This window comes from Gobio gobio (genome assembly GCF_949357685.1).
Source record: "Gobio gobio genome assembly, chromosome: 1".
NCBI lineage: Eukaryota > Metazoa > Chordata > Actinopteri > Cypriniformes > Gobionidae > Gobio > Gobio gobio.
The window spans coordinates 20662808-20725242 of NC_137097.1; the positions used below are offsets into that span (position 1 = coordinate 20662808).

General features: G+C 41.0%; 1 protein-coding gene across 1 annotated transcript; it reads left to right on the plus strand.

The window, feature by feature from the left end:
• Positions 1-7062: 7062 nt before the first annotated feature.
• LOC307123801 (uncharacterized protein) lies at positions 7063-42424 on the plus strand. The gene is made up of 3 exons (XM_079812520.1): positions 7063-7134; positions 8073-8194; positions 39628-42424. The coding sequence occupies exons 2-3, from the start codon at positions 8134-8136 to the stop codon at positions 40785-40787; spliced, it is 1221 nt and encodes a 406-aa protein (XP_079668646.1). The 5' UTR covers positions 7063-7134; positions 8073-8133; the 3' UTR covers positions 40788-42424.
• Positions 42425-62435: the final 20011 nt, after the last annotated feature.

Genomic DNA, 62435 nt, shown 5'->3' on the forward strand with positions numbered 1-62435 from the left:
TGTGTGTGTGTGTGTGTGTGTGTGTGTGTGTGTGTGTTGTAGTTCGTTCTTTCGCTAGTCCAACTATAGTTCGCTGTTTTACAACTACAAATGAGACCAGCATGCATCTTATATTGCAGCGAATCAGCTTTCATGTTATTGGCGCGAGACTCTTTTGGATTGTGCCACAGACACATCAAACAGATTTTATTCTTCATCTTCAGTTCTCCAGTTCTTCCAGTTCACGCGATCGTGAAAGCGAAGGCGAATCTTTCTTACCTGCCATCTCGTATAATGACCAAATAAAATTATGATATTCCCGATAGCACTAAAAAAGCGATGTAAACCCCGAACTGATTCGCTACTGCCACACGGACAGATGTCAGACTGGCTGCGGATTCTGTGCATGCGTTTGCCGCCTGTCAGCGCTCGCGCGAGTGTACTACCGATTAAAGTGAAAGCAACCCAATATAGCCTAGCCTATACCCACTCCTGTCTATGTAGTTCATATTAATCAAACAACAACAACGGGGAAAAACAAACAGTAGCCTACCTAAACTAAAGCACTGTTTGTATCTGTATATTTAAGTTGTATTTATTTGTCCTATTGTCAAACAAGATTCATGCATTTTGTTTGTTTTATTGCCATGTGTGACTATTGTGCATCTAACATAATGATATGGTAAATGTGGCATCCTAATTATGAAAAAAAAAAAACATGCACATTTCTGAAAATGTTGATCTCACAAAAAATTATATATATATAAATACACATACATGCAGACACACACACACACACACACACACACACACACACACACACACACACACACACACACACACACACACACACACACACACACACACACACACCAAGCCTCACCAAGGCTGCATTTATTAACTTTTTTTATATTTGAATATGCAATTTATTTCTGTGATTCAAAGCTGAATTTTCAGCATCATTACTCCAGACTTTAGAGTCACATAATCCTTCAAAAACCTTTTTTTTAAACTTTCTATTTCAGATAAATGCTGTTCTTTAGAACTTTCTATTCATCAAAGAATCCTAAAAAAAAAAAGTTTTACACAACTGTTTTCAACACTGATAATAATCATAAATGTTTGTTGATCATCAGATCCTCATATGAGAATGATTTGTGAAGGATCATGTGACACTGAAGACTGGCATAATGATGATAAATGCAGCTTTGATCACATGAATAAATTACACTTTACTATATATTCACATAGAGAAAAGTCACAACAGAACTGTCACAATATTACAGATTTTTTGTATTTTTAATAACATAAATGCAGCATTGGTGAGCAGAAGAGACTTCTGTAAAAACATTAAAAAGTCTTACCGTTGTCAAACTTTTGACCAGTAGTGTGTTTGTATATTAATCCTGATGTGATTGAGCTAGGACGAAGCGCAAGTTTACTAATACTTTGTTCAATTTTAATAAATTAATTTGCTTTGCAAGTCATTTTGTGATTCCTCATTTCCTATTGTACGTTTTTTTTTTATTGCGTTACATAGGTCTTAAATTTAATTCATAATGGTCTTAAAAAGGTCTTAAAAAGTCTTAAATTTGACTTGGTGAAACCTGCAGATACCCTGTCCAGTGCTGCTGTACAAGCCTCTGCTCCAGCAGCCAGTGTCCTTCAGCTGTCTGTACCAAAATTGAAAAGATTTTGCTACAAGATTAAAGGTAATTCCCTGAATGTTGTTTTTGCTTACTTATTACAATATTTAACATATTAATATTAATTGCATTTTTGGCTTCCGATGTTGAAAGTGAATTTAAAAAAATTAAGTTTTTAAGTTTTTAATAACAATAAAAAACTTTTATTGTTATTAAAATTATTAATTAAATAATTAATTAATTAAACATAAATTATTATGTTGTTAATTTTTTTTTTTTTTTTTTTTTTTACATTTTAGAAGGATTTGTATACTTTTTCAAAGGATCTGTACACAAATCTGCCAATGTTGAATAATGTTCTGTGCAACATTTGTAGATGTAGTTATGTTTTGTAGATGTTTATTTATATGTTACTTATTGTCAGTCATCACTTGTGGAGTAAATCTACAAAATTGTATTAACTACAACACTGCATCAGTATAACTTTTACTCTCTATAGTTCAGGACCATATGTACACTGAACAGTGTTAATTTAAGACTGAGGTATTTGCATTGCACCATTAAACAGCATTTTAATAATGAATTAAAATTAATTGGAAGATTTTCTTGGTCTTTTAGCTATGAACACACAATAAGAAATGTGATATGCAACACATGTGAATTCCATTGTGGTCTTGCTGGCATCATACCAGCATTCAAAGGCCAACATATGCTGGTCTACCAGAACATACGCTTCCCATGACCAGCAAACCAGCAAGCAGCATCCCATTCTGGTCCAGGCATAAATATAATAAAATATACATTATGCTGATGAACAGGACTGTGGGGTTTTTCAGCAGGGAAGATCTATTTCTCTATTTCACTCATCACACATATATATATATGCCTTCTGTCTTCTATTCATATATGCATGCATATACAAGCATTGTGTATGTTTGAAGCCTCAGTCCTTTTCAAATAGTAATATAATAGTTTTTGCTCTTACCAATAGACTTTCCAGTGCATTTAAACCAAGAACACTTTCCAGTTTTAATGGGAATGAGAATAACAAAAACATAAAACATAAAAAATAACAAAGTAACACTGAATTTATTTTATTTGTCTTCTATTTGAGTTTCTGAGAAGGATCAGGCAGCTATGGGATAAATAAAATACTGCCTTCACGTGCTATAGAAAATGTTGTACTTCCCACTTCTGAAGTCATAATTATGAGCTCATTGCATTCAAGTTTTAACTTGAGAGGGCGTTCACGTCCAGTTTTTTAACTAGGAAACTAGTATTTACAATAATTCCGATAGCACATTAATTAAGATGCGCTGGCAGCCTTGCTCTGGCTGGTATGTACTTTTTACATTGATTTCACAGGGACCAGAATGTTTTTTTTGTTTTGTTTTTTTGTCTAAGCTTTGCATGGAGAGTTTTCAAGTTAAGAAGCTGTAAATCAATCATTATTTTCTTTATCTTCTAATATTCCGCTACTGAATTGCAGTTTTACTTGCATAATAAATGCATCAATAAATGTCACAAATATAATTTACTTCAAATTTTTTTGTTTTTCAGTGGAGCAAAGTGGAAGGACACATGGGAGCCTTATTAACTTTTTCATGCAGACTGATTTGAATAAATAGAAAGTTTTTTTTCCTTCAAAATCTCACTGCAGTTTTCAAACACTTCTCGTCATTTCAAAACATTGTTGTATATCTGCCTGCTATGTGCGCTCATATTTGTCTTGACCCCCTCCTCTTGTTAACCCTTGTGCATTCAAAAAAAAAGTTACGCATAGACGCAAAATGGACAAAAATGTCCATGCCCAAAAACTGTCATAGAAATATGATTTATTAAATTTTTTTCCAATTTCACTGATGTCATTTTTTAACCAGCATCTGTTTTATCCATAGATCCCAAACATTCATTCATTTTAAGAACTTTAACCCTTTAAATGCTGGTTTGTTTACATAATGCATAATGTGTTTTTTTATTAAAAATTAAAAATAGTTTATTTTCATAAACTAAAAGCTAAGCAGATTTTTTTTCTTTGCTTATTAGATTCTTGGGTGGGTCAATGAAGAACAACAACATTCATTTTGAGGCATTTATATTTTTTATGTAGTGTCAGATTAAAAAAAAAAAACTAACACTTAGGTCCATAATGGACAAAAATGTCCAGTTCCAAAAACTGTCATAGAAATATGATTTATTAACATTTTTTTCCACTTTCACTGATGTCATTTTTTTAACCAGCATCTGTTTTATCCATAGATCCCAAACATTCATTCATTTTAAGAACTTTAACCCTTTAAAAGCTGGTTTGTTTACATAATGCCATAGGTGTTTTTTATGAAAAAAATAAAAATAGTAGTTTATTTTCATAAACTAAATGCAAAGTAGAATTTTTTTTCTTTGCTCATTAGATTCTTGGGTGGGTCAATGAAGAACAACAACGTTCATTTTGAGCCATTTTTATTTTTTATGTAGTGTCAGATTTTTTTTATTTTTTAAAACTAACACTTAGGTCCATAATGGACAAAAATGTCCATGCCAAAAAACTGTCATAGAAATATTATATATTAATATTTTTTTCCACTTTTACTGACTCTTTTTTTTTATCAGCACCTCTTCTATTCATAATTACCAAACATTCATTAATTTTCAGAATTGTAAAGCTTTACAAATTGGTTTCTTTACATAACGCCACTGTTGTGTTCTATAAAAATAATTATTACAATAATTTTCCATATACTAAATGCTAAACAATTTTTTTTTTGTCTTTGATTATTAGATTCTTGGGTATGTCAGTGAAGAACAACAACATTAATTTTGAGGCATTTTAATATATATTAAAAAATATATTAATATTTCTTTCCACTTTCACTGACTGTTTTTTTATCAGCATCTCTTCTATTCATAATTACCAAACATTCATTCATTTTCAAAATTGTAATGCTTTAAAATCATTAAAATTATTATTTCTTTACATAATGCCGCTGTTCTTTTCAATAAAAATATAATAAATAAGATAATAAATATAATAATAGAATAGTATCCATCTTTGCTCCAGAAATAAAACAAATACAAGATCACTTTGAACAAAATCAAGATTTATCAAGAAACCGCTGTGTGTGTCTTTGTGAAAGCAAAGAGGGAGGACAGTAGTGCTCTTTGCCTTGTATCCAGCAGCTGTGGGGGAAGCTCTGGCTTGTTCTTCCGAATTGTACCAACTAGGGCCATCTTCCTCTTTAGAAGTTCTTCAGCTAGTGCATAAGATGTGAAAAAGTTGTCGCAGGTTACAGTGTTTCCCTGGAGCCCCTCCGTCATGTCCAGGACAACTCTTTTTCCCTGGTTCACCTCCGCAGGACTTCCAGGAGACTTCCCTGTGTATATTTGCATTTTCCATGCATAGGATGTTTTGACGTCACAAGTGACCCAAACCTTTATGCCATACTTGGCTGGCTTGCTAGGGATGTACTGGCGAAATCCACATCGGCCTCTTAAAGGGACCAGCTGCTCATCCACACAGACATCTTGGCCTGGGTTGAACAGCATAGGAAGGTGATCTGTCCACTTCTCCCAGATAGTCCGAAATGCAGCCAGCTTGTCGACCCTGTGACGTGGAGGTCGTGTCAGCTTGTCATCAAACCTCAGGGTGGAGCTCAGGAGCATGAATTTACGGTGGGACATGGTGGCTCGGAAAATGTCCCTACCACTTTCCACATCCCACATGCTCAGTGTTGATTCATTTCTGGATCTGTATGCTCCAGCCAGAATTAGCAAGCCGATGTATGCCTGGATGTCAGTGGAATCAAAGTCAGTCCAGTTTTTCACAGAACGCCTCCCTTGTAAATTGGTATTGGTATACTGAGAATGTGCTGTATCCTCCATGTGCTCTCTTTCAGTGCTTTCATCAGAAGAACAAGAGCTATCAGAGGGGCCAGACTCCAGCTCAATCTCAAGGTCATCCTCTGAACTCAACTCTTCATCCTCTGAGCTCAACTCTTCATCCTCTGAACTCAACTCTTCATCCTCTGAGCTCAAAACTTCATCCTCTGAGCTCAAAACTTCATCCTCTGAGCTCAACTCTTCATCCTCTGAGCTCAAAACTTCATCCTCTGAGCTCAACTCTTCATCCTCAGCTTCAGTGGGCAACACTAGCTTCAGAGCTTCTCTTCATCTTGCAAACGATGAAATGATCAACCCCCCAAGCACCACATATTTATAGGTTTGTAAGTGAGAAAACCTGTGTGAACTCAAACTTTGTATAAAACCTACCAGACTAAACAATCAGCATTGTGTTGTGGTGAAAACTAAAACAATGTGTTTAGGGGCTTCTGAACTTCTACTTCAAATTCAAGCGCACCTTTTATCTCCGTACAAAAACAATAACAATTGAAAAAGTGCAATCAAGGGTTAAGATGCGTGTTTGGGTGAAAAAGAAAAACCTCACAGCTCATTAACCTTCTTTGACCTTTTTCATAGTTTTCACATGGCCCTATGACCCTGCCGTGGGTGTGACACATACATGGAGTGGGATTTTTGATTGCTAGTACAATATAATTTATTTCAAACTAATTACACACATAAAATTTTCAGTAAACACATGCAAACTACCCTCTGACATCCTTACCAATATACCCACACAATTATAGCTGCATTATTTTTCCAATTGACTCTATAATAGACTATAATATGCATAAGTAGAAAATACAAATAAAGCAAGTATTTCTTTTATATGCCAAATTTGAAAATATGGCACAATCTAGTAAAAAATTGTAAAAATGTAAAATTTGAAGCCTTGCCAATAGAATGAATGCCTATTTGCAAATATTGTATCATTTTATAGTCAAATGGCCCAGGGTTAAAAAATTCCAGTTTTAATGGGTTTCAATGTGGACATTTTTGTCCACAAGGTGCTGAGTGTGATTTTTTTTTGTATGGAGGGTAAAATTGATTTTTTGAAGGAAATGAGGACAAAATATTAAAATTCCAATAAAAATAAACACCTGAGCCAAAATTCATGTAGTTGGCATTAACAAAGGCACACTTTTAACAAAAAACAAAACTGAAATGGACAAAAATGTCCATAAGGTTGCACAAGGGTTAATAAATTTAATTTACATATACAAACATTTTATTGTAATATATATATATATATATAATTTTATTTTTATTTGTTTTACACATTTGTAGACTCAAATTAACTTTATTTGTTGGCGATTCACATTTTTAATATTGTCAAACCACACTGTATGTGTTTCAATTCGGACACATGTATCAACCTTGCTTTATTAACTCATACACTCTTTTTAACATGTTTGTTTCATCACATCTGTCACTGTTTTAAGTTTAATATAAGCATTATCTGTAAAAAAAAAAAAAAAAAATTAGACACATTTCTCTGCACATCAGTGATTGTAGACAGCTGAGTGTGAACGGGACTTTTATTTTGGTGCGGTGATGTGACGTCATAAGGCTGCGCTCGCTCCTGCATCTGATGTGATTCGGCTGAAGAAAGGTGTGTTTTAAGCATTTAATCTGTTTAAATCGATATAACCCGTTCAATGATTTACAGTTTTTTACAAGCAACGTGAAAATAGTTTATTCACCATTGAATATAACATTGTAAAGCTTTAACTAACTTTAATAAAGTATATTTTATCCACACCAGTAACAGAAGAGCTGTGTATTTATCTCTCTCTATCATGAATCAGTTCATCATAAACACGAGTTCTGGCAAGTAATGATGGAGAAACTGAACTTTTCGACAATCAGCTCCCTAGTTCAGTAGTCAGGCCACTTATAAGGACATAAGTCAATGGGCTGAGTCCCTGATCAGTGCCCTGACTACTGAACTAGAGCTGATTGAGTCGGACCCCCGAGTCAGTTGATTCAAATACTTTGCAAAACGATTCAGTGATTCAATTCACAACTCGTGCTGCTCAAACAGTGTAAATGAGCGAGAACAACACTAACGTTCCATGACAACTTTAACAAACTGCTGATGTTTCCTTGAAAGTGTAAATCATTTAAATACAATCTGTAATTCCTTAAATATCAAATGTAGGCCTGTTTGGCTTGTTCTGTATAGACTCAAAGCTGAGAGGTGACGTCCGACATCCTTCAGGGAACGAGAGTTAGACGTTATGTATATTATATTCTGTCAATAGATCCTCACAAGCATTACACACTGCACCTTTAAGGTTGAACCACTGGAGTCACATGGACTATTTTAACCATGTGTTTACTAACTTTCTGGCCCTTGAATGTGTTAATTAAATAGCTCTCTATGGAGGGGTCAGAGAGCTCTCGGATGTCATCAAAAAATATCTTTATTTGTGTTCTGAAGATGAACGAAGGTTTCTCATGTTTGGAACAGCATGAGGGTGAGGGATTAATGACAGGATTTTCAATTTTGGGTAAACTAACCCCTTTAATTATTGTCATTTTAAACAGGACAAATACAGAAAAACTTGTGGTGAAGTGACTGAGATCCACGTGGCACACTATTATAAAGATGGAGTTTATTAAAGAGGAGAGTGAAGACGTGAAGATTGAAGAAACTGAGGAACAAACAGGTTTGTTTCATTCTCAAAGCTGAACTCATTTGATCTGTATTCAAATCTCCATCTCTACAGAAAAGAAGGATGTTTTGGAAGAATGTCATATGAGTGTCCCGATTAAAGTGCTATCATATGACATGAAGCAGGTCAGACATGTTAAGATCACATGACCAGATAAATACTAATGCTACCTTCATGTTAGGAAAAATAATATAGAAGTAGCTTTTTACAATGTGACATGTAAACCATTCATGTATACTTTAATTATATAACAGTATCTAACTAAATCTTTATTCTGCAGAAAGTAAAGCAAGAAATGTGATTGATTAGCTTTACACTTGTTGGCCATAAGGGATTTTTTTCATCCTCAAAATAAGAGGATTTTCGTCTCTTAAAATGAACTAATTTGTTTTCTTTTTAGAAAAAAGTTTTATTGCTGAAACGGCATACATTAATATCTGTGAAAACCAATTTAGTGCGTCCAATTGTCATATTATATTCAAAATACAAATATATTTAAAAAAAAAAAATCATAAACAAAAAATATATACAAATCTATTTCAAATTAATTTAAAAAGGTAAACAAAGAACAACCTAAAACTAAACCTACAACCTATAAATCCAACTTGTTCTTGTCTTCCGTGTGTGCCTCCACGACGCATGCACGAGAATATGACGAAGCGCCGGCGTTCGGGAATCCATGAAATGCACACTTAAGCCCCATTTTGAGAACTACGCTGAGACCTAAAGCACGATCAATGTAGAATTCAACAGCTTAGACACGCGCGTCTTCCTCTGATTGTAAATAAATCGCTTCTGGGTCATGTGTCCGAACGCCGGATCTGCGTCATATTCTCGCACATGCGTCGTGGAGGCACACACGGAAGACCATAACAAGTTGGATAAAGGTGTTATTTTGATTTTTTTTTGCGCACAAAAACTATTGCCGTCGCATAGTAAAATTATTGTAGAGTCACTGTGGTGAGATGGACTTTGTAACGACGTTTTAAGTGCCTTTTATGGATCTTGGGAGTGTAAATGTACTGAATGCCAATGGAGGCCTATCTGAAGCCTTTCTCAGCCATCAGCTTTCAACTAAAACATCTTAATTTGTGTTCCGAATATGAATGGAGGTCTGACGGGTGTCAAACGACATGAGGGTGACTAATTAATGACAGAATTTTCATTTTTGGCTGAACTAACGCTTTAAGTTTGTGGGTGGATATTATGGCGCGCCGCAGGCGAGCGGGTATGTCCTCTATAAGAGGGAAAAATATTAATATATTTTTAGACTTATGCTCCCTGTAGAGGGCTTCGGGGATCGCTATGGATCGTTTGGATTAGTGGTGGGCCGTTATCAGCGTTAATGTGCTGCGTTAACGTGAAACTCTTATCAGGCGATAAAAAAAATATTGCCGTTAATCTATTCTTAAAGTTGGGTTGGGAGCTGGGTCTATACTACGCAAGCTATGATGACTTTCACCTTGATACTTTAGCGCGGATGTATACCTAGCTGAATTGCACTGAAGGGGCGAGAGAACGAACCTGTGTGTATGCCTACTAGTGTTGTCAAAAATATCCATATTTCTCTATGTATCGATACTGAAATATCTGCAATGATACAATACTCATTTTCTACAGTATCGATATCAGCTGCGCTCTCCTCTCCGACCGACAGCGAGTTGACACGCACCCGCCTCCTCTCATTCAGTCCGTTTAATCCTCTGGACATTAAGAACGGGTGTTCTGCTGGATTTTTCTTTAGCGTGTTAGTATTGGTGTGACCGGTCTGAATTTCGCGCAGGGTTGCACATAACGTTAATTCTAGTAATTCCCGCAGATTTCGTGCTCGCATCTGAAGCACACACACACATAACTTAATAAAGCCGCCTCTGACATACAGGTGCAAAAATGAGCTCCTTTTTCCAGTTTATTAATGGTCAAATACACTCAAAAAATTTCTCAATGCCCATCTTGGTGAGTTTTAACATAAACACAGTTGTAACCAGCTCACAGGAACAGTGGGATCCATGCGTGCATCAGGTCTTAAAGGGACAGAAGTTATTTATTATTCAAACTACAAAAAGACAAACGATCACTTAAGAGCACACATATTCTGAATGCCTTCTGCAGAATTCAAATGAGCCATTTTAATCTAGATTAATTCCAAGATAACAGTGAGATTAATCTAGATAAAAAAAATTATCTATGCCCACCACTAGTTTGGATATTTCTGTAGGGCCTGTAGTTCCTCTGTTAGGTGACTAGAACGATCATTACAGACCAGTTGCTCGGGCTCCATGGTGAGCTAGTGTTGCTAGTAGAGAGCCAGCAAGAAAAAAAAAAAAAAATATTCAGACTAACCCTAGACCTACAGTTAGATCTAGAGCCAGCTCTAGTATATGACTGGCACATCTGCCTGAGTGCCTTTGTCAGGGATGCACACAGTGTGCTTTTCGGCGCCTCCCGCTTTTTTCACGTCAGTTTGGGTGACTTGTGTGAATCGTGCAGATCCGAAGAGGTTTTGAGAGGATCTGATTATAATTTCACCAACAGTAATTCTGGATTGTCTCCAACAAACAAGTACTGTAAATAGGAAATAAGCAAATCATCTCTTACATTTACATTTATGCATTTAGCAGACGCTTTTATCCAAAGCGACTTACAACTTGGGGGTACAATAAGCGATTGGTCGTGAAGAGTCGAGTGAGCGCAACAAGTGCCTGAAATACTTGGTCCGTGTACATTTCTCAGTGTAGCACAGGCCAGAGTAGGGTGGGAAAGAGGAGGAAAAGAGGAAAGGAAAGTTTTTTTTTGTTTTTTTTTAGGAGGTTAAGTGCTCACGGAAGAGATGAGTTTTTAGTTGACTTTTGAATGTTGTCAATGAATCTGCATTTCGGATGGCGGTGGGCAGATCATTCCACCAGCTGGGAACGTTGAATGAAAATGTTCTGGAGAGGGATTTTTTGCCTCTCTGTGATGGTACCACAAGCCTTCGCTCCTTAGCTGAACGAAGGCTTCTGGTGGGGGTGTGACGACGTAGAATCGAGTCAAAGTATGCAGGAGCTGAGTGCGTGGTGGCTCTGTAGAAAAGCGTCAGCGACTTAAACTTGATGCGAGCAGCGAGTGGTAGCCAGTGCAGAGAGATGAAGAGTGGTGTGACGTGGGTCCTTTTGGGCTCGTTGAAGACCAGACGTGCCGCTGCATTCTGGATCATTCGAAGTGTTTGGATCGCACAAGAGGGGAGTCCAGCCAGAAGCGCATTGCAGTAGTCAAGTCTAGAAATAACCAGGGCCTGGACAAGAAGCTGTGTTGCGTGTTCTGTTAGGAACGGTCTGATCTTCCTGATGTTGTAGAGCGCAAACCTGCAAGAGCGAGCTGTCTTAGCAATGTGATCTCTGAAGGACAACTGGTCATCAAATGTAACTCCAAGATTTCTGACTGATTTTGAAGGGGAGATCAGGGATGCACCTAGCTGGATGGTGAAGTCATGTTGCATAGTGGGACTGGCGGGAAAGATGAGGAACTCAGTCTTTGCCAGGTTGAGCTGTAGGTGGTTTTTACTCATCCATGCAGAGATGTCAGCCAGACAGCTGGAGATTCGTGCAGCTACTGTGGGGTCGTCTGGTTGGAATGAAAGGTAGAGCTGAGTGTCATCAGCATAGCAGTGATATGAGAAGCCATGTGCCTGTATGATGGGACCTAATGAAGTAGTGTAAATGGAGAAAAGGAGAGGTCCAAGCACTGAGCCCTGAGGAACCCCCATGGCCAGTTGATGCGCTTGGGATTCCTCTCCTCTCCAGGCAACCTTGAAGGACCTACCTGTGAGATAAGATTCAAACCAATGGAGCGGAGTCGCTGTGATGCCCAGTGATGAGAGGGTGGACAGAAGAATTTGATGATTTACCGTGTCAAAGGCAGCAGATAGATCAAGGAGGACGAGGACTGATGATTTGGACTCAGCTTTAGCTATCCGCAGGGCGTCGGTGACCGACAGTAATGCAGTCTCTGTGGAGTGGCCCCTTTTGAAACCGGATTGGTTCGAGTCCAGCTGGTTATACTGTGAGAGGAAGGATGAAACCTGGTTGAAAACAACTCGTTCAAGAGTTTTTGCTATGAATGGCAGGAGAGAGACAGGTCTGTAGTTATCTATGAGTGATGCGTTTAAAGTGGGTTTCTTAAGCAGTGGAGTTACCCGAGCCTGCTTGAAAGTGGTAGGGAAAGTGCCAGTGCAGAGCGATGTGTTATTCTCTCTTCCTAAAGAATAAACATGAATGAAGGTATGTTGAGGATACATTACAACTAACTGAAACATATCATATGTCATGTAATCGCTCAACCAGTGTTTCAACCGCAGAAAGACATCACAATAAAACAGCTTGAGAACAATGTCATGCAGGTAGCATTACATTTACCTCAGAAGTCATTCAGTGTCCAGAGCTGTTAGTTCACTACAGAAATCAACTCCATCGCTAAATATATGCACTGTATTAGCCTATATATTCATTATATTCTACATAACCTGTTAGTGATGTCTTGATTATTTAATGTATATTTAAATAAATCTGTCATGAAAATGTTTTTCCCTGTGTGTTTCCCACACAGACTAATTCGTGGCGGTGCGCCACAGAATCAACACCGGCCGCCACATATTGCATGTCCTTATTTTTTTTACCCTGTTTAAAACGTGCAGCGTATTCGTTCAGCTGCACTTTCTTTCCCTGCTCTCCCTCTGTCTCTGTCACTCACGCGCGTCTCTCGCTCTCAAATTGCCAAACCTGCTCTTGTTATTAAACAAAGTCTAAGCTTTTACATTTTTTAAAGTTTTAATATGAAATTCAAACAATAAATAGTGTTTTGGTGCTAATCTAATCTAGATTAATTCCAAGAGCCTATATGCTCACTGTGGGTGAAGAACAGTTTATAGACTGCCCAAGACCTTAAAAATGTGAGAATAGCTCTGGGTAAGCACTGCTCATTCCTGCCGGTATGTAGTGTATTGCTAGGCGTATATTTTCTCCTAGTTTAAGCTGGTGACTGGTAGCCACCTCGGGGTAAGGCGGTTTGTATCCTCCCTCAGTATAAGCTTTTCGAGAATGCAGGTTCAGACTAACCCTAGAACTAAAATTAGATCTAGAGCCAGCTCTAGTATATGACTGGCACATCTGCCCGAGTGCCTTTGTGCTGGTTAAAAGTTGCCCTCGGGTATAGATCTATATTGGCCTAGGCTTTCTAGGGATTACGGAGGCATCCGTTAAAAGCGCTGGCACCCCGGGCAACTTCACTGAGTGAATGTAGTTTTTTAGTAGCCTTAATGTCAGCCTCCTCTCATGTAGAGTCGTCAGGCCAAGGCCCGCCCCCTTCTGCATTCTGGGGTCTTCACTAGTAATGCAGGTTGGTGCTTGGCAGAATTGATAGCGACTTAGCCAGTTGTCGTGGGGCAGGATTTAGGCCATCTTTCGTTCAAATATGAAAAGATTGTATGCGTAGCTCAACCCCGCCCCCCAGAGCTAGTTTCTTTGAAAAGCCGCAAGCTTTTGGCAGGCTCTGGCCCTGTATATATTACCCCTTTTCCACCAAAGCAGAGCCAGAGCTAGATCGGAGCCAGAGCCTAGTTTCAAATCGGTTCTTTGTGTTTCCACACCCAAAGCCCCAGCTCCGAGCCAGGAAAAGTGGTTCTTAAGTAGCACCAAAACATTGCTGGGCTAGAACAGGGCTAGAAGTAAGAACCGATTACGTCAGGCGCTGGGGGCGGGGTCAACAAGACGAACACAAACTTTAGATCCTCCATTTTTTAAATAGCAGCTAATGGAGCAAACAGCTGCTGCTCGTTTGTAATCTCCGTCTATACAAATTACGGCGAACTACATGAATGCGTTGGATTCGCTGTGTTTGCGTTTTGTTTTGATGCCGATGTAGGATCGTAAAGCCATGTGAATGAATAGTAACGCAACGTTTGCATTGTTGATGGATGGCTTGTTCGCAGCGGTGCTGTGCAGAGACCGATCGCCGTATGATAACGAGTCCAGCGAGAGCACATGACTCCTTATGCTTTTGATTCACTCATGCGTTTTTTTTAATATCATACGTGGATCGGTCTGCGCAGTGACGATGCATCTCGAACAAGCCTGGTGTGTTTGTGTTTCCCGCTGCCCAGGGTTGCCAGGTTTTCACAACAAACCCGCCCAATTGCTACTAAAAACAAGCCCAATAGCGTTCCAGGGGGGATTCCCCAGTAAAAATCACATTTGGGGGTAAAATATGTGTTTTTTGGCACTAAAATTCGCATTCCCGGGGCTAAATATCACATAATTGGGGTCGCTTCATCCCGCTGACATGAAAAAACAGCCCGCGGCAAAACCACATACTTGGCAACATTGCCGCTGCCTCGCTAGCGTTGCTGAGAAAGATGAGACGTATACAGTGACGTAAGACATGGCTCTGTTGTGGCTCTCAGCCCGTGGAAAAGCAAACCGGTTCTTAGAAGGCTCCTCAGTCGAACCAACTATGAACTGGGACTAGCTCTGGGTTTGAATTAGCTCTAGCACTGCCTTGGTGGAAAAGGGGTATATGTCCTGGCCAGGTGGCAGTACTCCTCTGATAAGGCAGGGTAGATTTGAGTATCCCACTCCTCATAGCTGCAACCTAGATCAGCCTTGGTAGGTCTGTTGCAAAATCGGCCCCATGTGTATTGCGATATGTGTTTACTCCCCAACGATGTCGGCTTCAAGTAGCAGAATTCCCAACTAATAGCCCTACTTAGTAATTGGATGTTTTTTCTGTCAGCCAGCAGAGAAGCTACTGTCAGTCCAGGGTTATAGCAGCTAGTTTTTCAGGCCTGCCACCAGGAAGCCGTCCCTGCAGGCCTGCTACAGTGGCATGAAAAAGTATGTGAACTGCTTGCAGAATCTGTGAAAATGGGAATAATTTTAACTAAATAAGAGGGATCATACAAAATGCATATTATTTTTTATTTAGTACTGCCCTGAATAAGATATTTTACATAAAAAAAATGTTTACATATAGTCCACAAGACAAAAAAATAGCTGAATTTATTAAAATAACCCTGATAAAAAGTTTATGAACCATTGATTCTCAGTGCTGTGGGCCGTTCCCTGGATGATTCACAGCTGTTTTTTTGTTTTGTGATGGTTGTTCACGAGTCCCTTGTTTGTCCTGAGCAGTTAAACAGCCCAATGTTCTTCAGAAAAAATCCTCCAGGTCCTGCACATTCTTCAGTTTTCCAGCCTCTTTTTCATATAATAAGAGCCAGGGGGTGAAAACTTTTGAACAGGATGAAGATGTCAAAATTTTTCTTATTTTGTTTAAATATATATTTTTTCATTTAGTACTGCCCTTTAGAAGCAACAGACGATAATTTCATGTTTCCCGGAAGACAAATTAAGTACAATTTACCTTGATTTCCAAATTCAATAGGTTTTCACCCCCTGGCTTTTAATGCATTGTGTTTCCTTCTTGAGCATCAGTGAATATTTGAACCTTTTTTAGTAGTTGTGTTTGAGTCCCTCAATTGTCCTCAGTGTGAAAAGATGGATCTTAAAATCATACAGTCATTGCTGGAGAGGGTTCAAATATGAAAAAGAGGCTGGAAAACTGAAGAATGTGCAGGACCTGGAGGATTTTTCTGAAGAACATTGGGCAGTTTAGCTAGCCTGACGTCGTCATACTCAATTCTAGTCAGAATTTGAGTCTGATACTTCTCCGTTGGGCTGTGATTATTGGGCGTGTTTCAACCGAACCAGGAAAGACCTCAATTGGATAGACCTACAACCAATCAGAGCAACGGAGCAACGCATAACGTTAGTTGTCAGATGTCAACAGAACTCAACTGCACTCAGTGTTGCCAAGTCCGTGGGTTGAAGCGACCCCAATTATGTGATATACAGACCCAGGAATGCGAATTTTAGCAGGCAGCCATGCCAAAATAACGTATTTTATTAATAAAGTATTTTTATTAATAAACATATTTTTAACAAGTTCTCGTTTAGGATTAGAACAGATTCAACCCAAGCGCCTTTGATGACGTGGATGTTTACGTTACTGTTTATCATCTGTCCATCATCGTATAAAGCCCGCCCTGACAATTTCATTGGTCCGAACAGTTTCTGTTCGTGCATAATTACTTCTCTATGGATCAAGTCCAAACCGAACTGCCCGAGTTAAAATGTTGTTGGGTGGGGCTAAGTTCGGCTGGCATCCAGGCTACAGTTTAACTGCTCAGGACAAACAAGTGACTCGTGAACAACCATCACAAAACAAAAAAACAGCCGTGGATCATCCAGGGAACACATACTTTTTCATGCCACTGTATAAGGTAGTAGGCCCCACCAGGCCTCCCTGAAGGTGGGCTCCCGGTCGCCGTGGCAGTCAGCATGGATTGCTAGCAGGTAGTAGGCCCCTTCAGGCCTCCCAATAGGCTCACTATCGGGTAGTAGGCCTCACCAGGCCTCCCCTGGATGCGAGTACCCGGACCCCAGCCACCTTAACAGCAGGCATAAATTGCTTGCAGGAAGCAGGCCTCAATAAAACCAGGCCTCCCTAGGGGTGAGCCCCAGGACTAGGATGCCTCTGGCAGCGGGCATGTGGGACTATCAGGTAGTAGGTCTCACCAGGCCTCCCTCAAGGTTTGCCATTGGGTAGCAGGCCTCGCCAGGCCTCCCCTGAGAGCACATTCCTGGACATCAGTCACTTGGCAGTTAGCATGATCTATTAGCAGGTAGTAGGCCTCACCAGGCCTCCCTGAAGGCCCACTATCAGACAGTAGGCATCACTTGGCCTCCCTGAAGACTTGACGTGAGGTAGCAGGCCTCACCAGGCCTCTCTTGAGGGCATGTTCTCGGGCTTCAGCCACTTGGCAGCTTGAATGAGTTATAGGCAGGTAGTAGGCCTCACCAGGCCTCCCTGAAAGCCTGCTATCAGAAAGTAGGCCTCACTAGGCCTCTCTGGAGACTTGTCATAAGATAGCAGGCCTCACCAGGGCTCCCCCGAGGGCATGTTCCTGGACTTCATTCACTTGAGAAACAGTTAGCATGAGTCGCTAGCAGGTAGCAGGCTGCACTAGGCCTCCCTGCTGGCCCGCTATCAGCTTGCTATCGGGTAGTAGGCCTCTCCATGCCTCCCTAAAGGCTTGCTGTCAGGTAGTAGGCCTCACTAGGCCTCCCTGAAGGTGAGTTCCCGAGTCAGGACGCTCGGCTAGCTGGCGTAGCTTGACTATCCATTAGTAGGCCTCCCTCAGAAAACAAGTTCTGTTTTCCAGCTACTTTGACAGTTGGCTTCGGCTGCCATCAGGTAGTAGGCCTCACCAGGCCTCCCTTTAGGCGAGTTTCTGAGTTTGGATTCTCGGGCAGTTAGCATGTACTGCTATCAGAGAATGAGCCTCACTAGGCCTCCCTAAGGGGTTGGGTTCTCAGTTTGGGAACTGTTAACTGGCATAACGCTGACAGCTAGTCGGGACCTGCTATCAGTAATCTGGCCTTTAGCCGGCAGCATCTGAGGACGGTCTTACCCTAGCGCGACTATTGTCACATCTGCTACTTGGTCCCCAAGTGAGGGAATGTAGCCTACACCCTGGTTTACCTACCGGGCTGTTTTTTGAGCTCCCCTCTCTTTGAGGGTCGTCTGTGAGCCTGAAGCTGCCGGGGTCTGATCAGGCAGTCGTAGGCCCCTCGCGAGTTCTCCCGATTAGATCAGCTTGTAGGCCAGTCTGGCCTCCTGAGTGTTTCTATAAGATAGGAGCTCAGTAGATCCTAGGATCGAGCAGATTAACTCCCCTCGCTAGCAAGGGTTGAAAGCGATATGCTGAGTATTGCTCTCCAGGATGCCCGTCTCTGAGATCCGGACACTGCCAGTTTGCAGTACCTTGGGCTGGATGCCTCTCCAGGAGGCAAATGTCCAGAAAACTCTGTTCTGAAACAGACAGGGGTGGCCCAGCCGAAGTGTCCCACGGAAGCGACACCAGGCCAGGCCTCCCTGGTGGCATTAGTGGCTGGCTGGGGCGCCCTAGGGCCCCTTAGCCACATTCCCTTAAAGGAGCCCCTTCTGTTGAATTGGTTGGATCCAGGCCTTTGAGCGGCCTGGGTAGAACTTCTCTAGTGTTCGAAGTTTCTTACTCTTATAGGGAGTATAATAGGGAATGCCATCACTGACAGCCTTGTGTGACCAGAGGGGGAGTGGTTCAGGCATTTCACTGGGATTTGCTTGTCCTGACAGTCGTCACTGCCAGTAGGCATGCACTCCCCTCGACATGGCGGCGTGGGTATATCGTTCCCCGTAGCATCTTTCTGACACAGCGCGAGTTCCCTTTCGAAAGGGAACGTCTCCGGTTACGTATGTAACCTCTGTTCCCTGAGAACAGGGAACGAGACGCTGCGTCTCATTGCCATGCCTTGGAGCCTGCCTGCTAAACAATCCCTTCATATGAAAAGCGGTGTCATGTTTGCAAGGCGCCCTTATTTACTTCCTGGTCGCACCTTGATGACATCATTGGCTGTTGCCGGTCAATAGGATTGCCGTGATTTGATAGTAGTTCAGGCACCTGTCACGCTGGAGGCATTCCCCGTTGCGTCTTTCTGATGCAGCTTCTTGTTCCCTGTTCTCAGGGAACAGAGGTTACATACGTAACCGGAGACGGCTTTACTGTCTTCTGAAGGCTTTGGGGCTTTTGTAAGAAGCAAAACATATTGGACAGGAAGGAAACTTGGAACAAGAACAAAAGTAAAGATGGGCAGATCAGCTGTAATGTCATCGAATCCGCTGTTAAAAACAAACCCTCCACCCGCACATGATTTTCTCTGATTTAGATCTTCACCTGAACATCACATTACAATTATTCAAATTCTCAGTGGTAACTGCGATGCTATTGTTACATATTAGCTACACTGAAGTGTGTTTCTCATTTCTTAAATAACTTAAACCAGGGTTGACAACCTATACAGCAATTGGAGGAGTAACTGCTGGAACATGAGGAAACACGAGAGATGTGTTTGTGTTTAATTCAGATCAAGTACATTGCACACACAGATCTACATTTTGAGCTCATCATTCATCATAGTAACACAGATTGTTTTATTAAGTTAGGAACTATAAGATTAAAGTGTGAGATTTAAATTACACAAATCAAAGCATGCATCTCTGAAAGCATGAGCACTGTGCATCACACGCGCACAACAATTCAATTAAATTCAATTCAAATTTATTTGTATAGCGCTTTTCACAATACACATTGTTTCAAAGCAGCTTCACAGAAAGTGCATTTCATAAATGTACATTGAAAGATGTTAGAAAGAGAATGTTAAAGAAAAATTTTAGGATAAGTTAATCAATCATGTATTATTTTAGGCCATAACAACGCTGGCGTTGAGTCATCTCTTCACAGGCGTCGAGTCGTCTCATCACAGGGGCATCTGAAGTCTCCATGAGAGGCTGGATACAAACTGGAGCTGACGAACTAGTTACCTCGGGACTAGTGTCCCGAGATAACAACAGAAAAGCAGATGGGAAATAATTAGCATAGCTGCTGTTCAGAATATTAATGCTGTTGGTGCGATTTAACTGTAGTATAAAACTTATTTATAATGTGAATGCTTGGCTAAAGAGATGCGTCTTTAATCTAGTTTTAAACTGGGACAGCGAGTCTGAACCTCGAACAATATCCGGAAGACTATTCCAGAGTTTAGGAGCTAAATGTGAAAATGCCCTCCCTCCTTTAGTGGACTTAGATATCCTAGGAATGACCAGAAGCCTCGAGTTTAGTGATCTTAAAGAGCGCGATGGATTGTAGGGCGATAAAAGATCAGTTAAATACACTGGAGCTAAACCATTTAGGGCTTTATAGGTCAGTAGCAATACTTTGTAATTGATACGGAACTTAATAGGTAACCAGTGTAGAGATGATAAAATTGGTGTTATATGATCATATTTTCTTGACCTAGTAAGAACTCTAGCAGCTGCGTTTTGGACTAACTGTAGCTTGTTTATTGATGATGCAGGACAACCAGCTAATAAAGCATTACAGTAATCTAATCTCGAGGTCATGAATGCATGAACTAACTTTTCTGCATCAGAAATAGATAGCATGTTACGTAGCTTGGCAATGTTTCTAAGGTGGAAAAATGCCGTTCTTGTAACATATGAAATATGACTTTCGAAAGACAAGTTGCGGTCTAATATAACACCCAGGTCTCTTACTGTAGTGGATAAAGCGACAGGACATCCTTCCAAGTTAAAGTTGTATTGTGAGAGGTTTTGTGGGCAGTTTTTTGGACCAATAAGTAACACCTCCGTTTTATCTTAATTTAATAGCAGAAAATTACATGTCATCCAGTGTTTAATATCATCAACACACGCTGTCAGTTTAGATAATTTAGCATTTTCATCTGGTCGTGATGAAATATATAATTGAGTGTCATCAGCATAACAGTGGAAATTAATTCCATGTTTTCTTATAATATTACCAAGTGGCAGCATATATATAGAGAATAGCAGAGGGCCTAGCACGGATCCTTGCGGCACCCCATAGTCTACTGATGTTATCTTTGATTTTTCCCCATTTAGACAGACAAAATGGTAGCGGTCTGATAAATACGATCTAAACCAGTTTAATGCCTGTCCCTGAACACCAGTGTAATTTTGAAGTCGATCTAATAGTATTTTATGATCTATAGTATCGAACGCAGCACTAAGATCAAGTAGAACTAGTATTGAGATACAGCCTTGGTCAGAAGCTAGAAGTAAATCATTTGTGATTTTAACGAGTGCGGTTTCTGTGCTGTGATGCGGCCTGAATCCTGATTGGAATTTTTCATAGATATCATTTTCTTGCAAGAAAGAGCACAATTGAGCGGACACAACTTTTTCTAGTATTTTAGACATGAATGGAAGATTTGATATTGGTCTGTAATTTTCTAGGTTATTATGATCTAATTGTGGCTTCTTAATGAGAGGCTTTATGACTGCCAACTTGAATATTCTTGGAACATGACCTAAAGATAAAGACGAGTTAATAATATTGAGAAGAGGCTCTTCCACTACAGGTAACAACTCTTTCAGTAGTTTAGTGGGTATTGGATCTAATAAACATGTTGTTGGTTTAGATGCAATGATAAGTTTATTTAGCTCTTCCTGTCCTATGGTTGTAAAGCGGTGTAGTAGTTCTTGAGGGGCGATAATTGCGGTTGAATCATAAGACATCATTAATGATTGTACATTTACAATTTTGTTTCTGATGCTTTCTATTTTGTCAGCGAAGTTCATAAAATCATTACTACTAAACTGTAACGGAATATTTTGTTCAGGCGATGCTTGTTTATTTGTTAGTCTAGCCACAGTGTTAAATAAAAACCTTGGATTATTTTGGTTATTTTCTATTAGTTTGCGGAGATGCTCAGCTCTGGCTGCTTTTAGGGCCTTTTTATAACGTGACATACTTTCTTTCCATGCGATTCTAAAGACCTCTAAATTAGTTTGTTTCCATTTACGCTCTAAGTTACGAGTTTCTCTCTTGATAACATGTGTAGCACTGTTGTACCATGGTGCTTTAGTTTTCTCTTTAACCTTTTTTAATCTAATTGGTGCTACAATTTCTAATGTACTAGAGAAAATGGTGCTCATACTGCTAGTCATTTCCTCTAGTTCATCTGTTTGTTTGGGTTCACTTAGCAGCTGAGACAGATCCGGTAAGCTATTTGAGAATCTATCTATAGTGGTTGGAAGGATTGTTCTGCCTGGTCGATAACGTGGCGCAACATGACAGATTTCAGCAGTACGTAGTATGCAAGTTACCATGTAATGGTCAGTGACATCATCACTTTGTGGTATAATATCTATATCGGTTGGGTTGGTTCCATGTGATATAATTAAATCTAGTGTGTGATTAAGACGATGAGTGGGACCAGTGACGTTTTGCTTGACCCCAAAGGAATTTAATAGATCTGTAAACGCAGCCCCTAACGTGTCATTTGTGTTATCTACGTGTATGTTAAAATCTCCAACAATTAATGCTTTATCGACGTTGACCAATAGATCTGAAAGAAAGTCTGCAAACTCTTTTAGGAAATCAGCATAGGGCACTGGAGGTCTATATACAGTAGCCAAGGCTAGAGATAATACAGATTTCTTTCTTACATCTAATAGCGTAACATTTAGCACTAGTACTTCAAATGAATTAAACCTGTGACCTGTTTTCTGGGTAACATTTAGAATATCTCTATAGATTGTTGCAACACCGCCGCCACGACCAATCAGACGGGGCTCATGCTTATAACAGTATCCTGGTGGAGTAGACTCATTAAGACCGAAATAATCATTTGGCTTAAGCCAGGTTTCAGTAAGGCAAAGTACATCAAAACTATTATCTGTGACCATTTCATTTACAATAACCGCCTTAGGTGTGAGCGATCTAATGTTTAGAAAACCTAGTTTTAGAAATTGTTTTTGTTCACTAATATTGCGATTTTCTGGTTTAATCACAATTAGATTTTTCCTAGATCCTACAGTAGATTTACTGTTTGACCTCACTAAACGAGGAATAGACACAGTTTCTATATAATGTTCTACATTGGTACTTATGTCAATTAAGTTAGTACAAAATTGGTTTTGTTCACTAATATTGAGATTTTCTGATTTAATCACAATTAGATTTTTCCTAGATCCTACAGTAGATTTAATGTTTGACCTCACTAAACGAGGAATAGACACAGTTTCTATATAATGTTCTACATTGGTACTTATGTCAATTAAGTTAGTACAAAATTGGTTTTGTTCACTAATATTGAGATTTTCTGGTTTAATCACAATTAGATTTTTCCTAGATCCTACAGTAGATTTAATGTTTGACCTCACTAAACGAGGAATAGACACAGTTTCTATATAATGTTCTACATTGGTACTTATGTCAATTAAGTTAGGACAGCAAATACTGTTATTTGGACTTTGACTTACTAGTCATATGATGGCGGTGTGCAGCGCTCTCGAGATGTTGTCCGACAGAAGAGCCGCTCCGATTCTGCTGGGGTGAAGACCATCAGGACGGAAGAGCCTAGGTCGCTCCCAAAACAGATTCCAATTATTTACAAAGAGCAGCTTCTGTTCATTACACCATGACATTAACCATTCATTTAGAGCAAATAATCTACTGAACTTTTCATGTCCTAGTCGGTACGTGGGAAGCGGTCCAGACACGATGATCGTTGCTTCAGGCGATGTTCTGCGCACCGTCTCGATCAGGCTCCTGTAGTCCTTCTTCAGAACCTCCGTCTGCCGCAGCCTGGTGTCGTTCGTTCCCGCGTGCAGCACGACAGCTCCGATGCGCTCGTCACCGTTCAGGATCTCGGGAACCTGCGCAGCGACATCGAGAACTCGAGCACCAGGAAAGCAGTGAGTGATAACCTTGCCTTTACCTGAGGTAGCGTGGACATGCCGGACGATGGAAGTACCGATGACCACAGCGTCGCGTTCCGTCTCGCGAAGAGGGGAGAAGCGGTTCCGGGTGGAGATCTCGAAGACCGGGAGGGGCGGAGAGGTCCTCGCTCTGGTCCTGGCTCGCGTCTTCCGCTGTGGAAACACCCAGGGTCCATGGCGCTGTGTCGGTGCCGGAGTGAACGAAACCAGGGATGATGATCGCGTCCTGGGTGCTTGGGTCCTGTGCAGAGAAACACGCGGAGTAGACGAGGTCGGAGTCAAAATGTTAGTATCCACTGACTTGTGCGCATCGGCGCGTGATGTTTCAAGCGCCGTTCGCCGCTCTCTCAGCACAGCTTGTCTGTCTAGAAGGCCGCGAATCTGCCTCTCCAACGACTGCAACTCCAACTGCACCGAATGCAGCTCGAACGTGTCCTCACCTGCACTCAAAGGTAACATTAGACACACATCCGAGTTATTCGCCATTGTAGCAGAAGTGCTACGATGGCGAATTGTAGCTATCAGTGTTTACCGGGTGTAACGTTAAACAAGTTACCACGCGTGCAAGGCTAGCGGGCTACGGCTAGTAGCGGAAGTTCGGATATAAGTAGCGATATCAAAGCAATCCGATTGTTTTTTATAGAGAATCGTATCGGAGATATGTTCACACGCTGTAAATAATAGAAAGTATTCGTTTGTAAGCGAGTATTAAGAAGAAAATCAAGGATTATGAATCAATTTGACGGAGCTCAAACACAAACAACACGCTCACAACAGATACAGCTTGTTCTGCTATTTGTTGTGCTTTGCTTTGAGAACATGTATTTCGTAGATATCAAGTATATAAAGTCCCATTAAACAATTCACACACATCACAATGATGGTTATGTGCAAACTCCATTCATGCTGTTCATGCATTTTGAGTGCTCGTATCTCTTCAGCTGAAATGCGAACTGCCGCAAATTAAACTGAAATGTTCAGCGTCGCGTCCTGAAGCTCAACACACAGTTGTCTTCATTTAAAAATAGCCAGACTAGATTATATATATATATCACCAGTGCTGATGCCGCTCTCTCGCTCGCATTGCAGTCTCTGATCTTGAGATGAGCTGAAAACTAAAGTTAAAGAATGACACGCATTCATTGTGTTTTACCGTGAAATGAGTTCCGCGTCTATTAAAATCCACACATTAATGATTTATCTCTCATCCACCTTTTTGGAATTTTTGGAATGTTACTGTTTATTACTTTGCCCACCTGACCCGCGGACAGTGTTGGGAAGGATACTTTAAAAATGTATTTCGTTACAGAATACATGCCGAAAAATTTGTAATGTATTCCGTTACGTTACTCAATCTGAGTAACGTATTCTTAATACTTGGATTACTTCCACTAGGGTTGTGCCGATGATGGAGTGCCGCCCCCCGTTGCGAGTCTTGCGCAAGCGACACACACTAATCCTAGTCTAATTCTAATTTACTCTGTAAATTAAAGTGAGAATATAACTAAAGCATATTTTAAATATTGTAGTCTTTGCCAGAGATGTTAGTCAAATATTTGTATCAATATATATTGATCTTGACATTGTTAGCCTCTTATCTTACACTGTGTATTTAACTTAAAATATTAAATTTTGTATAAGAAAACAGTCCTTATTAATGAATTATTAGAAGGCTATACAAGCATATTGTAGTGTCTCATGAGATCGTGCTCATTGTCACACAACTCTCCTGTGCTGAAGCGGCAGTTTAAGATAAACCCAGACTTCAGCGAACGTCATATTACTGTCCTCTGGTTATTACTTTTAAAGACAATTTGCCTTAGCTCTAATGTCAAATCAAATGAAAGAATGAAGGTGATCTGATAACACACATAGCACAGAAGAACAACAAATCAAGAACAAGAAAACGGGAACAACACTCAGATCGAAACTTGCGATTTAGCAGCACAATTAACTTTTTGTTATGCAAAGCATAGCATAAGCTACAAAATAAATTCAGTTATTGAAATATTGTAAGGTGGTTGTATGAACTACACGAAACAACATTTAAAGAACAATATGCAAAATCGAAATTTATCAGCTCTGTAATGGATTGTGAAAAGTGCGTAGCCTATTGGAAAGCCAGTAATTAGTTGGGTGATTAAAATAACGAAACAATAGTTTTTAAGTAGAAAATAATATTTATGTAAAGAGATACAGTAAAATAAAAATAGCTTAAAAGTGCACAACTCTAAGTGGAAGAAAACTAAGTTTTTCCTCTCATGTGCAAACTATTGGAAAGCCCGTATGAGTCATTAGTTGGGTTAGTAAAATAACAAAATTATAATTTTTAAGTAGAAAATATTTATGTAAAGAGATACAGTCAAAATAAAAATTTAAGTGGAAGAAAGCTGCGTTTTTCCCCTCACAAGCAACCTAGAGGGCTGATATTGGGTTTTTAAACCCAGCCTAACGAAATTATAGTTTTAATTAGAAAATAATATTTATGTAAAGAGATATAGTAAAATATAGAAACGCTTTTTAGTTCTTTAAGCCTTCTCGGGTATTTTCATAATAATAAAGTGCTGATTGACATAGACTTTATCACTGTAGAATACTATAAAATAATGCATTGTGTGCCTCATTCTGTGATAAGAAGCCATATCAGCTCACAAACACTCGACTGACTATATGAAGTGAGTTAAAACGTGTTATTAAACATCGTATTTTGTTGGACAACAGGTTCATGAACGCTTCGTTTTACTAGTTGGTGAAGATATTTGACATGTGATGGTTTTTTAAATATAACTGATCACAGAGCCACTCTTCACTGACAGTTATATTTCGTTCTCCATTCTCTTACTTTAATGTGAAATGCTGTTTGAATTTCCAAGATAGAAACGCGTTCTTGCCCTGGCTCTGTTGTTCTCTGTTGTCCACCTCTTGCTTCCACTGCTCCTTTTCAGACTCCATTGTTACTGATCCAGCAAAACACGTGTTTTCGTATCGGGGCGTTGGTTTAATTTATTTAGAGAGCGAATAAACACGTGAAACCGAGAAGTATCGTAATGTAATCCATTGATTTCAACAATGTAACTGTATTTTAAATACAAACTGTATATTTAAATTGTAACTGTAACGGAATACTGTTACTCATAATTTGTATTCTGAATGCGTAAAGCCGGTACATGTATTCCATTACTCCCCAACACTGCCCGCGGATATAACTGCATACTCCAAGTCCTTGCACAATAATTGTCTTTCTGCAACATGACCGTGTAGTTAAATGGACTAAACGAATCTTTGAGGCGAATGATTTTGTCTCAATGATTTTTTGCATTCGAGTAAGGCAAGTTTATTTGTATAGCACATTTCATACACAGTGGCAATTCAAAGTGCTTTACACAGAAATAGAATTAAAATATTTGTAAGTGAATAAAATATATATAGTCAGGTTTTCTTTTAAAAATAGTTGTCAGGTAACTGTGCTTTTAAACAGTACCCTTGCAGACAAATCTCCTTGGCCTAACTGGAGGGCTATCTCAAAATGTTTTACCCATCAGAGCAGATCTAAACGGGTCTTCCTCGCACCGGAGGGAGTACTCAAAAATATTTGTCAGGTAACTGCATTTAAACATTACCCTTACAGACAAATCTTCCTGGACTGAACCACCAGGGCTAACTCTACTTTGTTTGACCGTCAGAGCGGATCTACACAGTCCTTCCTCTCACCACCAAGGCTATACAGATCTATCCGTCAGAGCAGATCTAAATGGATTCTCCTCGCGCCGGAGGGAGTAACTTGAGTTACTCGAGGAATCATTTCAGCCCTAATCTCCTCAGAATTAGCCTTTGAATATGTTATTTGGTGTACAATCTGCCTAGATCCCACACACCTTCTACCTATTTTTAGTTTACAACCTCAGGCTAGGTAAAGCAGGTCGAATCCTTAACTAGATCATAAATATATATTCATACTCACTTTCTAGAAGAACAGACCCCCTCCGTGTCTGGTTCAGATCAACTCGTTTAGAAAGCAGAGACGTGGCAAACGATTTCTTTTTATAAATCAATTATAAGTAGATTTATTTTTCCAATAACAAAAAGTTTTACATACAATCAAATAAAAGTTTACAAAAAGAAAAAGTCTTAAGTAACAAAAGCGGCAGTTCACAAGTGTCACCAGCAGATGTCAGGCTCGGATCATCAAGCAATGGAGAAGCAGCATAACGCTCTCAGCTTCTGGTGTTCATACAGAGATCAATACCTTATATACCATTTCATTATCACACCTCTTCATCACATATTCAATTACACAGGCACAGTTCATCCAATCCTAGATTTTGAACGATTGTCAACTCCCTCAATTCCTTCAACATTTTAGTATATAACGCTCTGTATTCTTTCATTCTTCTTCTTCTGGCTTGTTTCCTTAATCTCCTCCTTCGTCTCGTCTGCAAGACATCATCCTGGGTAAAACCTGTTTCTTCATTCAATACTTGGTTACATTTATAAATGACTTTTATACATATGACTTAGTGTTTTTCTTCATCTTTTTAATAAAGCAGATTGCCTAAAACATATCTCAGCGTGTTCATTTCAATTATTCAATCAAATACTTTTACAAAGTCTTTGTCTCCATGTCTTTACTATAAAACCAAATAAAACATTTTTACCAAACCATGTGTCTGCATTCTTGCTATGAATCAAAGTAAAACATTTTTACAATATCATGTTGTCATGTTTTTCCATGCTTACAAAGTCATTCATGAAAGTTGTATATAAAAAAAACCTCCTTTAGGCTCCTCGGCCTTATCAACAGCTAATACATAAAAGTTGTAAAATAAAAACTTTTTATAAAAGTCTCTTGGCCATATAAACAATTTCTTTATTTCACTTTGCTGCTTCTGTTCTACATATGGCTCTTATAAAGTCCAGTACAGAGGTTCTCTATAAAACCTCCACTACATTTTCTATATATTTCCATCATCATAAAACCATGCATAACATATCTGTGTGGTTAACATATGCCTCTTTACATTTGGCATCACCCTTGGTTACACATTGGGGGCAAGACCTCCATACATTAGGCCGTCTCCCTGTACATACATTGGGAATAAAAGAATCAATTTCATCATTATTCTAACATGCCCCTTATGCAAATTTTAGTCTTTTATTTCCAAATCAAGATAATTCACATAACACTTCCTTTTCTTATCATACTTGGTTAATTGAGCATAAACCTGTCCAGTTTCAGTATAAACATTTCTTTGAGATATGTTCATGTATCTCGCCACCCAGGGTCTCCTGTTCATTGGTCTGATTAATTCACCACCTATTATTTTTCCGTTAATTCTGGTTGTGGAAGGCCAATTTTTTGTACTCTGCTTAATAATCGTCAGGTATGCTCCAAATCTCTTACGCATCCATTTACCATTAGTTATTTCATGCGGACATGCCCCAATTAACTGCCCATCAGGAGCTTCACAGATAAAGGTGCGGCCCCTCCCATTACTCAGACAAGCTTGACATCGGCTGAATTTTGGGATCAAAGTTTCCGGTATTATTGCTACCTTGCTCCGAGCCGCAATCCCTCTCCTGGAATCCCGGGCTGTCAATTGGGGTGTAGCATTCCGGGTCTCCCTCAATTGGAGATCCCTCATCTCTCTGAGCTATAAGATAAAATATCCCATCATGTTTAATCACTCTCAAATCACTCCCTTTACCTTCTGCATGCAGCACATGTACAAACAATTGGTCTGCCTTTCTCCAATCCACATGAGCTGTCAGATCGCTATATATACTCTTTACCACTGGGTGGAGCTCCACAAACATATATTTCAATTTATCCATCATTTCTATACCCATTTGTTCTACTAGTTTAAACACATCCAAACAATACTCCATCTCATTCTTTTCATTGTACCATATCACTGTATTGGTCTTTATAAAACACACATTGCACAGGCTTCCCATTCGCAGAAGAACTCCTTCCTCTGTACCCAATAGTTCATGGCACTTCATACATTCATATTCTCTAACTACTATGCAGCAATCCAGATGCCTGGTTACTAGATGGCCCGTGACGCTTTTCTTCAGCTCCTATAAACAAATTCCAATTCTTTTGTTTAATTTCTATATTCCCTTTTTTTTTCATATAATCAGTTAATTTTCTTACTCGATGCCCTCTATATTCAATATAGAATCATATTTACCAGTGTTCCAAAATCATCCATTCTGTCCATTGTATTGTTTGGCTCCCTAGGACTCCTTAGTCTGCTAACAGCCATGTTCTCTGATTTTTCAGTCCCTTCAAAACTTTATGCTATGTCCATTATTCTAAACTCTACTTATATTTCTTATGGGACTAACCACACCCACATTTCTCTGGGGGTTGCTTGGGGGGTGTGGTTCCACTCTGTTAGATCTTGTCTCCTCCTGATTACCGCATTTAACGTATCTGCATAATCTCCATACTACTAACATACACAATCTGCACATTCTTCCTATGCCTGTGCACTCAATTAGGATCAACACAAAAATTACTGTTGTCATAATCAATATTATCTTAAAGTTATTCATTAGCCATTTTAATGAGGCAAAGGTATCCTCTCCAATCCCAGCCATGTTTAGAAATCTCTTCTTCACCTTCTCATTTATGGTTTGAATTCCTTCTTTCAATGTTGCTCTTCTGGGCTCTATGTCATGTAGTTGTTTGCTGAAGAATTGTTTTTTAGCCAACATAAAATAGAAAGGAAATGGTGGCATACATCTACCATTCTCTTGTGAACTGAAGGTTCCTAAGGTGTCAGCATAAATTGTTTTTTCAGTAGCTACTGGTTCTGAAACCATTCTGCATATTCCTTGATTTATTTCATTTCTCCTCCAATTCCCATCTACCTCTTCATTGTTACACGTCCATCCCGTGTACATCCATCGGTAGATACTTGCACTCCACACTACTGTCCAAAATCTTTTGAAGTCAACCATTTTTTCCTCTTTTGACAGTTTTCCCCTATCACCCCATGTCATCATAAATGCGGGCTCAGGGATATTCTCTTTTCCATGGTACTCCTTTATTTCTTTAGGAATTTTCCACAACATAACCTCTTTATCTCTTTTCGCTCTCACCCTTACAATTGGAATTGGATAATATTTACCCAATAGGTTGTTGTCATAACTGACAACTACCCCTTCTCCTTTCTCCATATCTGTTATTTTGATCGGAATTACTTTTTCATTCTCTCTTGTGGCTACATCTTCCAATATGTCAAATAATCTAAACTGAAGTATCATCTGATCTGTCATTGTGCTATCTTCCGTGATTATATCTATCCATTTCTGAGAGTGCTCCAACATAGTCATTAATTTTACACCTTGACTTATGATTCCATTTGCATTACTAAACAATAACCAATGTTCCCTGTCATCGTGTTTGTTTTCTGCTCCGTCCTCGTCTACCTCGCACTTCCATTTCTTCATGCACTCACATCCGATCCAACTCATCTCATGTTCCTTACAATCTTTACCATTAAATTGTTTAATCAATTTTTCTATAACTTTTTCTCTCCATATATTGTGCAACTTCCAATTATAGCTTGTTTCGGCGCATTTCTTTAAGTCATTATCACTACACTCTTCCCAGGATTTGTTCGTTTTAATGCTTATCTGATAAAGCTTCTCCTCGTTCTTTCCGAACTTATTTCGTTCCAAAGCTATTTCAGCTATTCTTGTACTTTCACTATACCACTTCAATCCAGGAATTGGATTGCTTAGTTTTTCTCGTTTCATACATCGTGTACCTTTCGTCTGTGAATTCTTCTTTACATTCAATTCTGATGTTTCTATCCTCTACTCTTTTCATTTTTTTCTCGTTTGTCTCAGGCGACTTCTCCTGCTCTAACTCTCTCCCTTTCTCACTCTGCCCTTCGTTTATCAGAAAGGTTGTGTCCACCTCATAATCTGGATCAATTTGTACTGTGTCTATTTTTTCCTCTATTCCTGCATCATTTAGTTTAGTTCTAGTCCATAATACAATTAAGGCTATCACAATGATAATTACCGCTCCCACCACAACGGGTCGCTGCGTACACGTCTGATTCCACCTTCGTTCTGTCCTGGGATTTCTTGACCTTGAAGGCCCACGTTGGTTCTCTGCCTCCATTCCTGTAATACATCAAGCTTCCCTTGGTGTTTTAATTCTCAAGTGCTTCACAAATTCACCAACTCTAGTCTTCCTTACAAGTCTTGTGTAATAAGTATTGAAGGGATTTTTAATACTTCAATTGGGCTTATTTCCCCTTCTTAAAAATCCTTCAATATCCATTCCCCTTCACTGCAATTGCAGGGTTCAAAGTATTTCCATACTTACATTGCTTGATGACCGAGCCGTTTCTTATTGCCCACTCTTCAGTATGTTACTTTTGCAAATTGTATTTCTCTATTTCGGCTTTTCTGCCAGCCACAGTCTCTTTCATAGCTTTCATTTTACACTTTGGTTACATAGCTGTCTTTTAGCTATATCCTTTTGTTCTTTGATTCTAATAACCTTCACCTTCCATCCAGAAAATTTACAGCTCACACACTGAAATCTCATGGTTACTCACTATCATTTAGTTAAAATGAGGTTATTTTTGCTCCACACGCCATTCTGCTCCAGCTGGACCGTGTGCTTATCTATGATTTTCATTACTCTGTCTTTCTTAGTAATTAAATCTTTGAATGGTTTAGTTGGATGTTTATTTGTTAATTTTATCCACACAGAATCTCCCACCTGACATCTATCCTCAGGTTGTTCGATGTCTGTTTTGGCTTCTCTAATCCCCGTATTCATATTAACGAAGTACAAAGCCTCTTCCATATGTTCATCCCATTCCGTATTGTTATAGTTTGCCCGAAAAAAGCTTTTCAAGCTGCCGATTGATCGTTCACTCAATCCATTGCTTTCTGGACGATAACGCACGGACTTAGTCAATTTGATATGTTTCTCCGCTAGCCAGTTTTCAAGCTGATTTCCTACAAAGTACGATCCATTATCTACTCTGATGAATTCTATTCCACGCGGACATTAATTCACTAAGTGCTTTGATTATATTTTTAGCACTAGGGTCTTTTAATGGCTTAGCCCAAATCTTATTCAGATATGCCTCCACTACTATTAAAAAGAATTTATTACCCTTTTTAGTGCGTGGGTTGAGTGGACCAGCTATGTCTAAGTCCCACTCTACATTTGCCTTGTCTGGGAGTATCCTGCCATAATCTTTCCTGATTGTTCTGTGATATCCCTTTCTCATGCAGCTCTCGCATTTCAGCTTGATATCTCTATATTTCTTCCTCCAATTAGGAATATTTATGTTATTGTCTGACAGTATTTTCCCCATTAGATTTACACCGGGGTGTTTTAAACAGTCATGCAGCTTTTGAAGCGCACCTGTTCCCTTATCCTCGATTATAACCACTCTCCTTAGCCTGGCTAATTTGTCAACTGCTTCATTCCCTTGTGATAATTCTGTCTTCTCCTTCGAGTGACCCTTCTGGTGGATTACGACCAGGTCTAAATCTTTCACTAAAGAATTTATGTCCTTCCACAGCTGTTCATGTTCAATGGGCTTTTTATTGTACTTACAGAAACCATTCTGTTCCCAAACTTCCAAGTTTTCATTTAGACTTGCCTCTACATATTTACTGTCAGTGACTATAACAACTTGTTTGGCATTCATTTCTTTCAATTTTTCTAGTGCCTTAAGCACTGCCATTACTTCCGCTGTTTGGGCTGTACCAGGACAAGATCCCTTGTCTGTTACTTCGTTACCTTTTTTCTTTTTGATTATATACGCCCAATGGGCTTCGTTGTCTGCCAAAGTTTTAGATCCATCAGTATATACCATTATTCCTTTAAACAATGGTAAACTTTTCTTTTGACACTTCTTGCGTTCTTTGTTTATTACAGTTATACTGGGATCCAACACTATGTTTTGCCATCTCTGCCATCTGGTATTTTGGGCCTTAGCATCCTTGATCTTGTTTTTGTTCAGATGAGCCATTACCATTTCATCTGTATTAATCAGTATTTGCCTTCCTCTAGCCAGACCTTTTATCTCTGCATATCTCTTGCTGATTGCTGCTAATTTCTTTTCAACAGGCAGAAATTTTTTCTCAGGATTTTCCCAGTTTCCTGTCATAATGCGTATTGGTATGCAGCTCTTTTCATTTCGCATTATCAGTTGGTAGCCTGCCTCATCTATGTCCAGATCAATCTCGAGATTTTTTTCATCTTCTCTGCCTTCCAACTGTCCTGAACATAAGATTGCTTCCTTTAAAGCACACAGTGCATTTTCTGCCTCCTCAGTCCAGCTCAATCTGTCCCCTTTAATCGTTGCGTAGATTGGTTTTGCTATTTGACTAAATTTAGGAATTACGTCTCTGACATAATTCATTAGCCCCATCATTTGTTGTACGTTTTTGACATTCTCTGGTGTCTTTATCTCAGCTATTTTTTCCTTCATCGTTTGTGTAATGCCTCGATTCCCTGCAGACACCCAGAATCCTAGAAATTCAACTAGGTCTGTCATGACTTCACTTTTCTTTATGTTGATTTTTAGTCCTGCCTCTGCTATTCTTTTCAGCACTTCTTTCACGGTTTTCACGTGTTCTTCTTCGTTTTCATTCGTAATCAAAATGTCATCTATGTACACTTCCACGGGCAGATCTTTTAATATTTCCATCATTACTGCCTGAAACACAACTGATGAGTTCACATACCCTTGTGGCAAACGCTGGTATAGATAATGTTTATTTCCAACAGTGAAGGCAGTTTTCTCTTGACTATTCTCTGATATTGGGACAGCCCAGAATCCATTAATCAGATCCAATTTCGTTAGAAATTTGCCATCTTTCATTTTCTCAATTGTGTCTCTTGCATTAATCAGGTATCGACGGTCTGGACGGGTCAGTTTGTTAAGGGCCCTGAAATTTGTCACCATACGAAATCCTTGATTTCCAGGTTTCGCCACTAATTGGACGGGACTGTTTGTGATAGCTGAAGTTACTTCCCTAATAACTCCCTGCTCCACTAATTCTTTTATTGTCTGATCCAATTCATCTTTACCCAATTTGTTTATCGGATATTGTCTCTGTGGTTTATGTGTTCCGCCCAAAATCTCATGTGCGTATTTTTGGTCAACCAAACCAGTGTCGTTTTTATATTTTCCACATGGAGTTTCTCTCAATGCTTGTATTAATTCTTCCTTTGATTCTTCACTACCAATCATCTTCTTTTTGATGCGAGTTAACTCCTGTTCCGTATCTACCTCCTTCAATCTCAGCACCTTTTTAAGATCTCTTCCTGCAAGTAAATTCTCATTACCTTTTATCATTTTTACACCAAACTTTTCTCCCATTGGTTCCTCTTTTATATTTCCATTGTATGTCTGAACTAGCACTTTTCCTGTGTAATTTATTGGCTCTGTCGTGGAGGATATCTGAGCTCCTGTATCTAACAGGAATTCCACACCTTTCACTTTTACAAACAAATCTTCATCTCTTTCCAAAACTCTCTTATCACAGATATGCTCCTTTAACAGGCCAATTTCGTTTCATTGTTCATTATTTTCTGTGTTGTCTCTATCTCGGACATTTTGTCCTTTTTGCGTGGCTTCTTGTACTTCTGTACTATGAGTCACTTTGTTTCTGCCAAATCTTTTCACACTGGAATCAGTGCCTCTGCGTTTTTGAATCACTTGATCTTTCTGTGCTGAGGTTAACTTCTCCCATTCTCCTGCTGGAACATAGCTTGTTTTTTGCGCACTACCATATCTGTCATCCTTAAAGGGTTTTCTGCCACTACTATTCTTCTGCCATGCTGGCTTCCTTGCATTCCAGGTTCTGGGCCTATTAGACTGACCTTTCTCACCCTGCCTAGCTTGGAATCTTGTGTTATATGGTCTCGCGTTCTCCACGGTGGCTCTCTGTTTATTCATTAATTTATCTTTTTGTTGTTTTTGAACCCTAGCTCCTTGTGGTTCCTTTCTTTTCACAAACTGACTATTTAAATCATATTCAGCTAGTCTCTCTTCTATCTGTTTTTTGGTCGTGCTATTCAGTATGGTTCCTAACTTTTGCCCTCCTGGTATTTTATGCCCTACGTCTCGTAGCAGCCTTACTTTATCTGACATTGGGATTTCATCCTCAATTGATAACCATACACTAAGTAAGGGCATTTGCTCTCTGCTTGCATTTACTAACATATCTTTCCATTGTTTGTATTTGTCTTCAACTCCTGTAAGGTCTCTAACCTTTTCTAAGGCCTTCGCCGTTATGGCATGTCCTGTGCACGTGTGCACTAATCTTGTTATTGCCTCAGAACCTAAGCCAGCCTGCGTTGCCGCTTTAATGATTCTATCCATATAACTGCAGTAATCTTCATTTGATTTCTTTGAACCTATTTGGTTTCTCACAACGTCAGTTAATTTTAACTCTAATAACTTTGCTTGGACATTTTGCTCCTCACTTTTCTCTCCCTCTGTTCTCCGTGGAGTGCTGAACTGCAGCTGCCTTACTGGAGTTTCCCTTTCACTGGGGGTTCCCCGTCTCTCTTGATATACGGCCTCCTCGCTCTCTTCCTCCCAGATTTCTTCTGTGGCTTTGTTCAGATTCTCAATTTGTCTATGAGCTCTAGTTGTTTCTAAATCTCTTTGTAATTGTTTATTCTGATTCTTCAATATTTTTATCACATTATCTAATTCTTTTACTATTTTTCTATTATACTCATATCCCTCTTGGAATAAAGTTTGTTTGCCTGCCTTCGACCAACCTTCTTGTTCGGCTATTTCTGTCGCAGACGGGGACATACTGGCAGTCTTTATTTGACCATAAGTTAATTCCTTTTCAGGTATTACTCTTTTATTCCATTTACTTAACAATTCCTGATCTCTTTTCTTTCCACTGGGATTTCTATACTTAGTTCCCCTTAACTCTACTTCTGGCCAATCATTCTGTATTTGTTTTGTTACTCTCTGTAATGTTATTTTCACACCTTTTTTGTGCTTTAATCTAGTCTCTTTTCTGAGCACTATCTCTTCCTCACTGATATCACAATCAGTACTAATCCTTGTGGAATTTAATTCCTCATCTTCACTCTCCTCAGAACTTGAATTGTTTTCTCTGTCAGTTCTTTTTCCTGTTACTCCAATCGGAGTTCTATTTTCAGAAACTAGGTTTCTTCGCTCACCTAGCTCGGTTTCTTCCCTAGCTTCTTCCATATCTCTATTTATTGCTCCTTGCCTTTCAGGAGTATTACTTCTCTCATCAATTGTTTGTTCTTCGGACATTTTCTTCAGAAACTTTTTAATTGATTTCATATACTTTCGTTTAACAACTTTCTGGATGGAAGTCACAGCTAAAATCGCAATTTGCTCTTATTGTCGATTTTACTTCATCAAGCTTTCTCTATCCATATCAGTACTTAGTATATCTTCGATATTACACTCTAATATGGATCTGCTTTTCACTATGATTCCCATTCAACGATGTGCACTTCGTTGAACAGTTCACATAGTCTATACTAAATCTCTTTCACTAAGATTTAGCCAATCTCTATTTTTTCAGCCTATTAATGTATTTATCGGAGCGCGCTTCTCTTATATGAGCTCTCAACGCTTTTCTGTATTCCGACTCAATACTTATAGAGATTTTAGTAGTGTTGTGCATGCACTTAATAACCCTACCCAGGTTATAATAATAATTCTTCCCTGAATTATTTTTCGTCTACAGGATTCCTTCCTTTCTTAGACTTTCATCTCACTCTTTGAGATTTCAACACTACTGGTTTAACCTTTCATTAGGTTTAATATAATTCGTTTCTAAATTATATTTTCGTTTGACTTTATAAGTCCTTCTAGGATTTTTCCTTAATCCTATCTTTAGGCTTTTTAATAACCCATTCCCAGGTTATAATAATAATTCTTCCCTGAATTATTTTTCGTCTACAGGATACCTTCCTTTTTAGACTTTTATCTCTTTCTTCGAGATTTCAAAACTACTGTTAGTTTCAACCTTTCATTAGGTTTAATATAATTCGTTTCTAAATTATATTCTCGTTTGACTTTATAAGTCCTTCTAGGATTTTTCACTAATCCTATTTTTAAGCTTTCTTTCTTTTGTACTTTCTATACAATAGTCACGTTTTTCGTCAGCACTTTGTTTATTGATTTTGGCCAGAAATCAATAAGCAATCGTGCCCCGCTAGTTGGGCGCCATGTTATTTGGTGTACAATCTGCCTAGATCCCACACACCTTCTACCTATTTTTAGTTTACAACCTCAGGCTAGGTAAAGCAGGTCGAATCCTTAACTAGATCATAAATATATATTCATACTCACTTTCTAGAAGAACAGACCCCCTCCGTGTCTGGTTCAGATCAACTCGTTTAGAAAGCAGAGACGTGGCAAACGATTTCTTTTTATAAATCAATTATAAGTAGATTTATTTTTCCAATAACAAAAAGTTTTACATACAATCAAATAAAAGTTTACAAAAAGAAAAAGTCTTAAGTAACAAAAGCGGCAGTTCACAAGTGTCACCAGCAGATGTCAGGCTCGGATCATCAAGCAATGGAGAAGCAGCATAACGCTCTCAGCTTCTGGTGTTCATACAGAGATCAATACCTTATATACCATTTCATTATCACACCTCTTCATCACATATTCAATTACACAGGCACAGTTCATCCAATCCTAGATTTTGAACGATTGTCAACTCCCTCAATTCCTTCAACATTTTAGTATATAACGCTCTGTATTCTTTCATTCTTCTTCTTCTGGCTTGTTTCCTTAATCTCCTCCTTCGTCTCGTCTGCAAGACATCATCCTGGGTAAAACCTGTTTCTTCATTCAATACTTGGTTACATTTATAAATGACTTTTATACATATGACTTAGTGTTTTTCTTCATCTTTTTAATAAAGCAGATTGCCTAAAACATATCTCAGCGTGTTCATTTCAATTATTCAATCAAATACTTTTACAAAGTCTTTGTCTCCATGTCTTTACTATAAAACCAAATAAAACATTTTTACCAAACCATGTGTCTGCATTCTTGCTATGAATCAAAGTAAAACATTTTTACAATATCATGTTGTCATGTTTTTCCATGCTTACAAAGTCATTCATGAAAGTTGTATATAAAAAAAACCTCCTTTAGGCTCCTCGGCCTTATCAACAGCTAATACATAAAAGTTGTAAAATAAAAACTTTTTATAAAAGTCTCTTGGCCATATAAACAATTTCTTTATTTCACTTTGCTGCTTCTGTTCTACATATGGCTCTTATAAAGTCCAGTACAGAGGTTCTCTATAAAACCTCCACTACATTTTCTATATATTTCCATCATCATAAAACCATGCATAACATATCTGTGTGGTTAACATATGCCTCTTTACATTTGGCATCACCCTTGGTTACACATTGGGGGCAAGACCTCCATACATTAGGCCGTCTCCCTGTACATACATTGGGAATAAAAGAATCAATTTCATCATTATTCTAACAAATAGAGTGCACACTCCATGGGTGTTGTCCATTAGCAGATGAGGCAGCACACAAACGACTGGCATCTCTTTCTTTTCAAACAGAATACATAAACAGAGAATATTTGAGTTACATTATTTAAAAACTTGACATTTCATAATTTCTTTAGACTTTTCTCATGTTGTGTGACAAGTATTCACTAAGTTACAGTTCATTTTCTGAAGAGTATCAGAATGGACTTCTTTGACTGAGAGTCTGAAGATCGCGCATCATGTTTGTTTTGCAAATAGCACAACATTTAGTTTTTATTGTGAGTGAACAAAACTAGAAGTAGAAACTTAACAGATTATAATGATTTATAACACTTGCCTGAAAGACTAAAATCAATGGAGTATTTGGAGTCCCTTTCACACTAATATGAAAAAAGTGAGTTGGTCATGCCGGACCTCTAGGGGTTAATGCTTTACGTTTTTATTCCTGTTGTGTTGTGCTGTGCTATTGGGTTAATTTTTGTCTTTTATTTCCTTAGACCTGATGCAGTTAAAAGAGGAGTGTAAAGTACTAAAGGAAATGGAAGAAAAAGATCAATATGAGAATTATCATGATTTCATAACTGAAGAAAAATATTTTAGTTGCTCAAAGACTGAAAAGAAAGAAACTATACGTTATTTCACCCGCTTTCAGGGTAGAAATGGTTTCAATCAACAAGGAAATCTTACAGACCATATGAGAGTTCATCCTGGAGAGAAACCCTACACGTGCCTTCATTGTGAAAAATGTTTCAAACATAAAGGACACTTTCAAGACCATTTAAGAATTCACACTGGAGAGAAGCCGTTCACCTGCCAACAGTGTGGAAAAAGTTTCAATAGAAAAGGAATCCTTAACAGGCACTTGAGAGTTCACACTGGAGAGAAACCCTACACATGCCCTCAGTGTGGAAAGAGTTTAAAAAATAAAGGACTCTTTCAAGACCACTTAAGAATTCACACTGGAGAGAAGCCTTACACCTGCCAACAGTGTGGAAAGAGTTTCAATAATAAAATAATTCTTAGCATACACGTGAGAGTTCACACTGGAGAGAAGCCGTACACCTGCCAACAGTGTGGAAAAGATTTCAACCATAAAGGAAGTCTTAATCGTCACATGAAAGTTCACACTGGAGAGAAGCCTTACACCTGCCAACAGTGTGGAAAAGATTTCAACCATAAAGGAAGTCTTGATCGTCACATGAGAATTCACACTGGAGAGAAGCCTTACGCTTGCCAAGTTTGTGGAAAGAGTTTAAGCCAAAAAAGAAGTCTTGAATATTACATGAACATTCACACTGGCGAGAGCTCCTACACCTGCAGACGGTGTGGAAAGGGTTTTGAACAACATGGAAACCTTAAAGTCCACATGAGAGTTCACACAGGAGAGAAAATCTACACGTGCCCTCAGTGTGGAAAGAGTTTCAATCAAATAGGACACTTTAAAGGCCACTTAAGAATTCACACTGGAGAGAAGCCATTTACCTGCCAACAGTGTGGAAAGAGTTTCAACAGAAAAGAAAGCCTTAACAGGCACATGAAAGTTCACACTGGAGAGAAGCCTTACATCTGCCCTCAGTGTGGAAAAGATTTCAACCAAAAAGGAAATCTTGATTCCCACATGAGAGTTCACACTGGAGAGAAGCCGTTCATTTTGTGATCTCTGTGGAGAGAGAGTTTCAGATATAAAGAAACCTTTAACACCACATGAGCATTCACTTGTGTGAGAGTGGTTTTATTTGTCATCAGTCTGGAATGAGTCTCAGACAGAAAAACCTTAAGCCGAAAGTATAGTTGTTGTTTTTTTACGCGTATGCGCAGTCAAACGCACAGCATTGCAAAGTATACTTCTTTTAACCCGTATGTGTACATAGGCATTCTGTGCAGTTTGAGCAATCTCTCGCCATGAGTTACAACCCATGCAAATATCTTTGTATTCTTTCGTGCTAGAGGTGTAAATATTAGGGACTTTCTAACCACTTTGCACAATCTCTCATTTGTGTAGACCTTAGTGATGGAACGATTACCGGTTTCATGATAAACCACGATAAAATGTACAGACGTTAATAATATCGTTTCAAATTTAATTATCATTAAAACCGTGCGTGATTATCACGATTTTGAAAACTCGCTGTAAATCCTGTCCAGTCAGCGTCTGTCCTACGCAGTTTTTTTTAATGAGAAGAAATGGCTGAAGGCAGTGACATCGCCGGGAGATTTCCCAGCCTTCTTAAAGGACCAAATCTGAGGTGTGGTCATATTTTGGCTTTTACAAAAGTCACATAATCGAAACATAATCGAGGATAGTCACCCTGTCTGCAGAACATGCCAGAAGAAACTCGCTGTAATAGGGGGAACACTTCAAATCTGTGAACGCAAGGCTAGTGGACTTTGACCTCAATACCAAAACTACTGGGAAATAATAACGTGAACGAACAAGTTCAGACAAGGTGACATTTAAGTAGGGCTGGGCGATAAAACGATAACAATATATATCGTGATAGACACGTACTCGATATCAATAAAAAATGCGTTCGATAAAACTTTCGATAACTTTTTTTTTTTTCGTCGGAAGAAACCAGAGGTTGCGAAGCAAGTTTGGTTGCATGAACAAAGGCACTCGCTCTCTGGTAACCAAGCAACGTAGGGAGTGACAGGCTAACATCCAATCAGGTAACTGTATCAGTTGGTTGACCACCTCCGCTGACAGCGTGCGCATTTGGGGACATGTTTATACTCGACGCGCTCGCCGTTGTGCTATTCTTCGGCTGAATCCAAAATCGCCCCCTAAACCCTCAAATCACGATTCCCTACTTTAGTCCACTGATACAGTTCACTTGAAGGAGTGAATGAGAACGAGTGAGTGAATTCAGAAAGTGTGTACATCGGCTGTACACTCGTTATTGCGGTGCATTGTGGGATAGAATGAGTGCACTCAAAAACGTCCACTATGGTTTCGGACACCACTACAAATGGCTGTCCCTTCAAATAGTGCCCTATTTAAGGGTATAGGGGCGATTTCAGATTCAGCTTTTGAATCTACATGGAGAGGTAACGTTACTCTGCATCGGTGCCTTATGACAAAGCATCTAAATGGTAACAGTTACAAAGAAATAACGGAGGCACTGCACCTTAATGTTAAGAGACAAATGTTAAGTGTTCATTGTGATTTTAGACTTGTGTTTATATTTTAATTATTTGAGTGTTTTCCATGGTTGTGTTGACATTTCTGCCTTTTATAACTGAGGGTATTATAATCAGAGGAAGGTTACGTTTAAAATAAACATGTTTAAATGTATAATATTTTTCTCCTGGTCCTTATTTTAAACAGGTCATAAAAAATATAAATAATTATCGATATCGACCGATATGAAACATTTATATCGTGTTACAGTTTTCAGCCATATCGCCCAGCCCTACATTTAAGGGACAACAATGTATATTCATTGTACACTTAGTACACAGATTTTCTTTACCACATAAATAACTACGGGGACATATTGAATTGAGATTAATGTTTTAAATAATAATTGAGAAATCAACTTTCCTTTGAGCCTTTGATATATAAAAGTTTATCGTGATATAAGAATATCCTGTAAGTTTCAGAGCTGAAAACTTCCTTGTTAGTCAAAGAAAAGCTTTTATTGAACCCAGACCCAGAAAACAAGAGATCTCCGAATATGTTGACCACTGACGTAATAGGATGCAGAAGCCCCGCCTCAAGCCCACCCGCCGACTCTTGCAATAAACATGCCGGTTCCAGCTCACATGCGTAAGACATTGCGTGTTTGTTCGCTTCATTTCACCTCAGAATCGATTGTAAACAAGATAGAGGTCGAGACTGGATTTGCAGACATATTGAGATTAAAACACAATGCTCTGCCTTCTATATTGGATCCGACAGGAACGGTGCAACACACACTTTTGTGAGTAAAACATGGTTTTTTTATATGTGTTAGTTTTGCATTGGTGCATTGAAATCTATTGATTACATACTGTAGCACGCTGTCACAGGCTGGAGAAGGAGTTATTGCTTCATTCGTGATCAGACTCGGACTTGTAACGGCAGTGCTCGCAAAGCCCAACGTCTCGGGCTATGTGTTTTTCAGACGGGCTATCACCGGCCTGCCGACGGGCTATAGTGAAATAACATTCCTTTCTTGCACGTGTGTGTGTACGGTTTGCGGTTATATTTACGTTTGCAGTTATATTCACTGATGATCGGGCCGGCCAAGTAATACAGAAATAACATTCCAATCATTCGTGGGTGGATGAGAGATGAATCATTGCGTTTGTTTGATAAAGATATTTTGCGAGTCCTGTGAGCGATTCCCCAGACAATTGCAAAACAATTTCCACATGTACTGAGGGGAGCTGAAGCTCATTAAATATGCAAATCTTATCCAACTTCCTTATCTTACTTCCAAGTCTTCAGTGCGGCACGCCCATAAAAGCCGAGCGTTTTTCAGAGAGCCTCAAAACCAAAGCAGAAAATAGCCTATTACTTATTCATTATGATGCTTTTGAATGTAAAAACCATGTGAATGTCATTAGTTGACCTCAGATAACAGTATAAAAAAATTTAAAAAGCCAGTTCATGACATCTTTTAATCTTACCTGATTTTAAATCTTATCCATTTTGTACAGTGTACAAAACAATCATCCAGACAATGATCACAAGAAGTTATAGTAATAATTGTAGTAGTATTAATATTAAAGTCCTCTGATTTCATTAAGGAAATCCCACAGAACATAATCTTGCTTAAAAAAGTGCATAGAGCTGCTTGATTTATTTGTTGTTTGTGGAATTCAAATATAAAACTTGTTGAAATGTTTTCAGTGTGTGTATCTGTTCTGTTTGAACACTTTCATCGCATTTGAACAAAACCGTGATAATATTGATAATCATGATAATTTGGGTCACTCTAATCCTGATATGAAATTTTCATACCGTGTCATCCGTAGTAGCCCTCCATTGTAGCTTGCATGTGTTCTGTTTTATTTTGACTACTTATGAATCGACGCCCCTAGAGCACAGTTGCTACCTTGTGGATAAACTAATTGCTGTAAAAAAACAGTACAATACGCTTATACACTTCTGATGTCACATGCACTGTACTGACTCTCGCGTACGCGTTCAAAGGTGAAGTATAGTTATATCTTGGGTCAACTTATTATACAATGCCCCACTTGCCTCTGTTCGTACCAACAATATTTCCTCTGCATATTTCCAGGTTAATCGAGGCACAAGACAAGGTTGTCCCCTCTCGCCCCTTTTGTTTGCAGTTGCAATAGAGCCTTTGGCTATTGCCTTGCGCCAAAACACAAGTATAGCTGGTATAATCAGAGGAGGGCGAGACCATAAAGTCTCACTGTATGCGGATGACTTGCTTTTATATATTTCTGACCCATCTAAATCCTTGCCCCATATCCTTAATATTTTTTATATTTATGGAAGGCTCTCGGGCTATAAATTGAACTTACAGTAAAGTTAAATGTTTCCTATTAACAATGCTGCCCGGGAGTTCTCTTTCTCTTCCTTTCCATTTAAGGTCTCCCACTCATTTACATACCTTGGTATACAAGTAGCCAATACCTTTCCTAAACTTTTTACTGAAAACTTCCCCTATTTACTGGAGCGAGTTGAACCCCAGCTTTACCCCGCTGTAGCTTTAGCCTCTCATGCACATGTTTTGGTCCTGTACAAAGCTTAGGAACTTCTGGGCCACTATTTTTGAGACCATCTCTGTTTTTTTAGGTAGACCGATTTCCCCTTGCCCATTGATTGCTATTTTTGGAATCACTTCGAAGTCGTATAATCTTACAAAGGTAAAATCTGACTGTATAGCTTTCATCACGCTCTTAGCCAAACGATTCATTTTGATGAGGTGGAAGGACCAGAGGCCTCCAACTCCAACGCAGTGGACTCGAGATGTCCTCTTTTTCTTAAAGTTAGAAAATATTAAACATTCTATCAGAGGCTTATTCTTCCAGTAAGCTGAGGTGGCGTCACTGGTTTTTTCATGTGATGCTAGCTTTTCTACAGTTTTGCTGATGATGCGCATCAAGTTTGTGGACTCCTCAGTGGAGGATTCACCCTGCGCTTCCCCGGAGGCCTTAATTGAACGTAGATGCTTTGCTCTTTTTACTTGGCTGTGGACTCAGCTCCACAGATGGTAGATTCAGCCAAGGGTGTTCTGGGCCATAGCTCAGCCTCAATGAAGCCGGGCTCTTCATGGGTGCCAGTCCAGGTGTCACTGTTGGTACCATCTGAGGGTGAACAGGAATCACTTTCAGCCGAAGGTTCCTTAAAAGAAACAATCAAAACATGAACGATGTGATACCACAGATTCTTACACTTGTTCACCAATCACCCATAACAATAACAGGGCATAGCTAAAACAATACACTGCAAATTGGCTAAATAGATCTATTCAGATGCACATGTGGAAGTTAATGTGTTGAGTTACTTGCAAACTACTTGTTACTTGTCCTTCCTTTTTGTGTGAGGCTCTAGAAACTGCAGACGGGTCAGGATCCATTGCTGCCCGCCAGTCTTCTGAGCTCCAGAACTTCTGAGGGTCCATGTTTCTTGTAACGCATTTACTGGGTTCACAATGAATCCCAACGCTTCTTGAGCTCTTTCTCTGAGGGACAAAGTTAAATTTTGTAAGCATTAAGCCTAGTTATGTCAATTTCATGACTATTTGTAATGCCAACAAATGTTAGTTTTTGTTCTACTGTTAACTGGATTTATTCTAGATGACAGAACTTATTTCAGTTTTTTACAGTCGCTAGAACACATTTCTCAATTCTTCTAGGGTCACTTTTGGAAAACTCTTCACACAGTGAGTACAACAGAAAACTATGTGGGCTAAACTGTGGATCATTTATCATTGCTTTGGGACATGAAGACATGAATTAAGTGTTTTGGTATCTTTAGTCCATTTTGAATGTGAAATTAACTGCTGTGCAAAGATGGAAGTTGGTTAATAGGTCAATTTGCAAAATTCTTCAAACAGTTCTAAGTAATGAGAAATGTGTCCTAGCGATTATAATAAAAAAAGTTATTGCACTGCCTGTTTCCATAAACCAAATTATTTTGGTACACAACGCACAAATTCCTAACAATGTAGTTTTTTTAATATGGACTACTGAAAAATAACAAACAAGTTTTCTAAAGACCTCAATGCCAAAAAGGAAATCTTACCTGATATGACAAGTTTATTTGCGATCTCACGCCACAGTTCAGCTTTCGCCACACAGTTGACATAACATTTTTCCGTAATGTCATACAGAGCCGGCCTTTCCTGGATCATGCTGATCAATTCGTCTTCACTTGCCTCGGTCCACACAGCCATATCTTATTAAAATATAAATGTGTATCGGAATGAGACATGTAAACAAATGTGACAAGCATTCTTTGTGTTCCCTCTTGACTCTGTCGTTTACTTGGGTCGTCATTTCCATTTTTTCCCCCGTGTGCACTAGTTCACTAGCTGAACAGCCAATCAGAATGATCAGATGGCCCGATGAACCGACGAGCGCCGATGCCGATTCAACATGTCGAATTGGCCAAAAAATAGGAGGACCAACGTCAGCCGGCGGTGTGGACCTCACCGAGAAAATTGCACGACGGCCGACCATCGTCTTGGTGTGTTCTGGGCTTAACATGCTAGAGTACATCGCAGAGCGTGTGCATGCTCTCTATAGGTGTGTTTCTGTTTGGCTTTTGTAAAGTGAGGGACATACTCGATAATGTCAGACAGCTACCACTGAGGAGTTTTGCATTTCTAATCAACCTTGTTTAGAGACACCTGATGAAGAAAGATTTGAATGTGAAGAGCCATTTGCTGTTGATGAATCCTTGTTCCTGCAAAATAATTCACTTATGTACTTGAAATTACAAGCAAAATTGTTGTTACTAGCAAGTACTATAACAAAAAGAATTGACGACTTTCAGAATGCATATGAAATTGGTCTTAAGATTCTGAGTGAGAAACTGAAGGCACTCAAAATTTCAGAGGCTATTGTTAGCAACATCATTGAGGAAATACATAGAGACGATCTTCTGATGTTTTATAACAGGGAGCTGTTGAATACAGACCACAAAAGAAAGTCTGTTTTCAAAAGTCATTTTGACTATGTTGAACCTGTGCCATTGTTTTTAGGCAATGATGAAAATGGCAAAGAGCGTTTTGCCCAGTATATATACCGATTAAGGAAACATTGGCTGCACTGTTCAAAAGCAGATCTGTCCAAGAACAACATGCTTACACACGTTCTCAACAACCCACTCCTGAAAACGTTTTACGTGATGTTAAGGATGGTGAGGGATTTGAAGACAGCTTCTGATTCTCTTGGCCTCATTTTATATCAGGATGCCTTTGGGGTTGTAAACCCTCTTGGTTCAGGGAAGAAAAAACACAAGGTTTTAGCGGTCTACTGTACTCTTACTGATATTTTGCCACACAATAGATCCACTACAGATCACATGCAACTTGTGCTTCTTTGTAGTGAACATGACTTCAAATACTTTGGTATAAACAAAGTTTTTAAGCCATTGATTAACATTGACTTACATTTCTATAGGAAACTGGTATTTCAATGCCCAATGGCAAAATTGTGAAAGGGATACTTGTTGCCATTTCAGGAGATAATTTGGGATCCCATTGCATAGGGTTTTTTTTTTTTTTTGCAGAAAACATTATGTAGATTATTTCTGCCGATATTGTGAGATAAACAAAACCACATTTTTGCCAAACCTGTGTGGTACTGCAAGAAATGTGCAGTAATATAAAAGTCGTGCAAGATTTAGACGGTGCTGCTGTTGGCTCTGTATTTGGTATAAAGGGGGACTCTCCTTTTAATGAGCTTGCACATTTCCATGTTTGCCAGCCTGGGCTCCCACCATGTCTAGGGCATGATCTATTTGAGGGTGTTGTTTCTTATGACCCTGCTTTGTTTGTTGGTCGTTAAGTTGAGGAGAAGCATTTTACATACTTGCAATTGAATCGATGCAAAAATCAGTTCAAATACAAAGGAAGTGATGCATATGATAAACCAGGAGACCTCTCCCCGGAAGTGAGCAGTTAAGTGGACATGCTGTTGAGAATTGGTGTTTTCTTAGGTGCTAACTCTCTTAATTGGTGACAGGATTAAAGATCCATGTAGAAATGAGGTATACCAACTGATTTTGCAACTGAGAGAGATAGTGGAGCTTGTCTGTGCACCAGCTATAACAACAGGGCAGATTGCATATCTCAGAGTTTTAATCGAATTTGCACCAGGCAAAAGCTCTTCCCTGATAATGCCTTACGACCTAAGCATCATTACATGTGTCATTACCCTGACCTTATACACCACTTTGGGCCACTAATTCGCCTCTGGACTTTGAGATTCGAAAGCAAGCACAGCTATTTTAACAAGCTTGCCAGAAAACTTTGCACCAACTTCTGCAAGCTTACCTAGGTGCAGGCAGCATGTTCCCTCCAGTTGTACAGATACAAAAGATTGTAGAATTCTATGTTGATGATTACTGTGACAGGATTAGAGAGGCAGTGGCCAGTTGCAACTTTGATTCACAGTCTACAGTGGCATGTAATGAAATCACAATGAAAGGCACATTGTACAGAAAGGCCATAATCGAATCCTGAATTACCTCACGCCAGTCAAGGATAGCCAGAGGGCCATGTGGCCCGTGGCCCAAGTAGCCTGAGATTTTAGGTGTGTGGACTTGTTTTATAGCTATGTACATATTCTTCAGAATGCTCTTTTAGTGTTCTATGAAACCTAACAGTATACAGGTTTGAGGGTAAGTAAATCATTTTGTGCATGTAATTTTGTCTCGCTAGCTAACACAGTTGTCATTTTACAGCGACATAAAAAATGAAACGACAATCAAATGATATTCGTTTTTTTTTCTCGAGGTAAGCTGACAAGAACATGAAAATAGCATATATACACAGTGCCAGTTTTGTAATTCACATTTGGTCTGCTCTACTTTTGTAAGTGCAAAGAGAGAGAGGGAAAGACGAGGCAGGAAGACAATAGGGCAGGACAAGATGACTTGGAGGTAGGTGAAAAGCATCATAGATTTCCAAAAAGAATCTTAAAATTTGAAATGCTGAAACTCATGTTGGCCTCTTTGTATTTATATAAGACTAAATGGATAATTAGCTATATTTTGTGATTACTTTGGTAATTTCAGGGAAAGATGAGAAATACAGTGAAGGAAAAAGACCAGGGGTCTCATTTATAAAACTTTGCGTAGGTTTCATCCTAAAAGTATACGTACGCACAAAAGCTAGATTTTGCGTACGCACAAAAAAATTCTGATTTATAAAACCATGTATACGCCAGAACCTGCGCAAAAATCCCTTTATAAATCACAGCCAGCAGAAGATTGTGCGTACGTGCATCTCCACCCCGTCTCCTCCCTGAAATCACCATATATGGAGCATACAACGCCTAGTTTTACTATGCATAATCTCATTTGCATATCATTTGCATGAATATTCCCATCCACGTGACACCATGTTTAACACCATGTTTAACACTGTCAAAGGTACAAGACAATGAAAAATATTAGATACAGACTATAAATGCCATTTGTGCCTTACACAGTACATTGCTGATAATCATCCAATATCCTTTTTATGTTTTAGAATAAATATATCAAAATATCCATAAAAACAAAATTGTATAAAATACTTCTCAGATATTATTTTAAAATAAAGTTTATTCATTCATTTCCACGGGCCAAATGTTACTTTACTTTAATTTAAAATATTTAGTTAATTTTAAACCCTTCAACTCAAATTCATGCAGTTTTGCTGATAATGTGAACATATAGGATGTTTAGGCTATTTTAATTTAAACAGATAGGCCAACTTATTTATTGCAGCGTAAATACAATCATCTGACTCAGCGTCACTGACAAAGTATTTTAAAAAAGGAAACGTGCAAATCGTAATTTTTTCTTCAAGTTGTATCCTTCAAATACAGTGGTAGTATTTTTCATAATTTTGTGAAGATGTCTTTACTCTCCGTGACCATGCAGCTGTGGTTGTAGATTAAAGTAAGCTGTTATCATTGGACCTATTCAAACCGAGTAATGGACCGTTCGACCCCCGAATCCTGCAGTGTCTGTGATATCGAAGTAAGTGTGCATCACTGATCATCGTTCTCGCTAAAACATATTTTGTCATACCATGAGATCTGCAGTTTAGTTTAAAATGGAATTATTGTAATTAACCTATCCTTGCTGTCATTAAAACAGCATGTCACAGGAAAACTGATCAAAGTAGCACCTCCACATGTCTATCTAAATTCATATAATTTTTGTTTTAATTCTGAGTATTGACTTTATGTAATTTCAGTGCATATCGCCATTAATGAAACTGGAACATTAATGTAAATGTGTATATCAATATGAAAACCGAGTTTTAAGTTGTTCTTACTTCATTACTTTTCTCACTCTTTTAAAAAAAATACATTTTGATTTACGTTTGGATTTTACTAGATGTATATAGCCTAAAACAATCGTCACAAATAACACTGTTGGATTTAATCTTCATGATAATGTGGATATAACGTATGAAATGGAGTGAAAATTAAATGTCATTAATTCTTATAATCGTTCTTCTCACATTTATTTTCTACAATCTAACATCAGTTCACGACCTCACCATCTGTGTGGCCAATTCCCTTTGTCTCCAGAATGTGCGTACGCACGGCTCAAAGTTTGCTTAAAGGTGTGCACATTCTCCCGTCAAGTTTGTTTTTTATCGATCACAACCTTTGCGTGGGAACTGGCGTACGTACGTTCCCAGCCCCGTTTTGTGCGTACGCACGCTTTATAAATGAGACCCCAGGACAGTGGTGATAGTTCAAAACCAGGTTATGAGGTGAGTTGGGCTAAAACTGAAAGCCAGTGCCGGAAATTGAAAATACTGTCCAGAAAACTAATGCTTCTACAGTGTTTCAACTATGTACAAGATAAAAAGCTGTTACTCTAAGGTTTATTTACTATTTAGTAGTGGTGGGCCGTTATCGGCATTAACATGCTGCGTTAACATGAGACTCTTATCGGGCGATTAAAAAAATATCGCCGTTAATCTATTCTCAAAGTTGGGTTGGGAGCTGTGTCTATACTATGCAAGCTATGATGACTTTCACCTTGATACTTTAGTGCGGATGTATACCTAGCCGAATTGCACTGTAGGGGGCGAGGGAACGAGTCTTCGAACCTGTGTCGAACCTGAAAAAAATGTATATTTCGCTATGTATACGATACTATACTCATTTTCTACAGTATCAATATCAGCTGCGCTCTCCTCTCTGACCGACAGCGAGTTGACACGCACCCGCCTCTCATTCAGTCCAGTTAACCCTCTGAACATGGCCAACGGGTGTTATGCAGGATTTTTCCTCATGACAGCGTGTTAGCATTGGTGTGACCGGTCTGAATTTCGTGAGGGGTTGCACATAACGTTAATTCTACTAATTCCCACAGATTTCGCACACTCGCATCTGAAGCGCACACACACATACCGTAATAAAGCCTCTGACATACAAGTGCAAAAATGAGCTCCTTTTTCCATCTTATATTAATGGTCAAATACACTCAAAAATTTCTCAATGCCCATCTTGGTGAGTTTTAACGTAAACACAGTTGTATCTAGCTCACAGGAACAGTGTTTGGGATAATTACTCACCCTCATGTCGTTCGACACCCGTAAGACCTCCGTTCATATTCAGAACACAAATGAAGATATTTTTGTTGAAAGCTGATGGCTGAGAAAGGCTTCAGATAGGCCTCCATTGGCATTCAGTACATTTACACTTCCAAGACCCATAAAAGGCACTTAAAACTTCGTTACATAGTCCATCTCACCACAGTGACTCTACAATAATTCTACGATACGACGACAATAGTTTTTGTGCGCAAAAAAAATCAAAATAACACCTTTATCCAACTTGTTCTTGTCTTCCGTGTGTGCCTCCACGACGCATGCGCGAGAATATTTTTGGGTGAACTAACCCTTTAATTCAGGAAAAAGTGAGCAATAAAGAGGGAAGACGAGAGGATGCTCACAGCGCAGAAGGAGGAGACATTCAGGTCAGTGAGAGAGTCAGGGCCACCACTTAATTAAAGGGTTAGTTCACCCAAAAATGAAAATGTATTAGTTATGAATCACTGAGTCGATTCAGCGGTTTGAATCGCCAAATTTCAGCAGTTTGGCGGTTTGACACGCCATCCGAATCATCATTCGGCTCAGTGCTTCGAAGCTTCATGATGCTTTGTTTTGAAATCGTCATCACTATGTAAGTCGTTATTTAGGGTTTTTTTGCGCACAAAAACGCCTCGGTTACGTATGGTAACCCTCGTTCCCTGAAGGAGGGAACGGAGACGTACGTCGGACGTACCGACGAATCGGGATCACTTCTGGGAGCCCCTATCAGCTTTGAGCTATCTAGAACCGGCCAATGAACAATTGGCGTGCGAGATTTGCATCTCGCGCTCCGCCCCGCGCCGCGGGTATAAACAGGAAGCGAGAGCGAATGCACGCTGTTTTTCACTGAGGAGCCAAACGTAGTGGCTCGACCTGCAGTGATGGTACAGCAACTGTGGCGACGGGACGTACGTCTCCGTTCCCTCCTTCAGGGAACGAGGGTTACCATACGTAACGAGACGTTCCCATTCAGTCGGTCACGTTCGACGTACGTCGGACGTACCGACGAATTGGGATCCCCTATGGAAAACGCCATAGTTACTACCACTTCCAGCGCCCAGCGATGAGCCCCACAGACCCCGATCTGATGCGGGCGGGTAGGTTCACGCAGGGAGAGTCAAAGCTGCTGTTCCGCAAGACCCACTCAGCTGACTGTATTGGATAACGCTGGGAAAGCGTGCCTGTGAAGGCAGCTGCGGAAGCCACATCATGCACAGAGGGAGTTAACATGCGGAGAATACATGTATGGGCTGGCCGTGGGCAGCACAACATACGGAAGTCCCAGGGGTGGCCCCGGCCAATTAGGAGGGAGACAACACGTACCTGGGACGGCAGAGGAAACTCTGCCGAGGGAAAGACACGGGCTCGCCGTAGGGAGCCGTATCGTGGAAGAATACACATATGGGACCGCCGTGGGGGTCACTACATACGGAACCCAGCCTAACACAAGTTCCACCAATGCATACGAGTGTTAGACCTGGCGTCGAACGCTCCGCCACGTCCGACTGCCGCGGGTTGCGGAGGACTCAACAGGGTTCGCCGTTCCGGGGAACTCGACTGGAGCAGAATAAGCGCACGCATCCGTCTACCATAGGGGAGGGAATGGCGCAGCAAGCCGACACTAGAACGGGTACTTCGGTGTTACTGACTATGGGAAGGGAGCACACAGGAAGACACCGGCTCTACACGGAGGCTATAGAATCTAGCGAACGTGTTAGGTGTCGCCCAGCCCGCAGCTCTACAAATATCTGTCAGCGAGGCGCCACGAGCCAGCGCCCAGGAAGAGGCAACACCCCTAGTGGAGTGGGCTCTTAACCCGAGCGGGCAGGGCACGTCTTGGGACTGATAAGCCAAGACGATGGCATCCACTATCCAGTGGGCCATCCTCTGCTTGGAGACAGCCTTTCCCTTCTGCTGTCCTCCGTAACAGACGAAGAGCTGCTCTGAGGTCCTGAAGCTTTGCGTTCTGTCCACGTAAGTCCGGAGAGCACGGACGGGACAGAGAAAAGCTAGGGCTGGGTCTGCCTCCTCCGAAGGCAGCGCTTGCAGGCTCACCACTTGGTCCCGGAAGGGAGTAGTGGGAACCTTGGGCACATATCCAGGCCGGGGTCTCATGATCACATGAGAGTTACCGGGCCCGAATTCCAGGCACGATTCGTCGACCGAAAATGCCTGCAGGTCCCCTACCCTCTTGATGGAGGCCAACGCAGTCAGGAGTATTGTCTTTAACGACAGAACTTTCAACTCAGCTGACTGCAGAGGCTCAAAAGGTTCTCTCTGTAGTGCAGTTAGCACCAGAGTTAAGTCCCAAGAGGGTATGGAGGGAGGACGAGGTGGATTTAATCTCCTCGCTCCCCTAAGGAACCTGACGATCAGATCGTGCTTACCTAGAGATTTTGCATCTACGAGCTCATGATTAGCGGCGATAGCGGCGACATAGACTTTGAGGGTGGAGGGAGACGGCCTTCGCTCCAACCCATCCTGTAGAAAGGTAAGCACAGATGCGACCGAACATCTTCGGGGGTCTTCTCGGCGAGAAGAGCACCGGTCAACGAACAGGTTCCACTTCAACGCATAGAGGCGCCTCGTAGAGGGGGCTCTAGCGGAAGTGATGGTGTCAACTACCGCCTGCGGTAGGTCACCTAGAACCTCCGCGTCCCGTCCAGGGACCAAACATGGAGTTTCCAGAGGTCCGGACGCGGGTGCCATAGGGTGCCCCGTCTCTGAGTCAGGAGGTCCTGTCTCAGAGGAATGGGCCAGGGAGGTGCTGTCGCAAGGAGCACTAGTTCCGGGAACCAAGTCCGGTTGGGCCAATACGGAGCGACCAACAGGACCTGCTCCTCGTCCTCCCTGACTTTGCACAGAGTCTGCACAAGAAGGCTCACTGGGGGAAACGCATACTTGCGTTCTTCCCGGGGCCAGCTGTGGGCCAGGGCATCCGACCCGAGGGTCCCCTCGGTCAAGGAATAAAACCACTGACAGTGGGTCGTCTCTGGGGAGGCAAACAGGTCTACCTGTGCGGCCCCGAAACGACTCCAGATTAGCTGGACCGCCTGGGGATGGAGTCGCCATTCTCCCGGAAGTACCTGCTGACGTGACAGCTCGTCGGCCGCACGATTGAGCAGGCCCGGAATGTGAACGGCACGAAGCGACCTCAGATGCTTCTGACTCCATAAGAGGAGATGGCGGGCGAGTTGCGACATGCGACGGGAGCGTAGACCACCCTGTTTGTTGATGTACGCTACGGCCGCAGTGTTGTCCGTCCGGACCAGAACGTGCTTGCCTCTGAGCGGCACTTTGAAGCGGCTGAGTGCAAGATGAACTGCTAACAACTCGAGGCAATTGATATGCCATTGCAGTTGAGGCCCCGTCCACAGACCCGAAACTGCAAGCCCGTTGTACGTGGCACCCCAACCCGTGGATGAGGCATCCGTGGAGACAACGGAGTGCCTGGACACTTGTTCTCGGAGTCACTTGGACGCGGAGGGAACCGCTGTGCCACGCCCATCTCGGGACTCGATCGTGTAGCCAGCGTTGAAGCGGTCTCATATGAAGCAATCCGAGCGGCGTTACTGCGGCTGCGGATGCCATATACCCCAGGAGCCTCTGAAAATGTTTCAGTGGAACCGCTGTCCTGCCTCTGAACGAATTCAGGCAGTTCAACACCGACTGGACGCGCTCCTCGGTGAGGCGCGCAGTCATGGCGACCGAGTCTATCTCCATACCGAGAAAAGAGATCCTCTGCGTGGGGCAGAGTTTGCTCTTCTCCCAGTTGACCCGAAGTCCCAACTGGCTGAGGTGACTGAGCACCTTGTCCCTGTGTTCGCACAACTGCTCTCGCGACTGGGCAAGAATCAGCCAGTCGTCGAGGTAGTTGAGGATGCGAACACCATGCTCTCTCATGGGAGCAATGGCCGCCTCCGCAACCTTCGTAAAGACGCGGTACTGATATGCCCGTCCCTCGAACGCGAAGCGCAGAAAGGGCCGGTGTCGAGGGAGAATCGAGACATTAAAGTACGCGTCCTTTAGGTCGATCGCTGCAAACCAATCTCGGGGACGGATGCACCTGAAGATGCGCTTCTGCGTTAACATCGTGAACGGCAGCCTGTGAAGGGACCGGTTCAGGAATCGCAGGTCCAAGATCGGTCGTAACCCGCCGCCTTTCTTGGGTACAATGAAGTACGGGCTGTAGAACCCGGACCTCATAGCGGCTTGAGGGACCGGCTCTATCGCGTCCTTCGCCAGTAGGACAGCGATCTCCGCCCTGAGCACGGGGGCGTTCGCCTCCACTACAGTCGTGAAGTGAACGCCCCTGAACTTGGGGGGACGCCGGGCGAACTGAATCGCATAGCCGAGTCTGATGGTACGGGTGAGCCACCGAGACGGACTGGGAAGCGCTAGCCAGGCTCCCAGACTCCGAGCAAGGGGGACCATCGGCACCACAGACGTACCCGCAGCGGGGCAGCGAGGCGGAACGCAGGGATCCGGCTCGGACGGCTTGGGAGCGGCCCGCAGCGGGATCTGGGTGTGCTGTGCAACACTTACCTGCATCCGCGGACGGGACGTGCGAGTGTGGGGAGGCCGCTTGTGTGCGTCCCGACAGCCGGCGTCCCCTGCTGGTGAAGGGAGAGGTACTTGAGGGTGGCGAGGCATGGGAGTGTCGACCACCGCCAAGCGCGCTCTCTTGGCACCCAGAGATATTGGAAACTGCTCTTTTATTGATGTTTTGGGTTTCGGAACAGAAAAACAAAAGATTTTCCCCCGGCCCTCCTCCGGGGGAAGGAGTGGTGCTGCAGCCATCTCCCTCAGAGCAGTCTCCTCCATCTCTGGGCGGCCCGTCTCAGGGTCGCTTGCGACGACGCTTGCCACCTGGCTTGGCAGCGGCCTGAGCGGGCTGGACATCCTTCCCACGGCCGGCCCCACGCTGTCGACTGGTGGAAGGCTGCTGCGGTGCCTTGGCGGGGGCGGAGGCGGCGGCGGGTGGACGCCCTCGGCGACGAGTAGTCGGAGGCGCTGCCGCCGGCGGCGGGGTGGAGGCAGCAGCGGGCCGCCGGGGCAGGATGTGTTTGATCGCCTCCGTCTGCTTCTGGGCGGCCGAGAACTGTTGGGCGAAGCTCTCGACCGCGTCGCCGAATAACCCAGCTGACGAGATGGGGGAGTCCAGGAACCGATATTTATCGGTCTCCCTCATGTCAGCCAGGTTCAGCCAGAGATGACGCTCCTGGACCACAAGCGTGGACATCGCCTGACCGATGGCACGGGCGGTGACTTTCGTCGCACAGAGGGCGAGGTCCGTCGCCGTCCGGAGCTCCCGGAGGAGCTCTGGGTCAGGCCTACCCTCGTGCATGTCAAGGAGTGCTTGGGCCTGGTGGACCTGAAGCAACGCCATGCCATGCAAGGCGGACGCAGCCTGCCCGCAGGCCTTGTAAGCCTTCCCGGTCAGACCGGAAGAGAACTTACAGGCCCGGGACGGGAGACGTGGGTCACCGCGCCAGTTAGAGGCGGTCGCCGGACACAGTTGCATCGCGACGGCGCGCTCCACTGGCGGGATCCCCACGTAACCCTTGGCTGGCTCGCCGTCGAGGGTAGTGAGGGGGGAGGAGTCACTCGGCCGGTTTCTGGCAGAAAAAGGTGCCGTCCACGACCTCGTGAGCTCCTCATGCACCTCCGGGAAGAAAGGTGTCGGGGCGGGACGCTGAGAACCAGCGCGACCCACCCCAAGGAACCAATCGTCCAACCTAGAGGGTTCGGGACACGGTGCCCACTCGAGCCCAACCCTTTCGGCGGCCCGGGCAAGCATAGCAGCCATCTCAGGGTCCGGGGCAGCCGTTGCCACTCTCCCAGAGGGAGGCAATACAGCTGACCCTTCATCCTCTGAGGACTGAAACTCCCCCTCCGATGCAGCGATCGACATCTGTTCGTCCGCTGGAGCTCCAAAAGTCACCACTGGTCTCCCGTGGGAGGGTCCAGCGGGTTCTCTCGGAGGCTCTACCGGCTGCGGAGCTGAGGGATTAGGGGCCTGCGGAGGGTCGCTCGGCGGGTTTGCCCTAAACGTAATCCTCAGATCACCCTGGCCATCCAAAGAAGCAGGTCCGCCCGGGTTAGGGGCAGCCCTGGTTCGTGGGATGGGTAAGGGGACTCCCCCAGCCCGGAGGTAGGAGAGTCTCGATCTTAGCTCCGAGATAGTCATGTTCCCGCAGTGGGAACATGAACTATCCACAAACGCCGCCTCAGCGTGCTGTGTGTCCAAACACGTGAGACAGCGATTGTGACCGTCAGCAGGGGACAGGGAACGACCGCATCCAGAAACGCACGGGTGGTAAGACATCCTGAAAAGGACGGCACGTCACCCGTGAACTCTTTTGTGAGGAAACGCTCTGTGCTGAAGCACTCAGGGGGAAACGCGACAGCACACGGGATTGTAGTGCAGCCCGTGCCTGTACTCAGCAGGAAAACGCTCACCCAGACCAACAGATATTTGCTGTTGCTGTGAAAACAGCAGTTTTTCTCTGCTTGCAGAGGCAGCCGATGAGTCAGCGCGGATCCCGCTGAAATGTGCCGTCTCTCCAACACGCGTCTCCTGGATTCTCCGGTCTTGTAGTCTTTGCTGATAGCAGCGATAAACTCATAAATGTGTATGAGAGTCCTCTTCATCTGCCGTTTGACTCCGAAGTGAATGACAGCGTGCATTCGCACTCGCTTCCTGTTTATACCCGCGGGGCGGAGCGCGAGATGCAAATCTCGCACGCCAATTGTTCATTGGCCGGTTCTAGATAGCTCGAAGCTGATAGGGGCTCCCAGAAGTGATCCCGATTCGTCGGTACGTCCGACGTACGTCGAACGTGACCGACTGAATGGGAACTATTGTCGCCGATTCATAAAGTTATTTTAGAACCACTGTAGTGAGATGGACTTTGTAACGACGTCTTTAGTACCTTTTAAGGGTCTTGAGAGTGAACGGTGCCATTGAGCCAATAGAGGACTTACAGAGCCATCAGATTTCAACTAAAATATCTTCATTTGTGTTCCGAAGATGAACGGAGGTCTGACGGGTGTCGAACAACATGAGGGTAAGTAATTAATGACAGAATTTTCATTTTTGGGTGAACTAACCCTTTATTCACATTGTTCCAGCTTAGGTATATTACTGATGCATTCGCTCTGACATATTTAGGGACAAGATAGAGAGAAAGAGCGAGTACAGGAAGATCACAGTACAGGGACTGGAGACAATGAGGTTGGTGAAAATAGAGTAATTAAGTACTTACATTAAACCTTAGTTCACCAAATAATGAAAATTCTGTCATTAAAGGAGAACTCCGGAGAAATTTTAAGTTAATCTTGATCGTTATACCTTTGTGAGTACTGTCTATAGAAAAAAACAACAACACGGAGCTGTTACAGTTAATGCCCAGAACTCCTACTCAGCTTTGATCTGTCAAAGGATCCAAATGTCGTCTTGTGTTTACCATTTACTTTAATGAACAAACTTTTTTAAGGTCTAAGTTGTCCAGTCTTTCCTGGTGAACATGGCATATAGCCACATTATTGAGCCTTGTCTGACACATTGATGATCTAAGCCAAGTTTTGAGTCTCCTCAGGGCACTGAACTCCTCTCTGCCTCCCTTTGACAGATCAAAAGACCTTTGGATCCTTTGTTTAAAATCCAGTAAAGACATGACTTCTTTCTGGAAAGTACCGAATTACATTTACTTGTGTTACTGTAATTAAGTAGTTTTTCTGTGTACTTCCACTTTTTTAAGTAGTTTTAAAAATCTGTAATTTTACTTTTACTTAAGTATGTTTTGATGGAAGTATTTTACTTCGCTACATTTTAACCCCTTACCATTCCTGTAAAATTTGCCTAAAACGCCTAGAAAAAGGCATACCCAAAATAAATAGCATGCTGTTCTTGAACCATTTGGAGTCTGCAGAATCACTGGAAGTCATACTGGTATTGAGTAATAGAACTTTGAACACACTGAAAAAGGAAAAAATTTAATTTGTCAAACATTCTTTTTTGTAAAAAGATGCCTGCAGATGACTATAGCTGGGAACTATTAGCTTGAAAACACAGTGGGATCACAGCATGAAGCCTTACCAAGTCCAGTTTCAAATTTGATAACAATACCTTTAGAAAATTAGTGTTTCTAGGCGCTTCCCAAAAAAAAAGCCACTTGGAGACTCCGTATGACCCTTTGTAACACATAAAACATTGACACATATTGACACATAAAATGCTGCTATTCTTGAATACTTTAATGTACAGTCATAATTTTGAGCTCTAATGAAAGGTTACACTTGGAGCTATTCTATCCCTTATCCAGATTTACAATCATTTTGTCAATAATTGCTGACACAGTAACTGAAACACAAACATTACAGTGTTTTTATAGTGGGGTTTTTTGTATTTATTTTTTACAATTCTTGACACTAAACTTCGTGCAAACAAAGACAAAACAAGTGCTATGGTATTAAAACTCTTTAATATTAGAACTCACACTAATATATATAATAAAATAAAATATCAAACTATTTGCAAATTTTACATTCTTGGTGTTCTCTCTGGGAAGGTGGAGGATGGGGGGGATTCTGCTGACTGGCTCTCAGTCTTCATCTGTTTTAGTGATGAAATAAATAAATAAAATCTAAGAATTAAATACATTTACAAATCATTTACATCTTTTCTGTATTGTACTATTTTTTTACATGCTGTATTATTCCATTCTGTATTCTAGCATTTTTTACATACATGTAAACAAACATGCACAAAAAACAACCAGACATATACACCAGTGCATTAGCACACACACACACACACACACACACACACACACACACACACACACACACACACACACACACACACACACACACACACACACACACACACACACACACACACACACACACGCACACGTCTATATTACCAACAGGGGACCATCACTCCACACTGACCAAGAGGGGACCTGTGTTTCTAGTCATTTTGAAGAAACAAAACTTAGATACAAAATTTTGTTTTAAGGCCTTTTTTCATAATATAACTTCAAATAAGCATTTATTTATTATTTTTTAAACATGCCAAGAGGGGACCTGACCGATGTCTACCTATCCAACAGGGGACCTCCATAGCCTGCAATGGAGCTGTGTGTGTGAAAGTGAAGTGAGCTGGCAGTCAAGTCTGTCTTCATTATTTAATATATATATATATAATTATATAATGTTCACACAGGCATCAGGGAACACAATGAGCACACAACGGAGAAAAAGCCATGTTGTGGACATTACAGAAAAGAATTTAAGAAATTAAAAAATTCTTAATTTTCACATGATTTAAACACACACACACACTTGTAGGTCCCCACTTGGTCAAAAGTAAAAAAAAAAAAATCACCAGAGCGTTTTTTTCGTGTTTTTACTTGATTTTACCTGAAAAATGTCCCCTCTTGGCTCAGAGGTCCCCTGTTAGTGAGTGTGTTACGACACCAAGGTCCCCTGTCAGATAGGTAGACAAGTACACACACACACACACACACACACACACACACACACACTCAAGGTTACCCAAAACGCACACAACAGAGGTTAGCAGTAAGGAACACATCAAAACACTAACACATACCTCAGTACATCCAGTAAAATATGTTATGTTATGTTATATAATATAAATAAAACACTTACTTGCGAGAGTGCTACCAAGTCAATGGAACATCGGAACATATCACATGTTCGGGAACACAATCATCACTCTGTGCAGATAGAGGTAACGTTATGTTTATAACGTAAGGCCGAATGATTTGTTGTAGAGGGAATCCCGGAATCCAGTCATGATGAAAATTTAATTTACAGTATAACGCAGATGTCACCTTAAACACGCAAACTGATGGATAAATGCATAAATCGAAAGTAGAGCTGTACTGTAGTTATTTTGGTATAAATGTAAAGGTTGCGCGCGCGCGCGTGTGTGTGCGTGTGTGTGTGTGTGTGTGTGTGTGTGTGTGTGTGTGTGTGTGTGTGTGTGTTTGTGTGTGTGTGTGTGTGTGTGTGTGTGTGTGTGTATAGATGGGTTGATCTATACATCCATAGCCCTTTTGGGGTTTTATATCCGTCTTGATCAGTGTTCATTTCCAGGGCCCATATGTATAAAACTCCTCAGAAATGCTCTTAAGAATAGTCTTAAGCTTTGACTTGACAGTAGTTATCAGACTAGAACAAGCAAATATAAATATAGAACATACACAAAACAAGCTCAAATCAAAATGAGAAAGGAATATATTGAACAAAACCAATCAATTCACTTGAAAACCAAATAAGCACAGGAAAACTGCAGAAATGATTGGTGATAGCCAGGTGGCTGAACGCCTATTGCATGCCTCTTAAATCTTTGATTCAAGGTTTTTACTCCCAGCACATCTACAATCAGAAGTGAAGGCACCACGCCACAGGCCCAAACCAACGGTCCAGCTGATCGAGTGTCAAACACTGTGGATGTAAACAGTTAGAGAACGAACAGGCACTGTGCAGTGACACAAGAGCTGCAACAGATGAGGTAATAATGCTAATCTGCTGGT

Coding starts and splice junctions, on each gene's coding strand:
- LOC307123801 (XM_079812520.1), top strand. CDS start 8,134: ATGGAGTTTATTAAAGAGGAGAGTGAAGACGTGAAGATTGAAGAAACT. Junction 8,195..39,627: donor AGAAACTGAGGAACAAACAG/GTTTGTTTCATT, acceptor TTATTTCCTTAG/ACCTGATGCAGTTAAAAGAG.